Below are 60,948 nucleotides of genomic sequence, written 5' to 3' on the forward strand. Positions count from 1 at the left end.
CTACCTTCTTGTAAGTCGATAGTCCGGCTCGTTTTTTGGCTCGATACACGGTTGTAGACGATACACCCAGCTTATTTGCGGCATCTCGTAGAGAGAGGTTAGGGTTTCGCTTGAAACTACCGGCAACTCTCTTTGTCGTCTCAGCGGCTTCCGGTTTTCGATTTCCCCCGCTCTTTTTTTTGTTCCATTACATATTAGTCACCATGTAGTTGGGTAAATGTATACTACACTCTCACAAAAAATCGCTTCTGTAACATATACTCCCAAACATATTTTGCTTCAAGCATATACATTTTTGGGTATTGCCCAAACATTTATATGTTTGATCTCTACCAATATATAATATGTTTGAAAGCATATTGGTCTAAATAATATATGTTTGGGTAGTCTAAGTTCCAAACATTTTGTATTTTTGCATCCAAGTTCAATAATGTTGTCTTCCAAAAAACAATATGTTATTATGTGACCATATAATATGTTTGGAAGCATTTTGCACCCAAAAATATATATATATATATATATATATATGCTTAAAAAAAATCTCCCAAACAATATTGTGCTCAAAATTTTATTTATTTATTTATATATTTACAATCATAATGAATTATGAAAATAAACAGGTAATATAGGTGCTAACAACATAGGTTTTCGACCTGAATGCTCAAAATTTTGTTTCTGCCCAATTGTATATTCCCCGACATCTTTCTCACTTCCACGAGATTTTTTAGTTCTTAGCACCTTTTTCTGTAATACAAACATTGTAGAAGAAATTATTCAATTTTATGATTTTTTTATTCTAATTTTACCTTTTGCCGGACGGGGATTCGAACAGCGGACCACAAAGTTTGAAAGGATCAAAGAAGTAGCTGATCAATTGCCCAAGGAAAAATAAAATGTTAATTTTGTAATAACAAGCAACAACCACCAACTTAATTCAATATCGCTCCCTGTTAAATAGCGCTCCAAGCTACTAAACACATATATGTTTATAGGCTATTTCTAAATTAATATATGTTTACATCCAAGCATATTATATTTACAAACATTTTATGTCCCAAACATAATATGTTCTAACATATATGTCCCAAACATGTTATGCTAGTTTATGAACATTATATGCTTGCACTCAAAAATATTGTGTTTAAAAATTTGTGTTCCAAACATATAATGTTTATAGCCAAACATATGAAAAACAGTCTTTTTCATCCGTGTAGATACACGCCATTTACAGATTCAACCGTTTGACTATTTCTTTTTTTCAACAATGTATTTATTTACAGAAAAAATAAAAATTTTCTAAAAAACTAGTTTTTTTATAAAAAGCCAATAAAAACCGACAATTTTTAACACAAGAACAACGTTTGGAATACTCAAACAAACAGTTAAATTGGATTCAAAGATTTTGACCTTCCTTTAAGGATCTTTTTATTGATTCCGAGCCAAAGATGCTGTTTTTTAAAAATAAAGTTATTTGCATGGGAAATATCTGATTTTAAGTCTAGGCTCTAAATATTTAAAATTAGGATATGGGTTTTTAGATAATGGACTTCTAATCAAAAATCGATTTTCGACTATTTTTTTTCCTATCAAATTTCGAATATTCATTTTTTTTCATAAGAGAATTTCATAGAATAATGATCATACGCGCAAATAAATAATTCTTTCCTCCTAAACGAAACTCAAAAAATTAATTGTTCTGACTAATGGCATATTCCCTCATATCTGTCACACGAGATTTATTTAGTTCTTAACACCTTTATCTGTAATACAAACAATGTAGAAGGAATTATTCGATTTTATAATTTTTTTTTAATTTATAAAATCGCCTGAACGGGGAATCGAACCGCGCACCATACAGTTTGTAAGCCAACACAATATTCACTTGACTGTTAGCTGTTATTAAAATCAACAGATAATGATCGTTACAGTCATCACCGCAAAAACTTAGCATAGTTTAGGGCGCCCACGGGCCGATGTAAAGAAACTTTATGTTACTTAACAGAAACATACCTTTAGTTGAGTTTCTCATAACATTTTATTTTAGCTGATGATTAGAGAATAACTAATACACACAAGTTTTCCCACAGACATCTTCCAACAATCTTCAAACAAAAAAATACCACATATGGTTATGCCAACTTACACTCGCGTTATCGCAAATTATTTTTGAAATGAATTTTCTTCAACTTCGTGATCGGTAGTTTCTATTTCCCCCAAAAACCCCTTAAGACTTTCCAACTTTTGTTTTTGGAAAATTTTTATCAGACGTTAAGCTTCGTTAAACATTCTGTCGCTAATTCAAATTTGAACGTGGATGGATGTAATGAAGCCATGGCTCTAAACGACATTAAATGCCAGGAATTATCATTTTAGTTGCGCCTTAAGCATGGGAAGATATTCACTGCAGCATGGTGGTATACGCAGAGAAGCTTATCAACGTGGGAAAGCAATGGGAAAACTTCCTACATTTGATATAAGAGCTACCATGTTATTGCTAGCTGTTATATCAAATATGAACTATGAACAAAAATATTGTAAAAGAGCAAAGCGGAATTGCGAAATGATTAAGTGAGCATTAATCAAAATAAAAATTATGGCAAGAGTTAAATCCAATTTGATCGATGCAAGTTGTATGAATATACTATGCGTTTATCCATATTGCCATATTTTTATACCCACCACCATAGAATGGTGAAGGGGGTATAATAAGTTTGTCATTCCATTTGTAACACATCGAAATATCGATTTCCGACTATATAAAGTATATATTATATATTCTTGATCAGGGAGAAATTCTAAGACGATATAACGATGTCCGTCTGTCTGTCTGTCTGTTGTAATCACGCTACAGTCTTCAATAATGTCTTCAATAAAAGCAATCATGCTGAAATTTTGCACAAGCTCGTCTTTTGTCTGCAAGTCAAGTTCGAAGATGGGCTATATCGGTCCAGGTTTTGATATAGTCCCCATACAAACCGACCTCCCGATTTGGGGTCTTGGGCTTATAGAAATCGTACTTTTTATCCAATTTGAAATTTGAAATCTAGAGGTATTCTATGTCCATAAAGAGGTGTGCCAAAAATGGTGAGTATCGGTCCATGTTTTGGTATAGCCCCCATATAGACCGATCTCCCGATTTGGGAATCCGCAGTTTTTATTCAATTTACCAGAAATTGGAAATCTAGTGGTATTTCAGAACCATAAAGAGGTGTGCCAAAAATGGTGAGCATCGGTCAATGTTGTGGTATGGCCCCATATAAACCGACCTCCCGATTTGGAGTCTTGGGCTTATAGAAACCGTAGTTTTTATCCAAGTGTGCCAAAAATGGTCCATGGCCCCATAGAAGTGTGTCGAAAACGGTGAGTATCGGTCCATATTTTAGTATAGCCCCCATAAGAACGATCTCCTGATTTAACTCCTTGGGTTTCTAGAAACCTTAGTTTTTATCCGATTTGCCTGAAATTGTAAATATTCTGGTATTTTAGGCTCACAAAAACGTATATCGGATTAAATTTTTATCGGTCCATTTGGTAATGCCTCTATATAGACCGACTTCCCTTCTTGAGAGTGTAGAAGGCGCACTGATCATGAAAATTGCTTGAAACTCAATGTAAAATTTCCACATGTTACTTCTCGGGTGAAAATCTACAGATTTAAGATTTCAAATCAATATAATATAATTTTCTTGCACACTTACAAGAGATGTTAATGATTCCTCTAAAACTCAAACAAAAATGGTTCTTATAAATCCAGAATCTGATATAGTCCTCATAGGTGAAATCTTTAAATTTATCTTCGGGAAGTGTCCTGAAGTCCTCAAGCCCTCCTGAAATTTCAAGGGAAACCCTAATATTTGGTTCATGGTGGTGGGTATTTAAGATTCGGCCCGGCCGAACTTACTGCTGTATATACTTGGTAGTACTAAGCTATATACCTTTTAAATATGATTTGTATTTTGTTTTGATAAAATAAAACTTTGATTGAATTTGTTTAGTTTAGTTTGTTTAATAAGAACCATTTTGAAGTTTCATATTAAAATGCCGATCATTATTTCTAAATTTTGCGAACATTATTAGAATATATGTCAAATACAAATGTACATTATTACCTCCGTTCTATTTTAAAGAAAGTGACCAACTAAAGGTATGTTTCAGTGAAATATTCTTTACATCGGCACGTGGGCGCCCAAAACTATGCTCTATAAATATAGCTGTTTAACTGCAAGGCCGTAGCCAGGATTTTAATTCGGCGGGGGGGGGGGGGGCGTTCAACTTAAAAAAAATATTCATATAATCTCATGTGTAGAAAATTTTATTTATGCATACAATATTTATGTATACAATATTTTTATAATATTAAATTGAGCCGACGGGCTTTTTGGGCAGCAAATAAATCAATTACTTCTTCAGTCGGCACATTTATTCGGCGATGAACCGACATTAATGCCAATCCATTGAGTCTACTCTCGCTAGTCGAATTTCTAAGATACGTCTTTAATCTCTTCATTGTTGAAAATGAAAGTTCGGATGAGTACGTAGTAACTGCAGGGATGGAAAATGCAGTACTATAGTACTTTTTTCAATACATTTTCATCCCGGTCAGTACCGTAGTACCCCCGCGAATGATTTAGTACCTTTTGTGTAGACATTTTTGAGTCGATATCAGATTAATGGTACAATAGCTTTGACAAAATATTTTAATATTTTGAGAAAGTCTTTATCAACCTTATTTGCTTATAGTCTTTTACAAATATGGCAAAACAGACATGTTCATGTGGGAAGAAAATCTCGATTTTGTAAAAGACATAGTCAAAAACAGGATTTTATTGAACTTCAAGAAAGTTTTAGTCGAAAAAAGAATGCGATTCTATATTATCGATTTTTTATTTCGGTAGAAAATGTTGTCAAAATTTTATTTCTATATAAAATTTTTGCAAAATTTTATTTTTATAGAAAATTTTGTCGAAATTTTATTTCAATTGAAAATTTTGTACAAATTTTATTTCTATAGGAAATTTTTGCAAAATTTTATTTCTATAGAAAAAATTTTGCAACATTTTTTTTTCTACAGATTATTTTTTTTTTTTTTGCAAAATTTTATTTCTATAGAAAATTTATGCAAAATTTTATTTATATAGAAAATTTTGTCAAAATTTTATTTTCTTTAAAATTTAGTCTCTTGACAATAATTTTCCAGTGAAATTTTTGTTGAAATTTAGTAAAAAGTACCTTTCCGCTCAAAAAATACCTTTTTTGTACATTCTTAAAAATTGTATTTTCCATCCCTGAGTAACTGGCAAAGTGACCAAAATTTTTAAAAGAATATGCACGTTTGGAAATTTCTCTTTATTGCACTCTCCAAGTGCTTCCATCGCTGAATTAGGCAGGTTCTTTTCGCAGGTTTTGCGCCATTTCATTTACACATGTGTGTTTGGCTGTTTCGTTGTTGTTGCTATGGCCAAACAAAGCGAGTCATGTTCACAAAAAGAACAACAAACACAAATAAAAAGCAGAAAGACATTTTCCAAAAATGAAATTTGTGGTGCGAGAACAAAAACAATTTGTTCTTTTCGACCTTCGTTTGACGGGCTTTTCAACTACACGCAAAAAAATAATTCTTTCCTCCCAAACGAAATTTTAGACAAACAAAGTTCGTTTCTCATTTGCTTTTCGCTGTAAGGAAGTGTATTTGGAAGAAAAGTATATACTTTTTGTGATAAACGTTTATTCTTTTCCAGGATGTAAAAACAATTTCATAAAGACTAACTCAAAAAAAATTTTTTCTGGCTAATTGCATTTTCCCTCACATCTTTCTCACTTCCACGAAGATTTTTAGTTCTTAGCACCTTTTTCTGTAATACAAACAATGTAGAAGAAATTATACGATTTTATAAATTTTTAAAATTTTTTTACCTTTCGCCTGGGCGGAGAATCGAACCGCGGACCATGCACTTTGTAAGCCAACACACTAACCACTGAGCTATGTACCTGTTATGGTCATCAATAGATAAATATCCATATAAGTTATATTTATATAGCATAGCTTGCGGCGCCCACGAACCGAATAAACAAAGTTTATTTAACAGAAACAAACATTTAGTTTGGCACCGTGGAGCAGTGGTTGCTACGTCTGACTCTCATGCCAAGGGTCGTGGGTTCGATCCCTGCTTCGACCAAAGTTTTTTTTTTTTTTTTTTTTTACATACATTCTACATATGTTCGGAAGAATCCGAAAAAAATGTTCAACATTACATTGTACTATATTAAATTTTGAACTGTAAAATGTGTTTTATTAAAGACCAAAAGTCAGAAAAGAACAGTGTTTGATATAAACGAAATGGACTCTGTTGTTGTTTCAAAAATAACTTTTTTTATTGAACAAATAAAAACTTTGTAACAAACGAATTTTTTGGTGATAAAAGTTTAAAATTTTCGAAGCAATTCAAAAAACTCTAACAAAAGAAACACGTTTTCGGTACACGTTTTCCAAACGTTTTTTTTTTCTTTGCGTGTAGTATTCTATGATTTGTGCAAGTTTTATAGGTAAGCGTTTTTCAAAATAAAACCTCCAGCTTTTCTTCAATATCTTCGATAAGATTTTTCTATGCAGCTAAAAATATATATTTATTTATATAAAAATATTCATTCATTTTGGGGGGGGGGGTTTTGATCCCCTCACCCCCCCCCCCCTCCCCTGAATACGGCCTTGTTTGACTGTATACGTTACCTGTGAATTGATGGCTATAGCGATAATTGTCTGTCACAGCCACATCCTGTAAAGGAATCAACTTTTATCACAAACAGTACAGTGAAACCTCTAAAACTTGGACACTCTGAAAAGCGGACACCTCCCAAATGTGGACAGTTGTCTGCAGACGTTTACTATATTAACACAATTAACCTCTCATAACTGGACATTTCTCAAATGTGCATAAACATTTCATCCAAACAAACTTCCTTACAGCGAAAAACAAATGGGAAACGATTTCGATTTCAAAAAATTTCGTTTGGGAGGAAAAAAATATTTTGTGCGTGTATATAACGATGAGATAAGGAAGAGACTTCTTGACGCCCGTCTCCTCCAAAAAGTTCCGAACCTATTACACACCCATTCGACTATTAAAAATGCCATCAAATTTTGTTTAATACCTGGTTTTTTGTTTTTTTTTCTTTTGTTTTTAATTACATTTCATTTTGGCTAATACATATCAATAAATTAATCACATAATCGTAGAACTTCTCCTGACCTACACTAAACTTAAGCTAAACGACGGAAATGCACACGCTTGCGTCGGCCATAATAGCCCGAGGTGACTGGCGCTGCATGAGCACTACGTCCCAAAATATTCCAGAAGGGACGAGGTGTCGTTGACGTCGTAGTTGTTGTGGTTGTGGTGGTGCTGGTAGTCGTTGTTGGCAAAGGATCTTTGTTGATGTATATGCAGTTGACATCACCTTCCTCGGGTCCAGTGTCGGTCTCAGTTATGGTCTGCGTGAAGGTTTGGGTACCGTGGTTGGAGTGACTTGAAACTTTCCGTTTTTTGGATCCATTCGAATCGAATCCCCTATGGGAATTTCTATTGGCAGTCTTCTTTTTCGTTTTGCTCTTCGTTTTCTTGTCCTTTTTGCTTCCTTTGGTTTTGTTGGTATTTTTATTTGTTTTGTTTTTATTTTTGTCTTTTGGGCTATTCAACTCGTTCAGATCGTAATCGGAATCTGTCGAAGGAGATGTAGATGATGTGGGGGAGTATGCTGAAGTTGTGGGTGAATAGATAATGGGAGTGGGCTTCTTTTTCTTATTCTTCTTCTTGTCCTTCTTGGAGTTCGTCACAGCAGAGTTTGAATTTGAATTCTTCTTCTTTTGGTTGGTCTTCTTCTTGGGGTTTTTAGTTTTGTTGGTCTTCTTTTTCGTAGAAGTACTGGGTTTCTTTGTGGTACTGGATCGCCTCTTGGTACTGGTCTTCTTTTTGGTATTTCTGTTGTTTGAGCTACTCGTCACCTTCTTTTTGGTGCTAGTGGCGGTTGTCTTCTTTTTGGTCGAGACACTGGTGGAGCCAGTCTTCTTCTTTGTGGTGGTCTTCTTCTTTTTGGTGGTCCTCTTTGTCACATCCGAGTTTGTAGTCTTCTTCTTTTTATTTTTATTCTTACGATTGTTCATGGGACGCATTCCATTCCTGAAAGGCCTCCTCCTATTGAATGGGCGCTTTCTTGTTCCTCCAAATTGAGAGGCTTTGTTATTTTGATATTTATTGCGACGCATGGGACGACGTCTATTGCCCATTTGGAATTGGTTCCGATTCTTCTTCCATTTCTTCTTATTCTTGTTTCTATTCCTATTATTTTGTGGTTTTTTGACGGGCAACAGATGTGAGATGTCGTCATCTGCTCCTGTTGACCATATAGCTGTGGTTGTAACTGGACTAAGTTCTTCGTTATAGTGGAGTACACCATCATCATCCTCATCGTAATCGTCATATTCATCATCTTCAAATTCTCCCAAATCTATGATATGAACCGGACTAGCCACCTGGGCAATTTGGGCCACCTCAAAGGCACCATTCTCTTCAGGAGTTTCCTCTGCATCTCCTGCGTCTACGCTAAATGCATTCTCCTGTTGCTGGTGTGATTTTTTCTGATTTGGATCAACTGGGACCAACTCGAAGACAGCATGGGTTTGGGGATTAACTTTTGGCGGTTTATCGGATTCAACTATGACTGCAGCTTCGCTAGCATTAGCAGCGCCCACGGCAGCCACCGATGTTGCAGAGGCAATTGCAGCCAAAGATTGACCTTCGCTATGCAGTTGACCTATAACTGGAACTTGGGGAAGATGGACCAATTCTATGGTCTCCGCTTCTTCATCGTCGTCCTCGTTTTCATCATCATCATCATCTTCTTCAGCATTTTGGGAAATAACTCCAACAATATTTCCATTATGAATTTGATCTCTGGCCACGATGAGAGATTGACCACCATCAGCATTCACAATAACCTGGGCCACTGTTTGATCGCTATCTGACTCGTCTTCATCATCTTCAATTTCTTCCTGTTCATCATCATCTTCGACATTGTCATTGGAATTCCCATTGCTTCCTTCGGCCATCTCATCAGAATCATATTCATCAACAGGAGGAGCATAGAAGAGCATAGCATGGGGTTGCACTACAGTCACTTCACTGTTCCCTTCTTCTTCTTCTTCACCTGTTTCACTTTCGTTTTGATCCTCCTGATCTACGTCGACAGGAGCTACTGGGATAACAGCTACCGTTGCCCTCTTACGTCGAGTTACAACGCATTGATTGCGACCCCCATTTATATCACGTCCCTGAATATAGAATTTCTTCACCTCATATTCATCGCCATTTTCATCAACTTCGATTTTTGTTTCAGCTGAAATGAAAAACACGAAAGATTTAAGTATTGACAATATAAATATGTTTTCCGAAAATATCGTAGCATTAGAAACATGGGCAGGAGAAATACATATTGCCTAAGTTTTTGTCATGAAGACGCAAGGAGTCAGGGATTGAGCTCACGAATCCTAATGGCAAAGAAGTTAAAGTCTTAATAATGTGCAGCCATGTTTTTGGGATATTTAGTTATCATAGACTTTCAATCTTAAAATGCTACCTGAACGGAATCCTAGAAAGCTCACAAGATCAATAATCTTAGTGTATGGTAACACTAGACAAATATTTGTCCAAAATATGAATATACTATTATCGTGATGTAATGTATCCAATATGTGCTAAAATTTTTGTTGCTTTGGCGACTAATTATTTTTTGATTTCTGTAAAATATTTTCCCAGTGTGAAGGATAGACTTATTAATAGCTAGAATTTTTGCATTTCGAAGTGGTAAATGTTATATTGCACCTATTTCGGTGTTAGTGCATATATTAATCAAGTTATGAACATGTCTAAGACAGTGTCATAGAACGGTTATCGTTTGACGGTTATCGAATGATGAATCAGTTTCGGTAAAATACCAAAAAGTTTTTTAGCGTAGAAGTACCTCTTCTCAGAAATGCTGGTGACTTTTCGGAGGGTTCCAAAGCTTCTACATGTGGTTTCACACATTGTGTGACACATCTATCCGTCTCGACTATAAGAGGAGGTCCATAGTCAGTCACTAAGCTAAATATAGAATCGAACAGCACTCAATGATAGGACATGATAGCAGAGTTCACTACCTCTGGCACCACAATGAATACACTATGTGAGCCCAAACTAACTGAACTAAATAAATCTAAAAGTCAGTACGGCGTTGTTTGACCTCTGTAATATTTGCTATGAGCTCTTCCGAGTACCGTTCCTGAAGAATTTCTACAAATTAGCAACAAAACAAGTATATATGGGCGTAAGTTCGGCCGAACATCGCTTGACCTACTCAGAATCTCACCACGACCCAGAATATACATACTTTATGGGGTCTTAGACCAATATTTCGATGTGTTACCAACGGAATGACAAAGTTAATATACCCCTCATCCTATGGTGAAGGGTATAAAAAGTTTCATTAGCAGCAAAAAGTAGCACTAAAGTTGCAAAAAGTTATCATTGCTTCTGAGTGAAGACGATACTGTAACTACTACAAACGATTGCACAATCAGGGCATTTCGAATGTACAATCAATCATCTTGATTGTACAGTCATGTCGTTTGTACAATCATGTACAATCTGAGAGTTAGAGCTGAAAAAAAACTATCGATGGTATTATTTTTAAGATTCTATTGATATTTATTTCCAATAATGATACTATCGAAAAAACCCAGATCACTAAAAAACACCGACGTGCTACGTATTAATGTACACCCAAAAAAATTTGAACCCACCATGAAAGAAAATTTAGGTATATTTTAGAAATCTAAAATAGTTTTGTAATTGCGACATGTTTCAAACAAGACAGGTACAATTTTAGTAAAATTTTCTCATTTGAGAGACTTATGAACTCAATTTAAGAAAACTTCTCCCATTTTAGGAAAATATGAATTTTTAGTAAAATTGTGCATTATATTTGTATACAATTTTTTTCTTATTTTTAGTTCACATCATAAAGCAAAAAATAATTCAAATTAGGAACATTTCCTCACATTCTCCATGAGCTAGAATAAAGTTCAGTTTTTGAGTGTATGGAGACTACATCAAAATGGCGAATGACAGGCGGACACTTTTTATATGCTTTCTACACCCAGAGAAGGAACATTTTTCTCTAGGAGGTGATCATATTCCTTCCCCCATCCTATGGTGGTAGGTGGAAAACCGAACTAAAAGTAAATACATTCAAGTTCCACATAACCTTAAATCAACAAATAATAATTAATCTAAGGGTTCTGAAATTTAGATTATTTCCAAACATTTTTGTCATTTAAATCAATAAAAAAAAAACTCCCACAAAAATACGGCATCGGGTCAGCTACCCTGTATAGAACTGTAATAATAAAGAATTCTATAATCCTCTAGAAATATACAATTGGCTACAATTGTCCAAGCATTCCGGGCTGGGGTCTTCAGGAAATATGCTGTTCTTTGTGGATGGTAATTACAATTCGGCCAATCGGAACATTCTATCGTATTTTCCCATCTTAGAATTATTTAGAATTCTCTAATAAATTGTCTAACTAGGAGGGTATAAAGGAGGGTGATACGGTCAAAATTTGGTCAATGTAAACTTGACGTATTTCTTTCAATTTTGCATTTAAAAAACCTGAACACCCCTCATTTTGAAGGTGTGTGTGTAGAATGTTGCTCCTATTTTGATTTTGGAATTCATTCTTCAGTTGTCAAAATGCCGTCCAAGCAAGAAGAGCAGCGTATCAAAATTTTGCTCGCCCATCGCGAAAATCCGAGCCACTCGCACGCAACGCTGGCAAAATCGCTAAAAGTTGCCAAATCAACCGTTACAAATGTAATTAAAGTGTTTTGGGAACGTTTGTCGACAGCCAGGAAGTCTGGATCGGGGGGAAATCGAAAACCGGAAGCCGCTGAGACGACAAAGAGAGTTGCCGGTAGTTTCAAGCGAAACCCTAACGTCTCTCTCTCCGAGATGCAGCAAATAAGCTGGGTGTATCGTCTACAACCGTGCATCGAGCCAAAAAACGAGCCGGACTATCGCCTTACAAGAAGATAGTGACTCCAAATCGCGATGATAAACAAAATTCGACGGCCAAAGCGCGATCCCGGAGGCTGTACACGACGATGCTGACGAAGTTTGACTGTGTGGTAATGGACGACGAAACCTACGTCAAAGCCGACTACAAGCAGCTTTCGGGACAGGAGCTTTATACGGAAAAAGGAAGGGGAAAGGTAGCAGATATTTTCAAGCACATAAAACTGTCAAAATTCGCAAAGAAATATCTGGTTTGGCAAGCCATCTGTGCCTGTGGCTTGAAAAGCAGCATTTTCATAGCTTCCGGGACTGTCAACCAAGAAATTTACGTGAAAGAGTGTTTGAATAAACGTCTGCTGCCTTTCCTGAAGAAACATGGTTGTTCCGTACCGTTTTGGCCGGAATTGGCATCTTGCCATTACGGTAAAAAGGCCATGGAGTGGTACGCCGCCAACAACGTGCAGGTGGTTCCCAAGGACAAGAACCCTCCCAACACGCCAGAGCTCCGCCCAATTGAGAAATACTGGGCTATTGTCAAGCGGAACCTGAAGAAGACCAAAAAAACTGCTAAGGACGAGCAGCAGTTCAAGGCAATTTGGCTTTCTGCGGCGAAGAAGGTGGACAAGGTGGCTGTACAAAATCTGATGGCAGGTGTCAAGCGTGAGGCCCGGCAATTCGGATTTGGAAAAGCGAAAGCCTAACTGAATATTTTTCCTGAATTTTATACTAATTGAACTTGAAAAAGAAATTTAATTTGATTTAAATAAACGATTTCACCGATTTACACGCGTTTTCCCTTCACCAAATTTTGACCGTATCACCCTTTATTATCCCGTATCGGCCCAATCGATTATAGTACCATTTTTTTAATGTTCACTCAATTTTAGTTCACTATTCCTCATTCAATGGCATGCGCAGTTAAAACCTTTGGTGTTAACACTCATCTTAGCATTTTTATTACACATTTTTCAAATTCAATTATTTCAATTAGTAAAGCAAACGTTCTTTTTTGTAACTTTCATTTTGAATTTCGTTATTTTTTGCAATTGCTTTCGAAATTAAAAAAAAATGTTTTTATTTTAATTTTTTTTATAAAATTTGTTTCTATTCTATTTTTATTACATTTCACAACCGCCGCAGCCAGGCACAGCGCTAAGAACAGCAAAAGGAATTTCCTGTTCATATTTAAAGTGATTTTATTCCACCCTAGAGCGGATATTCCAGAGAAGAGATCTTAACACGTAAACTTAAAATACAAACTAAATGGCATTTCACATTTTGACCTATCTTTTATGGACTCGTATGGTCAGCGTCGTCGAAAGCACCTCACAAAAAAAACCATCAATGGCCCATGCGAAATATTTGAGCTTTCCATGACCTGAAGCTAAAAGCAGCAGAATCTTTCTAAGATCATAATGTTTAAATTTATGAATAATCGCGTATTTAACGGCAATCATAGCAGTTTCAATCTCCAACAACAACAACAACAAACCAACCAACTTCCCTTGTAGCATCTTTTGTCATAATAAACTTTCTTTCGTATGGTCGAAATGAAAATAAAATTGGCAAAAATTCTGCTCATCTTCATTATAGCTAACCGATATCCATAGCCGAATAGACAACAACAACATAGCACCAGAATATTCCAAAAACAAACATTCAAACAAAACTGGTTGAGAAGCCAATTTTCTAATTTTGAATTCATCAGGTTACACTTCACTCCACGATAACGGCAATCATTGACGATGATGGTGCTGGATTTTCGATCCTAATGTTCATTAGGACGGACAGTGTTGATGTTTGCTCTATTGCTCTGCGGTCGACATAGGTCATTGAATTATTGACACCAAATGACACAGTTTCTATTTCATTTAGTGGAATTTGTATGTGAATAGAATCGCTTTCGCATCGATTGAACCGTGAATCAGTTCTTTGAATTTACATCAGAGCTATGTCCCTTATAGTTGAAAACGTTTACTTAGAATCGTATATTCTATTACATTTTTTTAATATTGGACACACTCAAAAAAAAGTGAACCCTATATTTCACTAAATCCGATTTAATTCAATTTTAGTTCATGGTTTTATTAGGTTTTAAGAAAGATTCCATGACTGTAATAATTTTTTGCCTACTTTAGTTAAATTAACTAACACAAAGAAAAAAAATATACACAAATGAAGCATAAAGATTAACTAAATTCGTGTCTGCCAGAAAATAGTTCAGAATCAATTTGTAAGTTTCACCAATAATGCGCTCATCTTGAACTTCGTATGACACTAAAGACATTTTTGCAACTCCAGCTTTTTCCTTAAAACTACGAAATTTTCTTTAGCAAGTGAAAAATTATAATTTTCTTGAATTTGTGGAAAATTTTTTACTTATTTTTGTGAAATCGGCATGACATTTGCGTTTTTAATACAGTTTAGTAAATTTTTTCTAAAATTTTTTTTTTCTAAAATTTACTAAAATTTTCTTTCCTGGTGGATTCACAGTTTTCTCAGTGCAGCTGAAAAATATTGAATAGTCGAGTTTTTGAAATTTTGCAAGAATCGAACGTTTGAAAAGTTGACGATTCTATTTCGATTACGATCCCTATTCATTTCCTGCACTGAAAAATGTGCATCCCGGATCCAAAGATTTTGTCTTCACTCTAATGATTTTGGTATTGATTCCGAGCCAAAGAAGCGGAGAATTGGACTATACAGAAAAAACTAAACTGTTTTATGGGGAATATGAAATACCTCGTGCGTTAATAAAACAAGGAAAAAGTTATGACTTGGTATACTTTTTAAGTACATTTTACGAAATTACATATAAATAAAACTAACTAAATAAAAGCAAACATTGGTCCCAAATCATGTCCATTTGCAATATACAGTAGTTCATTATACCCAGCACCACACTGTGGAACAGGGTATTATAAGTTAGTGCATATGTTTGCAACACCCAGAAGGAGACGAAATAGACACATGGTGTCTTTGGCAATATTGCTCAGGGTGGGTCCCTGAGTCGATCTAGCCATGTCCGCCTTTCCGTCCGTCTGTCCGTGACCACATTTTTGTGATTAAAGTCTAGGTCGCAGTTTTAGTCCAATCGACTTCAAATTTGGCGTAAGTTTCTGTTTTGGGTCAGGATAGAACCCTATTGGCTCAGATTTAGATATAGCTCCCATATATATCTTTCGCCCGATATGGACTTATATGGACCCAGAAGCCAGAGTTTTACCCTGATTTGCTTGAAATTTTGCACAAGGAGAACAATTAGTACTATAGTCGAGTGTGCCAAATTTGATTGAAATCGGTTCAGACATAGATATAGCTCCCATATATATCTTTCGCCCGATATGGAGAGAAGTTCACCACTGTGGTATCACAATGGACTGAATAGTCGAAGTGAGCTTGATGACCAGTTCCGTAATATGATAGTTCAAAGTTGTGGTCCGATTTACGTGAAATTTTGCACAGAGAGTAGAATAAACATACGAGTACTAAGTATGTATGCCAAATTTGGTTCAAATCGGTTAAGATTTCTACATAAAGGGTGATACGGTCAAAATTTGGTCAATATAAACTTGACGTATTTCTTTCATTTTTGCATTTAAAAAACCTGAACACCCCTCATTTTGAAGGTGTGTGTGTAGAATGTTGCTCCTATTTTGATTTTGGAATTCACTTTTCAGTTGTCAAAATGCCGTCCAAGCAAGAAGAGCAGCGTATCAAAATTTTGCTCGCGCATCGCGAAAATCCGAGCTACTCGCACGCAAAGCTGGCAAAATCGCTAAAAGTTGCCAAATCAACCGTTACAAATGTAATTAAAGTGTTTGGGGAACGTTTGTCGATAGCCAGGAAGTCTGGATCGGGGGGAAATCGAAAACCGGAAGCCGCTGAGACGACAAAGAGAGTTGCCGGTAGTTTCAAGCGAAACCCTAACCTCTCTCTCCGCGATGCCGCAAATAAGCTGGGTGTATCGTCTACAACCGTGCATCGAGCCAAAAAACGAGCCGGACTATCGACTTACAAGAAGGTAGTGACTCCAAATCGTGATGATAAACAAAATACGACTGCCAAAGCGCGATCCAGGAGGCTGTACACGACGATGCTGACGAAGTTTGACTGCGTGGTAATGGACGATGAAACCTACGTCAAAGCCGACTACAAGCAGCATCCGTGACAGGAGTTTTATACGGCGAAAGGAAGGGGAAAGGTAGCAGATATTTTCAAGCACATAAAACTGTCAAAGTTCGCAAAGAAATATCTGGTTTGGCAAGCCATCTGTACCTGTGGCTTGAAAAGCAGCATTTTCATAGCTTCCGGGACTGTCAACCAAGAAATTTACGTGAAAGAGTGTTTGAATAAACGTTTGCTGCCTTTCCTGAAGAAGCAAGGTTGTTCCGTACTGTTTTGGCCGGATTTGGCATCTTGCCACTACGGTAAAAAGGCCATGGAGTGGTACGCCGCCAACAACGTGCAGGTGGTTCCCAAGGACAAGAACCCTCCCAACACGCCAGAGCTCCGCCCAAGTGAGAAATACTGGGATATTGTCAAGCGGAACCTAAAGAAGACCAAAAAAACTGCTAAGGACGAGCAGCAGTTCAAGGCAAACTGGCTTTCTGCGGCGAAGAAGGTGGACAAGGTGGCTGTACAAAATCTGATGGCAGGTGTAAAGCGTGAGGCCCGGCAAAAAGCGAAAGCCTAATTGAATATTTTTCCTGAATTTTATAAAGGGTGATTCTTTTGAGGTTAGGATTTTCATGCATTAGTATTTGACAGATCACGTGGGATTTCAGACATGGTGTCAAAGAGAAAGATGCTCAGTATGCTTTGACATTTCATCACGAATAGCCGAACGATCTGCCACAACGTCGAATTTTCAGTGAATGGGCCCTAGAAAAGTTGGCAGAAAATCCGCTTTTTTATCGACAAATTTTGTTCAGCGATGAGGCTCATTTCTGGTTGAATGGCTACGTAAATAAGCAAAATTGCCGCATTTGGAGTGAAGAGCAACCAGAAGCCGTTCAAGATCTGCCCATGCATCCCGAAAAATGCACTGTTTGGTGTGGTTTGTACGCTGGTGGAATCATTGGACCGTATTTTTTCAAAGATGCTGTTGGACGCAACGTTACGGTGAATGGCGATCGCTATCGTTCGATGCTAACAAACTTTTTGTTGCCAAAAATGGAAGAACTGAACTTGGTTGACATGTGGTTTCAACAAGATGGCGCTACATGCCACACAGCTCGCGATTCTATGGCCATTTTGAGGGAAAACTTCGGAGAACAATTCATCTCAAGAAATGGACCGGTAAGTTGGCCACCAAGATCATGCGATTTGACGCCTTTAGACTATTTTTTGTGGGGCTACGTCAAGTCTAAAGTCTACAGAAATAAGCCAGCAACTATTCCAGCTTTGGAAGACAACATTTCCGAAGAAATTCGGGCTATTCCGGCCGAAATGCTCGAAAAAGTTGCCCAAAATTGGACTTTCCGAATGGACCACCTAAGACGCAGCCGCGGTCAACATTTAAATGAAATTATCTTCAAAAAGTAAATGTCATGGACCAATCTAACGTTTCAAATAAAGAACCGATGAGATTTTGCAAATTTTATGCGTTTTTTTAAAAAAAAAAGTTATCAAGCTCTTAACAAATCACCCTTTACTAATTGAACTTGAAAAAGAAATTTAATTTGATTTTTTAAATAAACGATTTCACTGATTTACACGCATTTTCCTTTGACCAAATTTTGACCGTATCACCCTTTATTAACGAATTGCGAGATTAAAATTGGGCCAACGAAATTAATTTGTAAATATAACGAAACTGTTCATCAATATAATAAATTTTCTTTTAAATAACGAACATTTTGTATTATTAAGGAAAAATTGTGCTCAATGAAAATTTTTCTATATTTCAATTAAATAAACGTTGGTTTAATTTCAATGCAATCTTACTTGTTTGTGAGCCACTGTGCGGCGGCTTTCGTAGTAAGCCAGCTGGCTAGAAAAGGTACTTAACACTTTTTCGCCAGCAAAGACATCTCTTTATTAGCTTTCAACAGTCTTCAGTCTCCGTTTGAGTTAATATTTCCGAGATGTTGACCAAATCATTTGGTTGCCTGTGGTAATTTCTGTTTATCTCTTCTTCTCTCTTGGCCATTTCGCCTAGGGCGACTTTGCTTTATCTATTTAATGCTCTACAAGAGTTGTTGCTGACCCTTGTAATATACGCATAATTACCACTTGTTTTGGAGCGTTTGTGGTAGCAGACTTGAGATACTGATCTTATCGAACATATCTGGGTTGGTGAAAACAAATTTCTTCGGCATTTTTTGTATGAAATCGAAATGGAATTCTTTTCCATTTCATTTGCAAATAAAACTATCGCCATATAATTCCAAATACCATGGATGATGATGATCGTTATAATGGATCTTCAGATCAGCACTTCAAATGATTTTATTTACCGTAAACTGATGATTAAAATAATAAATTTTATTTGTATGCTGATTAAGTGGATCATTAGTAGACAAAAGATTTTGATGTCAGACGTAGAACAAAAGTGACGGACAGTGATTTGTGTTTGTTTGTGAATTGAATCAATCACCGGTGATGACTGTTTTAGCGACTTCTTCTTGGTGATTTTTTTAACCAAAATGGGGTCATTCGTGTCAAAAAAGGTATTGTCTGTCAAAGATTCTCTGCTAATCCCCATTTTTACTGCTTTGAAATTGCAAATGAGTTTGAATCGTCGTAGACGGAGGTTCTTTCGTTCGAAGTCATTGTAAAAGCGACGATCACAAAGACATTTAGATATTTAGTATCGTGCAGACCAGCTGCTGTATTTAGATTTTTATGGCCCTTTGATATTTTCATATGGGACATAAGTTTAACAAATATTTTATATTTAGGTCGTTAATATCATTAATTTGTTCATTTATAAATTCTTCTCACTATCCTAATGTTCTGGTTTAGTGTGAATTTTATATAAATAGATAAAAATTGATTTTGTACAACAAATAAAGGAAATTTATATAAGTAAAACAATGTACACAGAAAAAATGTCGATTTAATATTGGGAGCGCATATTTAAAAAGTTGGATTATTTCAAATGTTTGTGAATTTGTTCCGCAAAATGCTGTAACGCACTGATTAATCGATATATTGTCCATCGTTAACCATTACTTTGTCCCATCTATCTGGGAGCAAACGGATACCGATGATCTGCCAGGTCATGGAGCAATGTCTCGGCTATACGGCGGGTGGCCGACTACGACTTACCATCACGCTTGTCACTCGTGCCAAAATAATATGCCACGTTTCTTTTTTATCAAATTTTTTGTGCTTAGTGAAAAAAAATATTCTCTTCGAATGAATGAATGATCCCTCCTACATCGAAAAAAATTTCCCTAGTTAAACAACGCTAAATTTAACTTATTTTTATTGGAAAAAAGTATTTGTTTGAAGTTAAATTTTATTACTTTTTTTTTAGAAATTTTCCATAGCCCCATGAAATTTTCCATTTTTTAGGTATATCTCAAATATTTTATGAACTAAGCGTGTGTATAAAATTCAATGACACTACACACAAGTTCAATATGAACTAATGCAACAGAAAATTTTCGTACGATTCCCACAAATAGTAAGAATGAACTATTGTATAGTTAAAATGACAATGATTTGGCGCCAATGATTTTTAGTTATTTTTTTCTTGTATGAAAGGATGTTATTTCGTGAACTGCAATTACAGTACAACAAGGTATTGCAGTACAACAGGGCATTAAATTTTCCTGGTTTTTAAAACGCCTTTTGAAAATCTCTAAATGTGGAGTATAATTTAGTTCAATTTTCGTACGAGATAGTTCATTCTTGCTATAAAACAGTTTACTTTTTTCTGTGTATTAGCGGAAATTTTTTTGGGTGAATAAATGTATGGAATTTTAAATGTTTTAACGATAATAGCTTGCATCAGCAACGGTACTATATCTACAAAAAATGGGAATTTACTCACAATAGATAGTATGAAATAACGCAAAAATAAAAATTTTTAAAGATATTTCTTTTGTCAAAATATTATTTCTATAGAAAATTTAATTTTTGTGGAATATTTTGTCAAAATTTTATTTCTATAGAAAATTTTGTCAAAATTTTATTTAAATTGTTTAAGACATTGCATTTTGTACATTTTTTTCTATAGAAAATTTTGTCAAAATTTTATTTCTACACTGAAAAAACAGTGAACCCACCAGGAATAAAAATTGTGGTTAACTTCAAAAAAATTTGATTATTTGTAGAAAATTTTAACTAAACAGTATTACAAATATTTTTCAACAAATTCAGGAAAATTTATTACACTGAAAAAAAAACAATGAACCCACCAGGAAGAAAACTTTCGGTTAATTTTAGAAAATTTTGAATATTTGTAGAAAATTTTAACTAAACAGTATTACAAACGTTGGCATCACGCCGATGTCATAAAAATAAGTAAATATTTTTCGACAAATTCAAGAGAATGTATTAAACATAACTAAGTTTTTTCACTTGTTAAAGAAAATTTTGTAGTTTGAAGGAAAAACTTGGAGTTCAAAATTGCAAGAATGTCTTTAGTGACATACGAAGTTCATGATGGTCGCATTTTTGGTAAAATTTACAAATTTAAAAAAATTCTGAACTATATTGGAAGACACGAATTTAGTTAATTTAATTATGCTTCATTTGAGTATATTTTTTCCTCGGTTTTAGTTAATTTAACTAACGTAGACAAAAAATTATTAGAGTACAGGAAACTTTCCCCAAACATAATAATTCCACACTGTTAGAAAAATATGTTTTTCATATGTTCCGATATAAACAAAATGTGTTTCGGGCACAATTTTTAAACACAATATATTTAATTGCAAACATGTAATGTTCCTAAACTAACACAAAATATTTGGGACACATATGTTAATATGTTAGAATATATTATGTTTGGGGCATGAATGTTTCATAAAAATAATATGTGTGAATGTAAACATATATTAATTTACAAATTTCGACGAGTATATATATATATATATATATATATATATATATATATATATATATATATATATTGTGATATATTATTCAGAGAGCGACAGAGAGAGAGAGAGTATAGAGATGGAAACCGGGAGGGTTGACGAAAGATATCAACATAACACAGCGAGAGAATCAAAATAGAGCAATTTCTGTGAAAATGCTTGTATGTTGTTTCGGAAAACTGTTTTATAATGAGGCCAAAAATTTGATATGCTTAAGTCTAAATATTATTTAATTTGAGTACTCATGTAAAGAGAATAGACACGGGCATTAAGTTCGAGTTTTGCTAAAAAAATTGAAAAAGTTTATTTTCTTTAAAATTAATTATTAACGAAAAGTAAAAGGAAAAACAGGGTTATTTTGTATCGATAATGCCAACTTAATACCGGCCTTAAAGGAACTCAAATTTTTAGCACATTATTTTTAAGTGCAATCATATAATGTTCATAAACTAGCATAACATGTTTGCGACTCATATGTTATTATGTTAAAATATATTATGTTTGGGATATAACATTTTTTTAATATAATATGTGTGGATGCAAAGGTATATTAATTTAGAAATTGCTTTGGTGAGTAATCAATGCATTTCAACTGCACTTTTTCTCAATTGAAGAAGAAGTAATTCCGCAAATACTGTTTTGTGGATACTAAACTTGGCAAAAGTATGTTGTTTACATACCGGGCAAATGACACATGCACCCTCAAAAAAATCACATCTGTTACATATACTTCCAAACATATTAAAATATATACATTTTCTGATTTTGTTCAAACAGAAAATTGTTTGTACTGTGCAAACATGTTATGTTTTTAGGCCCCAAATAGAGATTTTACACCAAAACACGTCAAAACAGTATTTTTCATCCAAGCAGTTTTCCGTAACAATATGCAAGCAGTTTCATAGCAACTCCCATTTAATTCTTTCGTTGTATTACATATGTTCAAATCTTTCAACTTTCTCGGTTTTCATCTCTATTTCTTTCTCCATACACTCTCGCTGTCTGAACATAATAATGCAAAATTCGATATCTTATTTAGAGAGCGAGAGAGACAATGAGAGAGTAAATTTAAAGAAATAGAGACGGAAACCGTGGAAGCTTTTTTGAAACATTTCGACTGCTAAAAGCACCATGGCACGACCGCGAGCCATTTGGTACTTTTTCATCACAATGACTCCATATTGAGTTATTCTGCCTCAAATGTGAACGTTTCTCAGATATCAACTCAACTCTAAAAATTATAACCATAGACCAATTAAAATAGAGACATACTTTGATAATTCACCATGGTTTTGTTTATTTGCAGTGCGCAGTCATTCCACTCAATTGCGCAGTCAAGTGACTCAATTACTTTTTGGAATACGAGAATTACCGTAAAAATCAGTCAATTTGCATTACAAAAAGTTTGGATGTATAGAATGTTATATGCTTTTACAATATTTGGTGTTTCATCAAGAAAACAAAGGAAAGAAAATAAATTAAAGCCATATTAAAAAATCACTCAATTGCAGACGAAAGAGAGTTCTCTACGGTGTGCAGACAAACTACAGCGCCATGAATTCACTTGAGATGTCTATACCTTCCTTGGTGTATGTTATAACTTGCGGACATGGAAGAAATAAACATATTCCAAAATGAGGATATTTTAGTTTTTATTCCAGGGTCTCAACTTTTTTTGAGACGAATATTGTCTCTACCACATTCGTCCGCAAATGCGAAACGTGAAATGTGTTTTTTTCCGCCACACTGAGGAACAGAGTATTATAAGATAGTGTACACCCAGAAAAAAGGGGCTCTAATGCCAACTGAACTTTATTTTAGTTCATGAAGATTAGTTGATTTTAGTTAAATTTTGCGCAATATGTGTAAATGTTCTTTATTTGAATAATTTTTTGATAACTTTAATGACGTGAACTAAAAACAAGAAAAAAAAGGTGTATACAAATAACATAGTACACAATTTTACTACAAAATAAAATAGTTCATATTTTCCTAAAATGGCAGAAGTTTGCTTAAATTGAGTTCGTACGTTTCTCAATGAGTAAATTTTACTATAATTGTACCTGTTTTGAACTTCGTACGGCGCTAAAGACATTTTAACAATTTTTAAATCCAATTTTTTTTTCAACATATGAAACTTTCTTAAACAACAGAAAAAAATTAATTATTTTTAAAAAAATTTCTTCAGTTTGACAAAACGTATTAACTTATTTTTAACATGTTGCAATTAGAAAACTATTTTAGTTAAAATTTTCTAAAATAAACCTACATTTTCTTCCACGATGGGTTCACTTTCTTTTGGGTGTACATATTTGAAACGCCCAGAAGGAGACGATATACACACATGGTGTCTTTAACAATAATGCTTAGAGCCGGCCCCTGAGCCGGTTGCCACAGTGAGTAGAATTCTACAAAATTGTAAATTTTTGACAGTTTCGTACACTGAAAAAAAGCATACTCGGTTCCAAAGATTTTGTCTTTACTTTAAAAAATTTGGTATTGATTTCGTGCCAAAGAAGCGGAGAATACAAGTAAGGATACTTTTAAGACACAATTCTCTTTCAAATTTAGGTTTTGTGTACTTGCTTCTAGGAGGCAAATTTTAATTTTTCGCTTTCTCAGCTTTTTTTCTTCATATGCTATCAAAGTCCTATAAAAACGAGTTAACGGCAACTTTATTTTCCAAATTAGGACTCGGCTTCTAGTAGAAATTATGCTATGTTTGAAGTAAAAAACTTCTTTAAAATAAAGTTTTGAAAAACATGTCCTATATTTGAACGATTTTTTTGCTTTGTAGTCAAGATGCAAAAAGACAACAAATTTAAAGACAATTTCATTAAATTTAAACAATTTTGCTGAATTATTAAAGTCAAGTTGACCTTAGCCTATAAATTTTTTCTTTCATGTTAAGATACCCATTTTTAAGTCAAATCACTTAATTATAAGGACAATACGACTTCATTGAAAAGTTTATCGACTTTTGGACAAGGAAAATAACTTTATTTTAAAGAAATGCGTCTTCTATGCTAAGCAAAATGTGTATTCGTATTTTAAAGACATGAAATCTTTGACCTCACGACAATATTTTTTTCAGTGTAGAATTGGTAGAATTCTTGATTCTTCAAAATGTTTCTATTGAAATAAACTTTTGACAAATTTTTCTATAGAAATAAAATTTTGATAAAATCTTCTATGGAAATAAAATTTTGGCAAAATTCCCTATAGAATAAAAATTGGACAAAAATTTCTTTGAAAATAAAATTTCGACAAAATTTCATATAGAAATAAATTGCTGACAAAATTTTCTATAGAAATAAAATTTTCATAAATTTTCTATAGAAGTAAAATTTTCAAAAATTTTCTATAGAAATAAATTGTTGACAGAATTTTCAATAGAAACAAAATTTTGGCAAAATTTTCTATAGAAATAAAATGTTGACAAATTTTTCTATAGAAATAAAGTTTTGACAAAATATTCTATAGAAATAATATGTAGACAAAATTTTCTATGGAAATAAAATTTTGATAAAATTACCTATAGAAATAAAATTTGACAAATTTTCTATAGAAATAAAATGTTAACAAAATTTTCTATAGAAATAAAACTTTTACAAAATTTTCAAAGAAATAAAACTATTACAAAAATTTCTGCAAAATAAAATTTTGAAAAAAATTTGTATAGAAATAAAATTTTGCAAAATAAGATTATTTGCAGAAAATCAAAAAAAAAACAATCCAAATCGGTCTAGATTAAAATATACGTATACTTTAACAATAGTCTGTAAATCAATTGGCACAAAAGTGAACAAGTATATACGGCCGTAAGTTCGGCCAGGCCGAAGCTTATGTACCCTTATTTCAACCGTCGAACGGAACGGACGTGTTTTTTAATAGCGGATAAAATCATCGTAATAAGTACCTACTACGAATTTCAAGTGTGGTGGGATATTAGGCCACCATGCAGAGAAATTCAAAGACATCCACTGGGTTGCTAACTTCAGGGCCCAGTGGACGAGTATCGACTGGAGTTATAGATTTGGGCAATGACCAAGAGTTAGGCCCAATTAGTCGACCTGTAGACGGGTCGACAGGTGGCGACAATTTGACAAGTCGGACCTTTTCCAAGGTAACGGCATCAAAAGGAGGTAATCCCTCACGAAAGAGATTCAAAGAACGCAGAAATGCTTTGTTTATCCTAAAGAAATTAGGATCAGTCGACCCAAGCACGTTGTCGGCTAAACAAAGCGATTCCTTAAAATGGGCTCAAGGAATTCTTGAGGCTGGAAAAAGGGAACGATCACCGGATGAGCTGCCATCCTCCAAAAGGGATCAACGATCGTTTGCCTCAGTTGCTAAAGACAGCCTTGTGATGGCTATCATTAATAAAGGAGCATTGGATGGTATGGTTCCAAAGCAAAAATGGGGGGAAATTGAGAATGCTTTGTCTGCCGTCTACTCACAGGTGCTGGAAAAGTTTCCCGGCCCAGATCCTCGACACCAAGAGGCTGGTTGGTATCAAGCACGATTTAAGCTAGTCGCATTTGAGGACCAGAGGTCTATAGAATGTTTTAAAGCTGCTCTGATACTAATTGGTGAAGTTTGGGAAGGAGCTGCTCTAGAGTTAGTCGAGAAGAAAGACATACCGGCTAGACCAAGAGCACATGCGTGGATACCTGCAAACCCTCCTGACCCTGAATCTATTTTAAATAGACTGAAACAATGCAATCCAGATCTTCCAACAGCTGATTGGAAGATTGGCCGTTTGGATGAAGTGGATGGGCCAAGACGGCATGCAGTGTTTATATTGAACACTCAGTCTTTGCCACATCTAGCAAAGTCCCAGGGCCGTGTATGTTATGGCTTTCATTATATCCAAATGAAGGTGTATAAAAACGATCAGCTAAAGGATTCAGAAATGGACAAGCCTCTGTCTGAATCAGAAGTAAGCGGATCCTCTTGCGAAGTCGAGGGGGATACCAAGACATTTGAAGACATGGATAGATACCGTATGCGTGAGGAGGCTTCTACTGCCTCAGAACTCACCAAAGTTGAACCTATGGTTATTGCGAGAGTCACCGATATCTCTGAAGAGGACATTCTTGATGACTCGATTGAAGCGGCTGATGTGACGGTTGTTGAAAATCTCGATGGTCCTACGGATCCTCCAGATAAATCTTCATCATTGTAAGGCTGCATGTGCTGCCTTAAAAGTTCTCCTGATGAAAGGGGACATAGATATTGTTCTTATTCAAGAACCATATATTTATAAAAATAAAATATGTGAATTAAGTACTCCGGGGTTCAAACTATTGCAGTATAGTGGTAATGATGTAAATCGAGCCTGTATAATTGCTAAAAACGAGTTCAACTTGTTTCTGCTTCCTTCAATGTGCAATACAGACACTGTCGTTGCCAGTTTAGAAATAGCCAAATGCAAATATTGGGTATCTTCGGTCTACATGGGACATGACAGGGAGATGCCTCCATATGCCGTTAAGACCTTAGTGGAGGAGTCACGGAAAACAAAGACGAAACTCATTATGGGATGCGAATGCACATCATAGTATATGGGGAAGTAGTGATACCAATGCAAGGGGAGAGTCGCTAATAGAGTTTATTTTGCGTACTAATCTGGTAGTTTGCAACAAGGGAGATGTCCCAACCTTTGTCACTAAAAACAGGCAAGAGGTTTTGGACATCACCTTGGCCTCGCAAGAACTGAATGAAATGATATCTGAGTGGCAGGTTTTAAGTGAACACAGCTTCTCAGATCATCGCTACATCAGTTTCAAATTTGATGTTCATATCACCAAGATCATATTTCCGCCAAATGTTAGGAAAGCTGACTGGAATAGGTATAGGGAATCGTTCAATATGATGATACCGGAAATAACAGAGACAAATATGAGAAATGTGCAAGATATCGAATACGCAGTGGAGCGGATTACTAAGGCCTTCAACATCTCACTGAAAGCTGCATGCCCTAGAGGAAAGCCAAGGGGGAAACATCGACCACCATGGTGGTCTACGGAATTAAGTAATATGAGGAAATCCTGCAGGAAGCTCTTTAACAAGGCAAAGTCCACCAGAGCTTCTGAGGACTGGGACGCTTACAAGAAGATTCTGAGAGGATACAAGCGAGAACTGAGAAAGGCTCAGCATAACTCTTGGAATGATTACTGCAGCAGTATTGAGAATACGTCCGAGGCTTCCAGACTACGGAAGGTTCTAGCATCCACCAACTCCGCTCCAGGTTTCATTAAAACATCGGAGGGCAATTGGACAACGTCCAGTGAGAAGACGCTGGAGGTACTATTGGACACACATTTTCCTGGAAATCAGACGGTTGAACCATGTACTGGCGGTGCCACAGTTGCTCAGCGGTCGTTTCCTGTCGAGGAAATTGTATCGGAAACTAGAATAAGATGGGCGCTAAATAGCTTTGGACCATTCAAATCCCCTGGACCTGATGGAATTACTCCGGCGGAGTTACAAGCTGTAACTGACAAAATTATCCCCTGGTTGTCGGTGATATATAAAGGATGTATCAACTTATCATATATCCCAGGAAAGTGGAGGGAAACAAAAGTCGTCTTCATACCTAAAGCGGGAAAAGCCTCTCACTCGAGGGCGAAGGATTTCCGACCAATCAGCTTATCCTCATTCCTACTTAAGACTCTGGAGAGGATGATAGATATTTATCTTAGAACTAGCATCGATTCAAGTTTGTTCTCGAAACGACAGCATGCATACTCGAAGGGCAGGTCTACTGAGACCGCACTACATGAACTAGTCAGCTTTATTGAAAGCTCACTATCTGTCAAAGAATACACAATCGTGGCGTTTCTAGACATCGAAGGGGCGTTCAATAATGTCCATCCGAGCTCGATATTAAATGGACTGACAACTCTGAATGTTGATCCATGTATACTCAGGCTGTTAGACGAACTGCTAATGAAGAGACGTATTTCAGCCACACTAGGGCAAGCAAACATACAAAGGTATGTGAACAGAGGCACTCCCCAAGGAGGGGTTCTGTCGCCTCTTCTTTGGAATGTTGCTATAAACAACCTTCTGGTTTCTCTAGAAAAAGAAAGGATAAAAGTGGTGGCATACGCAGATGATGTAGCTCTGGCAGTCAGGGGAAAATTCCCATCCACAATCAGAGATATTATTCAGAGGGCCCTCCGGATGACTGAAAAATGGGCGAAAGACAATGGTCTTGGGGTAAATCCCGCAAAGACAGAATTAGTCATGTACTGCAAAGATCGCAAAACTCCCACGGTTAGGCCTATTTCCTTAGGGGGTATTGAAATTCCCTTTGGTGATTGTGCAAAATACCTTGGCGTTATTTTGGACAGGAAGCTGAACTTTAAGCTTAATATTGAAGAAAGGGCGAGGAAGGCAACTGTAGCTTTGTACTCGTGCAAAAAGGCAATAGGAAAAAAGTGGGGACTAAAACCAAAAATTGTGCATTGGCTATACACGGCAGTGGTTAGACCTATAATGCTATATGGTGTTGTAGTCTGGTGGCCGGCACTTCAGAAACCGACTGGTTTAGATAAAGTTCAGCGTATGGCGTGTTTGTGTATTTCAGGCGCATTCAGCAAGACAGGAACAAATTCCCTTAATGTCATGCTGCATCTATTGCCTTTAGACATTTTGGCCAAACAGTCAGCTGCAACAACGGCTGTGCGGTTGCGCGAACTATCGCTGTGGTCGGAAAAAGGTTACGGTCACAGTTCTGTCCTCAAAACAATGTCAGATGTGCCTAACGTAGTGGATTACACTTTGGCGAGTCCACTTTTTGACAAAAAGTTTGAGACTCTAATCCCCAACAGTGAGGCGTGGTGCACACAGACCCCGGGGAATAAAGAATATATAGATTTCTACACTGATGGCTCCAAATTGGATGGACAAGTGGGTTTCGGAGTATATTCTAATGATTTGGAACTTCAAATAGCGAAAAGATTACCTAATCACTGTAGTGTTTTTCAGGCTGAAATATTAGCAATAAGAGAGGTGGCGAATTGGCTGAGAAGTAATGTTCCAAATAATGTGGGCATTAATATATACTCAGACAGTCAACCTGCAATAAAATCCTTGGACTCTGTGTTCCTCAACTCGAAAACGGCCATCGATTGCCGCAAATCTCTCAATGAGATGGCTGAGCAGTACAATATTCACCTAATATGGGTGCCTGGCCATAGGAACATACCGGGGAACTGCGAAGCCGATGAGTTGGCAAGGCTAGGGACTACCTTACATATTCCAGGGGAACTAGAATTTGTTGGTATGCCCCTAGCTACCTGCAAGCTCATGCTGCGTGAGAAGGCTGTTATGATGGCAAATGTTCGATGGGAGAATTGCAAGGGTTGTAACGACACCAAGCAAATATGGCCCCATTTCAACTTAAACCGCACACTAGATATGCTAATGTTCTCGAGACGTCAGATATCACTCCTGATATCTGCTATAACGGGTCGCTGCCTGATAGGAGATTTTGCAAAAACTATTGGCGCGAAGTATAATGACTATTGTATGAGCTGTCATGATGCGGAGGAAAAAGAATCAATTAAACACCTCTTGTGTGAGTGTCCTGCATTTTGTGTAAAGCGCAAGCAACTTTTAGGAGCATATAGCTTCAGATTACTGGCGGATCTGGAAAACGTTAACTTAAGCAGGCTGCCAATGTTTTTGGAACAATCTGGTTGGTTCAACAAAGAAAAAAAACTAGAAGTGCCCATATGTAATAGGTACTTTTAGTTAATGTGGTATCACAATGGACTGAATAGTCTAAGTGAGCCTGAATCTTAATCGAATCGGATGAAATGTTCTTCTCTTTGAGGCTCCGCAAGCCAAATCTGGGGATCGGTTTATATGGGGGCTATATATAATTATGGACCGATATGAACCAATTTTTGCATGGTTGTTAGAGACCATATACCAACACCATGTACCAAATTTCAGCCGGATCGGATTAAATTTGCTTCTCTTTTAGGCTCCGCAAGCCAAATCTGAAGATCGGTTTATATGGGGGCTATATATAATTATGGACCGATGTGGACCAATTTTTGCTTGGTTGTTAGAGACCATATACCAACACCATATACCAAATTTCAGCCGGATCGGATGAAATATGCTTCTGTTAGAGGCTCCACAAGCCAAATCTGTGGGTCCCTTTATATGGGAGCTATACGTAAAAGTGGACCGATATGGCCCATTTTCAATACCATCCGACCTACATCGATAACAACTACTTGTGCCAAGTTTCAAGTCGATAGCTTGTTTCGTTCGGAAGTTAGCGTGATTTCAACAGACGGACGGACGCTCAGATCGGCTCAGAATTTCACCACGACCCAGAATATATATACTTGATGGGGTCTTAGAGCAATATTTCGATGTGTTACAAACGGAATGACAAAGTTAATATACCCCCATCCTATGATGGAGGGTATAAAAATATAACAATTTGAGAGGAAAATAGTTCACTCCTAAATAATTTTATGAATGGATTGAAAAAAAAAATATTGTTTAGTGTTTAAAAATAACGTTCCTGCTTATATTTAAAGAACAATATGATTCGATTGAAAAATGTTAATGTTTATACGAGTATTCAACTTGCGAATAATATTTTTTATTTTGAGTATAAACACAATCTTTTGGGGGAATATGTCTCCAAACATATTATATTGTATGGGACAAAGTGCTTCCAAACATATTAAATGTTCCTGTAAAACAAACACCATAATATTTCGGTACTATCCAAAAATAGATGTGCTTCCTGCAAACTATATTTGGTGTTTGACCAACGACCAAACATGGTCGTCTAGTTTAATTAAACTTAAGTTAGATTTATCGAATTAAATTAATCTTAATTTAATTTAGTTAATAATTTATTTGATTTTATACTCACATAAAATAGTTAACCCACCCAGAAAGAAAATTTTGTTTAATTTTAAAAAAATACTTAATTATATTGTAAACAATCAGAAAAATTATTAGATATAATTCAATTTTGTCTTATTGAGGAAAATTTTGTACTTTGAAAAAAATGACTTCGAATTTATAAAATTGTCTTAGTTTTGGTAAAATTTACAAAGTTGAAATGGAAAGAGCATGTAAAACAAAAGGCCCTGGAAATGGATATCGTGAGTTGAAATGGCTTATTAGCAAAAATCTTCCGTATCAATCCAATATATAAACAAGTTTTAAAGCCCATGTGGACCTATGGGATACAGCTGTGCTGCTGCAGTATCATTGATATGATCCGACAATTTCAAACCAAAGTTCTGAGGGAATAGTAAACGCTCCGTGGTACATAAGAAATAAAGATCTATTTATATAGGGATTTGAGTGTAATTAATTTATTTGTAATTTTTTTTTTAAGTTTTCTAATTCATATTATCTTAATAAAGATTAGCTCAATTAAATTGACTTTCAATTGAATTTATAATTAATTTAAATTTATGCATATATACCGTAGAAAGTTTTGCAAATTTCCGTTATAATATTCCAAGTTGTTCTACTTGAGTCATTGGCAAAGTTATTCACATGCATCATTCTAAAGTTCGTGACACAAGATTTTCCAAATTCTGACGAGTGAAAGTATTGCAAATTTTGCTAACAAGCAGCCATTTTTAAAAATTGAATTTGCATAAAAATTCAGAACTATCAATTTGTAAACAAAAAGATCTTATGTTTTTGTTTTTAGGAATGTAAAAATTAGATCAATACTATCATTTACTAAGACAAAATGGTAAAAAAAAATTCGCGCTAACTCTATGACCTCTAGAACGATTCGATAGCCACAATGTAAGTTGACAATATCCGCTCCACCACTATAGGTTCCCAATATCAGGTGACTGCATTAATGCTAACAGTCTCATATGGAAATGGAAGCGCCCTAAAAACATAAACCCTACCATGACTGTGGCACTTCAGTAGCATTTTAACACCGAATTTAAAGTAGCAAAACATTCGCTTATTTACAACATTTATGCCATTAACTCAATTTGACATTAATTGCGAATTATGATGACAACAATCACTGAATATCTTTCGAAGAAATCCCATGTAGTGAACCCATCCAGACAACGGGGGGCTAACCATCTCAATGTTGTTGAAGTACAAATCAAGAAAATAGCGAACGACCAAGCATTCGACTGACAGCCAACCGTCAAGGCGGGCTATCAACACAACATTGGTCTTTCAATCATTAACAATTCAGCACACAACAAATTAACGAAAAATATAATGTTACAATAAAAACCAACTTATAGTCGAAAAAGAGTTTCATTAAAGTGAAACAACAACAATATAAACTATTTAAAATAATAATACATTAAAGCGACAAAAAAAATTAAGTACCAAAAGTCAAGACTGGCTGTATGAGCGGACATTTGTCATTATCATAAATATTCGCCCATGCGACAAAAATCACATCAAAGAGACTTTTAATTCGATTTCATAGTTTTTTGAGTGATTTTTAAATTCCCATTCCATGCACAAGTGGATCACATCACGCACTTTTAGTTATTCACAAATACAGTGGATATCGAAAGTTTTCAATTAAACAAGAAAAAGTTTGGCGGCTCGTTAAATCTCCAAGAAAATACAAGCTATAATTGACAGCGGTATTCTAAACACAAAAAAATATGGAAACTATTTCATAGATTAAATAAAAATACTCGTTTTGAGTGTATTTGAATGCAAACATAAAAAAACTGATTTTTGTATTGATTCCATGCCAAAGAAGCGACGGATTGAAGTGAGGAAACTTTTAAGATAGAATTCTCTTTTAAATTTAAGTTTTGCGTACTTGATCCTAGACAGCAAATTTTAATTTATTCGTTTTTCCTGTTTTTTTTTCTTCATGTGCAATTAAAGTCATTTAGAAAAGAGTTAACGGTAATATAAATTTTCAAATTCAGACTCAACTTCAAGTAGAAATTATGCTATGTCTCGTGTAAAAATCGTCATTATTTAAAATAAAGTGTTGAAAAACATCTCCTATTTTTAAACGCTTTTTGCTTTGTTGTCAAGATGCAAAAAGACAACAAATTTAAAGACAATTTCTTTAGTTTTGAATATTTTTTCTGAATTACACTAGCCAACAGTCGTTTTTTAAAAACTCATTTTCGTGTTTCGTAGGTCAAAATCAATAAGAAAAAATATGCAAGAAACAAATCACAGAGAAAATTTTGTTATTTGTTACCTAGTGTTATTAAAGACAAGATGACCTTAGACAAACAAAATTTTCTTTGGTTTTAAGATATCCATTTTTAATTTGAATCACTTAATTATAATGAAAAAACAACTTTATAGAAAAGTTCATCGCCTTTCGGGCAAGAAAAAAATTTCTATCAGAGAAATGCGTCTTCTATGGTAAGCAAAAAACGCATTCGTATTTTAAGGACATGAAATCTTTGGCCTCACGACAATATTTTTTTCAGTGTGGGCTAGACCTACTCAGGAGGTGATTATGAGTCGATCGGTAGATATTTTATGGGGTCTACAATCAAATCATTTCTGGTAGGCACATTTTTGACAGTTCAAATTAATTATACCCTGACCACTATACGTGGTTTAGGGTAATTTCATCTAAACTGTAACTGTTGAATCTAGTTCAACAATTTTACTATTTTTTTATTAAAAAATTATGAATTATTTGAATTTATTATTGAACTGCAGTATCTACTATATAAATGAATTATTGAATTGTAATGAAATAACTTTAAATTCAGCCAAAACGGCAACCCTATTTTTTATCCGTACTACAACAATAGTTTTGCTCAAATGAATTAAAATAGTTGTCCTTTTCATTACTGAATTGTTTAACTAACACTGCTTTATTAGACTATTGTTAAACTTCTCAACTTCACTTGTACATCTTCATCGAAGACGGTAAGAAGCATCATTGAGAGCCCCAACAATAAACCTGTATACTGAATCTTGAAATTTTTTCTGTTTCTTTATTTTTTTGGTCAATGGTCTTGGTTTCTGCATTAACAACTTTGGGAGTTTACCATTAATAAACATACAGTCCATTTTAGAAACTACTCCCACGTTTGTTCAGTAACGGGTACTTCAAAGTAAAAATGTTTTCTTAATTCCAAAACAACTTTAAATTTAATAAAAAAATATTGAAGTAAAAATTAAAAACGTTCTTTTAATTAAAGTTTCATTATTTAAAAATTTAAAAATTGTCCTTAACATTGTGTAAATTGTGTATCCTAAAATTTAGGTGCGTATAACTAATATAAAGTATATGTTCAATAAGAGTCTCATTGTTGTAATATCTGCTGTGATAACATCTCATTAAATGGATTGTAATTATTAACTGAAATAAATAAAGAGGAATATGAAAACTCAAACTGATCTTCACTAAATAGTGCTGCAAAACACAAAGAACAAAAAATTCATCACAATCTAATTCTATATTTTTTATTTTCTTTGTCTCAAAATATTAACTTAAGCTATGGTCACACTGGGCAAATATTTGACACAAATCAAAAAAGAATCCGCCGCCACAGCCAAACCAGAAAACATATTTAGCTCATATTAGATATATAACATCATGATAGGATTATTTTCCAAAAACCGTATCAACATATTTGGAAAATGATTCTGGAAAAATGTTTGACACTCATTTTGGTCAAATATTTGCCTAGTGTGACCATAGCCTTACTCTTACAAAAAATGTTTAAATTTGTCTAGATGGTCGGCAACATTTTCCTTAAAGTAAATAAACAATTTTTATACCCTGCGCCACAGTGTGGAACAGGGTATTATAAGTTAGTGCATATGTTTGTAACACCCAGAAGGAGACGAGATAGACACATGGTGTCTTTGGCAATAATGCTCAGGGTGGGTCCCTGAGTCGATATAACCATGTCCGTCTGTCCGTCTGTGAACACATGTTTGTGATCAAAGTCTAGGTCGCAATTTAAATCCAATCGCCTTCAAATTTGGCTCATGTTCCTAATTTGGATCAGAATAGAACCCTATTGATTTTGGAAGAAATCGGTTCAGATTTAGATATAGCTCCCATATATATCTTTCGCCCGATATGCACTAATATAGACCCAGCAGCCAGAGTTTTATACCGATTTGCTTGAAATTTTGTACAAACATAACACTTAGTCGTATAGTCAAGTGTGCAAAATTTGATTGAAATCGGTTCAGATTTAGATATAGCTCCCATATATATCTTTCGCCCGATATGGACTTATATGGCCCAGAAGCCAGATTTTTGGCCGAATTTGGTTGAAATATTGCACTAGGAGTACAATTAGTAGTATAGTCAAGTGTGCAAAATTTGATTGAAATCGGTTCAGATTTAGATATAACTCCCATATATATCTTTCGCCCGATATGGACTAATATGGTCCTAAAAGCCAGAGTTTTAGCCCAATTTGGTTGAAATTTTGCACAGGGAGTAGATTTACCATTGTAGCTATGCGTGCCAAATTTGGTTGAAATCGATTCAGATTTAGATATAGCTCCCATATATATCTTTCGCCCGATATGCACTTATATGGACCCAGAAGCCAGAGTTTTATACCGATTAGCTTGAAATTTTGCACAAGGAGTACAATTGGTAGTATAGCCATGTGCGCCAAATTTAATTGAAATCGGTTCAGATTTGGATATAGCTTCCATATATATTTTTCGCCCGATATGGACTTATATGGCCCCAGAAGCCAGAGTTTTGGCCCAATTTGGTTGAGATTTTGCACTAGGAGTACAATTAGTAATTTAGACATGTGTGTCAAATTTGATTGAAATCGGTTCAGATTTAGATATAGCTCTGACATATATGTTTTTCTGATTTCGACAAAAATGGTCAAAATACCAACATTTTCCTTGTTAACTGCTTAGTCGAAAAGTTGTAAAAATGACTCTAATTTTTCTAAACTTCTAATACATATATATAGAGCGATAAATCATAAATAAACTTTTGCTAATATTCCTTAAAATGTTTCCCATATTAGTGCATTAGCCAACTTAAATTTTGAGTCTATAGATTTTGTAAAAGTCTATCAAATTCTGTCCAAATCGAGTGATATTTAAATGTATGTATTTGGGACAAACCTTCATATATAGCATCCAACACATTTGACGGATGTGATATGGTATCGAAAATTTAGATCTACAAAGTAGACTTTCCTTACTTGTTGTTTATAAAAATAGTTTTTTGTATCATTATTACATTTGTTGATTAACTATAATAAAACAATATTTCGAAATATAATATGTACTAGAGGTCTGCATCGAATAACTTTTCACTACATGTATGTAATTCGCTGTCGAATATAGTACATACACTGTCTTTCTCTCAGAGCGCAAGTAGTGAAGTGAAGAGAACTCTTGCTTGTCAAATACCACCAAGTACTTATCCGAAACAATATGTGTTCCGAAAAAAAAGAACAATAAAAATGTAAGTACTTGAGAAAAAGTACAACATGGATTCTCTTCACTTCACGTGGTACCACAAGTACTTCTCAGTTATGTGCGAAGCAAAACTTTCCATTATTATTAATCATAGATATGTATGTATGTCACATATTTCATATATTTATGTATGTCAACACTTACCTTAACGTTTGCCGTTCTTTATAACAAACCAAAACATATATTATGGAGAGTAACTGTTTTTTTGTATTTCTGAAACTGCACGTGGTACATGGAGTACTCTATGAAGTTTTGTTCTCGCAACATACTCGACGTGATCACTCTGTGTACACTTCTATAAGAGAGAAAGAGGAATATGTGTTTGTTGGTAGTGAAGACATCAGAGTAGCAACGACATGTGTACCAATTGTTTTGCGAATCTCTCAAATAGATGTACTCATGTAGCAAGTACACGTGTACTCTGCATTTACAAACGGAATTGTGCAGACCTCTAATATGTACTTTCAAAAATAAACATACACATTATTCCACACGTCTTATTTATAATACATGTAAACATTTGTGCGAGGTGGTTAATTTTACCACATAGACGGTTAAAGGTTAGGAAAACATTTTTTACTTTGAAGTATCCGTTATAATTTGGATTTTTTATTGAATTTTATTGATCCTACACGCAGAGAAGAAACATGGTTGTCACAATCATATTCGAAGAGCAAAATAATATGATAGGAGCTATTTTTGCGGTGACCATGTAATATCTTCACCTGCAACCATGTTGGCTCAGTGAACATGGTTCTAAGAAAAATATAATTGTCCCCATCCAAAATATTAATATATTGATAAAAAGATTTTTGTTTGAATTAAAACACAATGGTCACGACTTAAAATGTTTTTCTCCTAGTTCTCCTAGTTTAAAGAACATGGTCACAACTTAAAATTGTGTGATCATTATGAAAAAACTTTTTTCGTCGGCGAAAAAAGGACGCCACTTCTCGAATTAGTAGCATGAACATAGTGAGATTTTGGTGAATAAGATGATAAAGGCCGAGGATGAAGTTTAACAATATTCAGTAAAAAATATTTGGTAATATATAATTTAGAATTATTTTAAAGTTTATAAATCCTGCCAAGCGGAATAAAAATTGGAAAATTCTTATAAGAAGGAAATGTGATCAGAAAATTATAAACATTTTCAAAAATTTTATTTTATTTAAATGTAGGTTTTCTACATTAGGTTTACGACTTTTGAGCCATACGTATTATACCTTCGTAAATGTATGCCGCAAAAGTCACATAGGCCAACCCTGCTAACACCACGTACCCAAATTTCAACCGGATTGGATGAATTAACATATGCACCTCCAAGAATGTCCGAAAATCAAATTTGGGGGTCGGTTTATATGGGGGTGCTATATATACTCAAAAAAAGTGAGCTCTCTATTACACTAAAGACAATTTAACTTTATTTTAGTTCATGGAATTATTATGTTTGGAGAAAGTTTCCTTTACTCGAATAATTTTTTGCGTACGTTAGTTAAATGAACTAAAAAGGGAAAAATTCTACACAAATTAAGCATAAGGATTTACTAAATTTGTATTTCTCACAAAATAGTTCATTATTTCTTTAAATTTGTAAATTTTACTACCAATTCGTCCATCATGAAATTTGGATGTCACTAAAGACATTCTTGCAATTTTGAACTCCAATTTTTTTCCTACAAACTACAAAATTTTCTTTACCAAGTGAAAAAAATTATTAATGTCTAATAAATTTTCTTGAATTTGTCGAAAAATATTTACTTATTTTTGTGATATCGGCGTGATGCCAGCATTTGTAATACTGTTTAGTTAAAATTTTCTAAAAATATTCAAAATTTTCTAAACTTAACCAAAAGTTTTCTCCCTGTTTTTTCAGTGTATGATTATGAGCGGATATGGAACAATTTTTACAGAGTTTTAAGACCGCATATACTGACACCATACACCAAATTTCAACTGAATTGGAAGAAATTTGCTCCTCTTAGAGGCTCCACAGGCCAAATCTGGGGATCACTTTATATGGGGGCTATATATGATTTTGAACCGCTATGGACCAATTTTTCATAGTTGATAGAGGCCCGCCAATGAAAAATTGCTTACAAATTTCACTATGGTGGCAAAAAAATCGTATCATCATTAGGAGTTTCCTTTCCAGCCTATGTATCCTTTGAATGTGTTATGATATATTGCGTTATCGAGCTGCCCAATGCAGTATTATAAAAATGATTCGGTGTATACACACCAAAAAAGCATACTCGATTCCAAAGATTTTGTCTTTACACTAATGGTTTTGGTATTGATGCCGAGTCAAAGAAGAGGAGAACTGAAATAAGGACAAATTTAATACACATTTCTCTTTTAAATTTAAGTTTTACGTACTTGATTCTAGGAAATAAATTTTAATATATTTGATTTTTCATCTTTTTTCTTCATGTGCTATCAAAGTCTATTTTCGCTGGGAAGCTTTTTTCCAAACGGAGTAACTACACCGCAGTGATAAACCAAAAAAATGGAGGAGTTCGCCAAAAAAAATGAACTTCAAACGGTTTGCTTGTCGATGTAACACTAAATTTATTACAATTTTTATTTTTCACGCTTATGTCTATTCCGTTTTAAATCATTTGCTACTGTTCTGTTTGTCTCCTATATATTCAGCCAGATTTATGTACAAAATACAAAAACAACAATGGAATGCAGTAGTTTAAAGAACCAGTGGTATAACAGATTAACATTGAGAGATCAAGTCTCTCTGCTTACAAGAAGTACATCATAGGCAATAAAAATAGCAGAGTTTTATATATTTCAATTCAATTTAAAATTATCGATAATTATTTAATAATGATGAACCTAAACTAAAGGGCCGCAACATAGTCCCCACCTTGGAAGTTTCTTCCAAAACAAACGAATTCATTGCGGCTATTCTAATGGTAAAGGGCAAATGCGATTAATGCCTCTCTTAAGTATTCCTCTTTTGGTTCGCAGTGTCACCACACGTATCAACCCATCAGCACCACTATGAGTTTCAACAACTCGTCCCAACATCCAGTAGGTGGGTGGCAAATTATCTTCGGATATAAGTACAAGTGTTCCCACACTGACGCTCTTCTCCTTCGTATGCCACTTCATTCTGACTTGCATCAAAGTCAAGTATTCTTTTGACCACCTTCTCCAGAAGACAGTATGTACAGCTGAAATTCGTTTCCATCGGTTAAAGTGGGAGATATTTAGATCATTTTCTTCAGAGTGGTCTGGTAAGGAATTGAGTGCTCTCCCAATTAAAAAATGCCCTGGGGTAAGTGCCTCCAAGTCATTGGGATCAGGCGACAGAGGGCAGAGAGGACGTGAATTCATCACAGCTTCAACTTGGGTGACAACAGTATTCAGTTCTTCGTAGGTTAATGAGGCTGCATTGGTGTGTCGCACAATTAGTTGCTTGGCAATTTTTACGGCACTCTCCCACAATCCTCCAAAATGTGGTGTTCGTGGGGGTATGAAATGAAACTGCACGCCTCTCTGTGAGCACTCCTGATCAATATTTCGTTTTCCATCTTCGTCGAATACTGCTCTCATAGTATTGTTCAATCTTCTAGCAGCTCCCACAAAATTAGTTGCGTTGTCGCAATACAAGTGCGAGCATAAACCTCTTCGGGCGAAGAAACGCTTTAATGCTAATATAAAGGAGTCGGTACTCAGATCGGTTACCACTTCTAAGTGGCAGGCTTTCGTTTGAAAGCAAACAAAAATAGCAAGGTATACTTTATACGGACGTTTGCCTCTTATTTTGTAATGGACGGATATGGGTCCAGCAAAGTCCATACCTGAATGAAAAAATGGATTTTCATTTTTATTTACACGGTGTGAAGGCAAATCACCCATAAATTGAACAAGAGGCTTAGGATTATGTCTGAAGCAACGCAAACATTTTCGAACAACCCTTCGCGCTATTTTTCTAATATTTAATATCCAAAAACGCTGGCGAACAAAGGCCATTAAGGCGGTAGCTCCTGGATGTAAATTAAATCTATGAATATAATCGACTAACGAAGTAATGATAACATGATTTCCCGGCAATAGGATAGGATGTTTTACTTCGAAAGGAAGCTCTGCCTTTGTCAAGCGACCGCCAACTCTAAGTAAACGCAATCTCGAGTTGTCCAAAAATGGATTTAGCTTTTGAATAGATACTAAATTTGCACTTCTATTTAATATTAGATTCTGTTTCTCTTCAAAAAAATGAATATTTTGTATATTGAAAATTATGTACTCTAAACCACCGTTCAATTCTGGAATTGTTAAAAAAGATTTGTGGCTAGAGGTGAACTTTGAATTAATGCTCATGCGCCATCGGTATATGTAAGCAAATACTCTCTGTAATTTAGGAAAATTATTACTGAATTTACGGGTGGACACAAAGTCAATATGTTCATCACTAGCAGTAGCTGTTAAAGTAAATTCCGCCCTGCGCTCCTCCATCTCTTCAGAAATTTGCAATGGTTCAGAACCCATTATTGGCCACGACTCCTTCAAATTGTTCAAAAACTTTGGACCCTTGAACCAAAGTTCAGAAGTCTTCAGTTCAGAGGGGTACATACCGCGAGAAACAATGTCTGCTGGATTATCACGACCTTCAATTTTGTACCAATCCTGGACTAATGATGTACTATGAATCTTGCTCACTCTATTAGCTATGAATGTAGACCATCTAGATGGGTGTGACGCTAACCATTGCAAAACGAGTGTCGAGTCAGTCCAATAAAAGGTAGCAGGGTTACCGAAGGCAATGTATTTCTTCACCCTATTCATAAGACCAGCTAATAACACCGCACCTTGAAGCTCTAATCGCGGCAGCGATAGAGACTTCAATGGGGCCACTCGCGATTTAGACGCTACTAAAACCACCGTGATTTTTCCATCTGCGTCGCATGCCCTAGCGTATACAACAGCTCCGTATGCCCTAAGAGAAGCGTCCGAAAATCCATGTAATTCTATCGAGACCATTTCACCCGTACTCCAAAACGATCTAGCAAATTCAATCTCACTCAGAATAGGAATTTCCTTCCTAAAACGTATCCAACGGGTAACTAACTCCTGAGGCAGTGACTCATCCCAATCCAATTTCAAACACCACAAGTGTTGCAGAAAAATCTTTCCTAAAACAACAACAGGATTTATTAGTCCCAATGGGTCATATAGTTTGGCCACCTCGGAAAGTACAATTCGTTTCGAACATTTCGTATTTTGAACATCAACATATGAAAATGAACAAGTATATACAGCAGTAAGTTCGGCCGGGCCGAATCTTAAATACCCACCACCATGAACCAAATATTAGGGTTTCCTTTGAAATTTCAGGAGGGCTTGAGGACTTGAGGACACAACCCGAAGATAAATTTAAAGATTTCACCTATGAGGACTATATCAGATTCTGGATTTATAAGAACCATTTTTGTTTGAGGTTTAGAGGAATCATTAACATCTCTTGTAAGTGTGCAAGAAAATTATAAAATAACGTCTTGATTTGAAATCTTAAATCTGTAGAAGTAAAATCTGGAAATTTTACATTGAGTTTCAAGCAATTTTCATGATCAGTGCGCCTTCTACACCCTCAAGAAGTGAAGTCGGTCTATATGGAGGCATTACCAAATGGACCGATAAAAACTTAATCCGATACACGTTTTTGTGAGCCTAAAATACCAGAATATTTACAATTTCAGGCATATCAGATAAAAACTACGGTTTCTAGAAACCCAAGGAGTTAAATCGGGAGATCGTTCTTATGGGGGCTATACTAAAATATGGACCGATACTCACCATTTTCAGCACACCTCTTTGTGACCCGAAAATACCTCTAGATTTCCAATTTCAGGCAAATAGGATAAAAACTTCGGATTCTAGAAGCCCAAGAAGTAAAATTGGGGAATCGGTCTATATGGGGGCTATACCATAATATGGACCGATACTCACAATTTTTGCCACACGTATTTGTGGTCCTACAATACCTCTAGATTTCCAATTTCAGGTAAATTGAATAAAAACTGCGGTTTCTATAAGCCCAAGAAGTAAAATCGGGAGATCGGTCTATATGGGGGCTATACCAAAATATGGACCGATACTCACAATTTTTGCCACACATATTTGCGGTCCTACAATACCTCTAGATTTCCAATTTCAGATAAATTGAATAAAAACTGCGGTTTCTATAAGCCCAAGAAGTAAAATCGGGAGAACTGTCTATATGGGGGCTATACCAAAATATGGACCGATACTCACAATTTTTGGCACACGTATTTGTGGTCCTACAATACCTCTAGATTTCCAATTTCAGGTAAATTGGATAAAAACTGCGTTTTCTATAAGCCCAAGAAGTAAAATCGGGAGATCGGTCTATATGGGGGCTATACCAACATATGGACCGATACTCACAATTTTTGGCACACGTATTTGTGGTCCTACAATACCTCTAGATTTCAAATTTCAGGTAAATTGAATAAAAACTGCGGTTTCTATAAGCCCAAGAAGTAAAATCGGGAGATCGGTCTATATGGGGGCTATACCAAAACGTGGACCGATACTCACCATTTTTGGCACATCTCTTTATGGTCATAAAATACCTCCAGATTTCAAATTTCAGGCAAATTGGATAAAAACTACGATTTCTATAAGCCCAAGACCCCAAATCGGGAGGTCGGTTTATATGGGGACTATATCAAAACCTGGACCGATATAGCCCATCTTCGAACTTGACCTGCCTGCAGACAAAAGACGAGCTTGTGCAAAATTTCAGCACGATTGCTTCATTATTGAAGTCTGTAGCGTGATTACAACAGACAGACAGACAGACAGACAGACAGACAGACAGACGGACAGACGGACATCGTTATATCGTCTTAGAATTTCTCCCTGATCAAGAATATATATACTTTATATAGTCGGAAATCGATAGTTCGATGCGTTACAAACGGAATGACAAACTTATTATACCCCCGTCACCATTCTATGGTGGTGGGTATAAAAAATATCTTTTCTTGAGTCCCACATTATCCCGAGGGCCTTCGCACAATCCTCGGTTTTTATATTAAGGCATTCAGGTGTGAAATTGAGGTTGATACAATTAGATCTCCACTTGTGTAGATCGAACCCTCCTGAACTAAGAATTTCAATGATTTCATCTTTCAACTTCAATAACCCTTCCATAGAATTAGAACCCGCAAGCATATCGTCCATATAAAAATTCTCCAAAATAGCTTGGCTACCCAATGGACACTTTTCCTTAAAATGATCGGCCAAATAATTCAAACACCTAACCGCTAAAAAAGGGGCGGCACTAGTGCCGTAAGTTACTGTTCTCAATTTCAAAACTTTGATTGCATCCGTTTTTTTTAGGACGCCACAAAATGCATTGATACATGCAATCGTCCTCGTGGACCAAGACCTGCCTAAACATTTTGGCCACATCTGCCGTTATAACGTACCTATATGAGCGAAAACGTATCAAAATATCAAAAATGTCTGGCTGGAGGCGAGCCCCGACCAGTAAATGATCATTTAAGGAGAAACCGTTATCGGTTTTAGACGATGCGTCAAAGACGACACGCAATTTAGTCGTTGAGCTCTGCAACCGAAAAACAGGGTGATGAGGCATAAAGTACCTGACTGAATTTATGTCGACATCATCAGATAGAGTTTCTAAGTGTCCCAAAGACTCATACTCATCGATGAAATTTAAATATTCGTTCCTCAATTCTGAGTCTAGCTCCAGTTTACGCTCTAAATTCAAAAATCGTTTAAGTGCAACATTGTACGACTTTCCAAGTGAACAGTTTAACTCACGGAACGGCAAACGAACAATAAAACGCCCAGACTGAGATCGTTGTACAGTAGAAATAAATATATCTTCACACATTTGGTCGTCTAGAGAAAGAGGGGAAACAAACTCAGGTGAAAGTTCCTCACAATACCAAAAACGCTCCACTAATTCTCGCAACTTACCATCATCGTCACGAATGCCATTGGAGGCTACAAGGGAAGTTACTTCGGAATCAGTATTGCAGTCTCCAACCACAATCCACCCTAATAAAGACTTCTGTAATATCGGGAGATGGTCTGCCAACTTAATCTGTCCAACTGCCAACAACTTGAAAAACACCCCAACACCTAAGAGAACGTCAATTTCACCTCGCTGATGAAAGTAAGGATCAGCTAACTTTATGTTATTTGGCAAATTCCAATTCTCCACATTTACTTCAGGGGTAGGTGAATAATTGGTAATAACCGGTAATATATGCAAATCTAGTTTGCAACAAAAATCCGTTACCCTAGACTTCATTAGCGTATTCACTTTGCCCTCTATATGGGAATTAGAATTCCCTATGCCACTTACTAAAGTAGAAGAGCTTTCACTAGGTAACTTAAGAATACTAACGAGTTTTGAAGTGATGAAGTTCAATTGACTTCCCGAGTCCAAAATGCATCTAATTTCTCGAAACTGTCCTTTATTACCCCTAACTAAAATCCTGGCCGTAGCCAAAAAATTTGACGTAGCCTTAGAAATCATTGGACTGTAAAGAGCTGCATTGAATCCACTGTCCACTAGATCTGTCTCTTCCGAAGACTTAGACATCCTGACATTTTCTCTGTGTAGCAGAACATGGTGAGGTTTCCCACATTTCTCGCACTTCTTACTCTTGCACTCTCTAACGGCATGATCAGCCTCCAAACACAAAATGCAAATCGAAAACTTCTTGGCCTCAAAATATTTTTGTTGAGGGGAAAGAGCTAAAAATTTCGGACATTGGAAAATTTTATGCGAGGCATTGCAAGAAGGACAACATAATTTGCCCCCTCCAACCGATACGGAAAGAGCCTTTGCCTTTGCCTTACGCCCTGAAAATTTACAAGAATTGCGCCTAATGCCACTACTTCCACTATGATCATAATTCGCCTCGCAGCTTTCAAGAGATAAACACCTTTTGACAAGAAATGATTCCAAAATATTCCACGTTGGCAGTTCCTCGACCTTGGAGCACTCATGCCACTTCGCCAAAGTCACATCGTCTAGCTTCAAACGAGCCAAAAAGAAAACCATCATATTCTTCAACTCCTCAGGGGAACCTAAACTTTCCAAAGAATGCAAGTGAGAATTTATTACATCAATCAACCTACGAATTGACTCTGAAGAGGGTACAGATATTCGTTCCAAATCAAATAATTCCTTCACATGGGACTGAAAAATCACAGATCTGTTCTCAAACCGTTTCTTAAGTAATCCCAATGCCTTAACATAGTTAGCTCCTGTGAGCTCCAAAAACTCTATAGTTCCCAAAGGGATCGGACCTAAACAAGATCTAAGATGAATAAATTTCGACAAGTCATCTAAATCATGGTCAGAATCTACAATTGAGGAGAATGTATTAAACCAGTTTGTCCATTCGGTATATTTGCCAGAAAAGTTAGGCAATTTTAACTTTGGCAGATTAGATGATCGACTTGGCACCACATTAGTATTATTTAGAGTTTGATTACATAATACTGACTCATGAGTATTAGATGCACGCCTGTCCTTTTGCTTCATAGCAGTCAAAATTTTTGATTTTACATCACAATATATTTCCTCAAAACGTTGACGCTTGTCTAATTCACTATCCTCTTCCGACTCTTGTTCAATTGATGTTTGAATCGTGCATAATTGAGTAAATACTGATTCGATCAAACTTAAGCGAGTTTCAAGCTCGGACAAATTCATTGAGGCATGATTTTTAAAAATGTACGATTTGCTTCGATTCAAGGAATTAACCAAACAATCCCTTGATTTTGGAAGATCTTGTTCCCTTTTAGCCCCTTTAACCATTATCACGCGTATACCGAAAGTATATATTGCCTTTTCTGTTTACTACAAATTAATACCTTTTAACTGGAACCCTTCTTTATAATAGGTTTAAGCGTTTCCAGAGAAATGGCACAATATACTCACAACTTCTATTTAGAGCAACTTGTAGTCTTGTATAATAATACTCGGGTTACTGGAATAAATGGCCGCTAGTGAGACAATTCAACTTTTACGATGAGATTTACAAAAAGTTCGTATAAATCTTAAAATTTCTTTTTGGACCTTGTTAAGTCCCTGCTCGGGCGCCAATATTTTCGCTGGGAAGCTTTTTTCCAAACGGAGTAACTACACCGCAGTGATAAACCAAAAAAATGGAGGAGTTCGCCAAAAAAAATGAACTTCAAACGGTTTGCTTGTCGATGTAACACTAAATTTATTTCAATTTTTATTTTTCACGCTTATGTCTATTCCGTTTTAAATCATTTGCTACTGTTCTGTTTGTCTCCTATATATTCAGCCAGATTTATGTACAAAATACAAAAACAACAATGGAATGCAGTAGTTTAAAGAACCAGTGGTATAACAGATTAACATTGAGAGATCAAGTCTCTCTGCTTACAAGAAGTACATCATAGGCAATAAAAATAGCAGAGTTTTATATATTTCAATTCAATTTAAAATGATCGATAATTATTTAATAATGATGAACCTAAACTAAAGGGCCGCAACAAGTCCTTTAAATGCGTTTTAATGGTAACTTAAATTTCCAAATTCAAACTCGACTTCAAGTAGAAATTATTGTAGGTTTCATGTAAAACACTTCTTTAAAATAAAGTGATGGAAAACATGTCCTATTTTTGAACACTTTTTTGCTTTGTAGTCCAGATACAAACAGTCGAACAATTTGAAGACAATTTCATTAACTTTAAAGAATTTTTCAAAAATTATTAAATTCAAGTTGACCTTAGTCAAACAAAATTTTCTTTCATATGAGGATAGCCAGTTTTAAGTCGAATCACTTAATTATAAGGACGAAGCGACTTCATTGAAAAGTTTATCGATTTTTGGCCAAGGAAAAAAGTCGTTATATCAGAGAAATGGGTCTTGTATCCTAAGCAAATTTCGCATTTTCAGTGCATGAAAAAAATTCTTTGCTCAATTTTAATAAGATCTTTTGTGTGTAGAAGTTAACAAAAATGATTCGCATGGGCGCATTTAGTAGCCCAAGTTTACATCACTTTTATCCTACAGTGTGAATGGTATTTGCCAAAACGTGATAGACGCATACACTCAGAAAATTGAACGTCGTAACTACAAGTAAATTCCATAATATTGAGTAGTTCAAAATTTTACTCACAGTTAGTTAAATTTAACTATTGATGAACAAAAATAACTCAAAGGAAGTAAATTGAACTTACGGCCATTAACAGCAAAATGGTTAAGAACTCCCAATGAGTTCGTAAATGGACTGAAGCAAATATAATAATAGGGAATACGTATTTTCTCGAACGTACGAAGATGTTTCTCAGCGTTATTGAACTTTTACTGTGCAATATTACGAAGTCTAGTTGGACACGAAATTTCCATTTTTAGTATAAATAAACTAACGACGCATGTCAATACTAACTACCATTAAGTGAATCTATTTCTAGACAATAGTTCGTCTCCGAAACATATGCTCGTGTGGTGTTTCTAAAAATAGACACCCTTGAGTGTATGTGTTAATGAATACATGCAGCAAAGCAAGAAAAGAATAAACAAAGTCACATTTGGTTGTTGATGAGTATAAGAGCTAAGTGGCCCAGTGGATAGTGTGTTTAGTTAGAAAACTGATGGTACGTTGTTCGATCCTCCGTCCGGACAAAAGGTAAAATTTTATAAAATGATAAAAATAAAATCTAATAAATGATTCTAAAGGATTTGTACTACAAAAGAGTAAGTGGTTTGTACTAAATATAATATGACATGTAAAAATGGGGATCCTCCCCCTTGAGGTCTCCTTGCTCCAAGTCACCAAATGGTCTAGGAAATCCAGAACATAAATTTTTTTAGTTTTTAAAAAATGTATTATTTAGTTAATTTTTTACTTCTGAACAGTTAAGTTTGAACTTGACAAAAGTTAAATCAAATTACTAACCTATAGGAAAATGTTGAACTTACTATGGGTACATGCTTCTTTAGCGACATACGAAGTTCAATATTAACACTGGTTAGTTAAAAATAACTCGCTAATGGGTTCACTCTTCTCTGAGTGTAGTTGTCAAACGCAATCATATTTCACAACAAATCTATCATCACAACTGACTTCTGATATTCAAAAATCGCAGAGATGGCACACAGACTGGACACTCAATCAGTTCGATAGACTCTCGAGATGGGTAGACCCATCCTACCTAGCTCATTTGCATTTTTGGAGAAATCAGCAATAGAAGAAAACGACATGCCCCTTTTGTTTGGACATAGATTTATTGAAAACCATCCATAAAATTGGTCATAACAAACGCATAAATGACACACTAAATATATCTGAGTGAGGTATGATCGAAGAGACATTCCAGCATGTCTGTGGACAATGAGTACAATTGTGGGTTATCCATCGTCCATCATAGTTGACCATCGTCATTATGATCACCATCACGGGCGAGGGCTAATTTCAGAAATTTTTAACTGGAAACTTATTAAACATTCATCATGAGAATGCCATGATGATAGCGAGCGTAAGAAGAAATCATTTTGATTAAAGAGCTTTAGTTGACTCCTTAGATTTTGGCTTTTGGTTCTTTAGCCACAAAAATCGAATTAATGACTAACCAATCACTGAAGGAGGGGTGACAAAGTAGACGAACATTTTTCTCTGATCGATGGATTGGTGAAAGCTTTTGCCAATGGATCAAGCAGTGGAAAAACAAATAATGTCGCATGTCGTGATATGATATGTCCATATTATGACGAACGATCATAGGCATTACTGCGGGTTAGTTGGAGTCTTTAAGTACAGCCGCCTACACAATTCTAAATACATGAGTCAACTTTCTTTATGAACCAACATTCAGATGGAAATCGTGATAGTCGGCAAAACTTCAAAACTAACTTTGAATATCTTCCCACCTCGAAACATTGCAATTCAAATTTCCAAAGCATTGGTTAATGAAGGTTTCATCAACGGTGGACAAAGTGCAAAAACCAATAAATATTTCGATGTATTCTAACTGAGAGGGCAAATGGGTTATAAAGATGAAGATCCAAAATTGTGAAAGGACGTTATGAAATGAAACAGAGGTGTTCACGCAAAATCCAGGGAAATTTTCTTCAAAATATTCTCCTCATAACCTCTTTCTTTTGCTTTAATTTTTAGTATATGTGGCAAGCTTGGGAACATCTGCTCCAAAGGCAACAAAGGAATCGTTACTGGTGATGAAATGTGGATTCACTAGGACAGTCCCAAGCGAAAAAAATCATGGCTTAACCAGCCATGGACGTCAAAGCCGAATATCCATGGTAAGAAGCTTGTAATGTGTATTTTGCAGTACGATAATGCTCGGTCCCGTATAAACTTATTTGGAAACACTCAACCCGGAAGTCCTACCCCACTCGCCGTATAGCCCCGACATTGCTCCTTCCGATTACCACTTGTTCCGATCGATCGATTCGCGAAGGTTTTTGGTCGTGGGAGACACCGTGGTGCAATGGTTAGCATGCCCGCCTTGCATACACAAGATCGTGGGTTCGATTCCTGCTACGTCCGAACACCAAAAAGTTTTTCAGCGGTGGATTATCCCACCTCAGTAATGCTGGTGACATTTCTGAAGGTTTCAAAGCTTCTCTAAGTGGATTCACTGGAATGTGGAACGCCGTTCGGACTCGGCTATAAAAAGGAGGTCCCTTGTCATTGAGCTTAACATGGAATCGGGCAGCACTCAGTGATAAATTGAAAAAATTGAGCATTGGCTATACACGGCAGTGGTTAGACCTATAATGCTAACGGTTGGCTGATAAGTCCCCGGTCTGACACATAGATGGCGTCGCTAGTATTAAAGGCATTATTGGTATGCAAAATTTAAGCGTGGTGAAATGAGCACGGAGGACGGTGAACGCAGTGGACACCCGAAAGAGGCGGTTACCGACGAAAACAACAAAAAAATCGAGATAGCAGAGGCCTTAAAGATATCAAAGGAACGTGTTGGTCATATCATTCATCAATATTTGGATATGCGGAAGCTCTGTGCAAAATGGGTGCCGCGCGAGCTCACATTTGACCAAAAACAACAACGTGTTGATGATTCTGAGCGGTGTTTGCAGCTGTTAACTCGTAATACACCCGAGTTTTTCCGTCGATACGTGACAATGGATGAAACATGGCTCCATCACTACACCGTCTCCGAAGCGTGGAAAGACTCAAAAGTCCGCTGGCAAAGTAATCACCTCTGTTTTTTGGGATGCGCATGGAATAATTTTTATCGATTATCTTGAGAAGGGAAAAACCATCAACTGTGAGTATTATTTGGCGTTATTAGAGCGTTCGAAGGTCGAAATCGCGGCAAAACGGCCCCATATGAAGAAGAAAAAAGTGTTGTTCCACCAAGACAACGCACCGTGCCCCAAGTCATTGAGAACGGTGGCAAAAATTCATGAATTGGGCTTCGAATTGCTTCCCCACCCACCATATTCTCCAGATCTGGCCCTCAGCGACTTTTTCTTGTTCTCAGACCTCAAAAGGATGCTCGCAGGGAAAAAATTTGGCTGCAATGAAGAGGTGATCGCCGAAACTGAGGCCTATTTTGAGGCAAAACCGAAGGAGTACTACCAAAATGGTATCAAAAAATTGGAAGGTCGTTATAATCGTTGTATCGCTCTTGAAGGGAACTATGTTGAATAATAAAAACGAATTTTGACAAAAAAATGTGTTTGTCTTTGTAAGACCGGGGACTTATCAGCCAACCTGTTACACATTGGCCCACTGTGCAACACCTGCTCTAAATTTTTAGTACTAAATTAAAGATCTTCGGGAGTATTATAAATGCAAGTGGTTTTGTATTTTCGAAAGCTTCCCAAAAATTTTTACACCTGCGCCCACCGTGCAAAACCTGCTCAACATTTTTTGGTATCAAATGAAAGCTCTTGACGAGTACTATAAATGCAAGTAGTTGTCATGTTTGAAAGTATCCCAGATCTTTCGAAATGTTTTTTATACCCTCCATCATAGGATGGGGGTATATTAACTTTGTCATTCCGTTTGTAACACATCGAAATATTGCTCTAAGACCCCATAAAGTATATATATTCTGGGTCGTGGTGAAATTCTGAGTCGATTTAAGCATGTCCGTCCGTCCGTCTGTTGAAATCACGCTAACTTCCGAACGAAACAAGCTATCGACTTGAAACTTGGCACAAGTAGTTGCTATCGATGTAGGTCGGATGGTATTGAAAATGGGCCATATCGGTCCACTTTTACGTATAGCTCCCATATAAAGGGACCCACAGATTTGGCTTGAGGAGCCTCTAACAGAAGCATATTTCATCCGATCCGGCTGAAATTTGGTATATGGTGTTGGTATATGGTCTCTAACAACCATGCAAAAATTGGTCCACATCGGTCCATAATTATATATAGCCCCCATATAAACCGATCTTCAGATTTGGCTTGTGGAGCCTCTAACAGAAGCATATTTCATCCGATCCGGCTGAAATTTGGTATATGGTGTTGGTATATGGTCTCTAACAACCATGCAAAAATTGGTCCACATCGGTCCATAATTATATATAGCCCCCATATAAACCGATCTTCAGATTTGGCTTGCGGAGCCTAAAAGAGAAGCAAATTTAATCCGATCCGGCTGAAATTTGGTACATGGTGTTGGTATATGGTCTCTAACAACCATGCAAAAATTGATCCCCAGATTTGGCTTGCGGAGCCTCAAAGAGAAGAACATTTCATCCGATCCGGCTGAAATTTGGTACATGGTGTTGGTACATGGTCTCTAACAATCATGCAAAAATTGGTCCACATCGACCCATAACTATATATAGCCCCCATATATCAACATCATGTACCAAGATGTTGATATATGGTCTCTAACAACCATGCAAAAATTGGTCCTTATCGGTCCTTAATTATATATAGCCCCCATATAAACCGATCCCCAGATTTGACTTGTGGAGCCTCTAACAGAAGCATATTTCATCCGATCCGGCTGAAATTTGGTACATGGTGTTGGTATATGGTCTCCAACAATCATGCGAAAATTGGTCCACATCGGTCCATAATTATATATAGCCCCCATATAAACCGATCCCCAGATTTGGCTTGCGGAGCCTCAAAGAGAAGCAAATTTCATCCGATCCGGCTGAAATTTGGTACATGGTGTTGGTACATGGTCTCTAACAATCATGCAAAAATTGGTCCACATCGACCCATAACTATATATAGCCCCCATATAAACCGATCCCCAGATTTGGCTTGCGAAGTCTCCAAGAGAAGCAAATTTCATCCAAGCCGGTTGTAATTTGGAACATGGTGTTAGTATATGATCTTTAACAACCGTGCCAGAATTGGTCCATATCGGTCCATAATTATATATAGCCCTCATATAAAACATTCTCCAGATTTGACGTCCGGAGCCTCTTGGAGGAGCAAAATTCATTCGATCCGGTTCAAATTAGGCATGTGGTCTTAGTATATGGTCGCTAACAACCATACCAAAATTGGTCCAATCACACAAAAATTGGTCCATATCGGTTCATAATCATGGTTGCCACTGGAGCCAAAAATAATCTACCAAAATTTTATTTCTATAGAAAATTTTGTCAAAATTTTATTTCTATAGAAAATTTTGTTCAAATTTTATTCGGTTCATAATCATGGTTGCCACTCGAGCCAAAAATAATCTACCAAGATTTTATTTCTATAGAAAATTTTGTCAAAAGTTTATTTCTATAGAAAATTTGTTTAAAATTTTATTTCTGTAGAAATTTTTGTCAAAATTTACATTCTATAGAAAATTTTGTCAAAGTTTTTATTTCTATAGAAAATTTTGTTAAAATTTTATTTCTGTAGAAAATTTTGTCAAAATTTTATGTCTACTTTGTCAAACTGAATTATACACGCATTGGATCGATCTTTTTTGATTTAATATATACCACGTATGGACTTACATACAATTTAGAAGATGGTGTTAGGAGTTTTTAAGATACCTTGCCATCGGCAAGCGTTACCGCAACTTAAGTAATTCGATTGTGGATGGCAGTGTTTAGATGAAGTTTCTACGCAATCCATGATGGAGGGTACATAAGCTTCGGCCTGGCCGAACTTACGGCCGTATATACTTGTTTAATTTTATTTTAATTACAATCCCAGCTTTAGAGTTAGCACTAGAAAATGAAGCTAAAAGACACCCAATTTCATCGAATAATGTCGACTTGGAAATTATATTTCCAATAACTAGTCGTTTTGTTTTAGCCTCAAGTATGCCACAAGAGATTACAAGTTCAAAACAAATCAACTTACATTTTGGCCGTTACAAATTGCAAGCGTCTATATTAAGCAGCCAACCATAGATACCAATCCAAGTACTACCAATGAAATACAAAACTGCAATCGCTTGTCTGGAGTCCATTGTACTGTTTTACTGGGCATTGAAATTCTTAATCTTTATTCTCTGCAGATGTGTAACCCAGCAAAACAGTACATTAAGGATACATTAGGAAATGTCCTTTATTACTTTCTCCTTTATTCATGTAAATCTTCTAAGTATATTCCTAACATATGATCGTCTTTATACACACAGAGAAGGAATATGATCACCTCAAACATGTTTCAAGAGCAAAATATTATTTTTGGATGGTGACCATGTAACATGTTTATCGCAAAAATGTTATTTTTTCGCCAAACATAACATATTTTCCGAAAACAGATACATAATTTCCGGGAAAATAATATGGTTGCGATAAAAATGTTTGAAACATGTTTAAGGTGATCATATTCCTTCTCTGGGTGTACCATTAACTTTAACAATAACTTTATACACAAATGAGGCATACAAATTTACTAAATTCGTATTTCCCATAAACTAGTTTATACACGCAAAAAAATAATTCTTTCCTCCCAAACGAAATTTTAGACAAACAAAGTTCGTTTCTCATATGCTTTTCGCTGCAAGGAAGTGTATTTGGAAGAAAAGTATATACTTTTTGTGATAAACGTTTATTCTTTTCCAGGATGTAAAAACAATTTCATAAAGACTAACTCAAATAAAATTGTTTTCTTGCTAATTGCATTTTCCCTCACATCTTTCTCACATCCACGAGGTTTTTAGTTCTTAACACCTTTTCCTGTAATACCAACAATGTAGAAGAAATTATACGATTTTATAAATTTTTATACCCTCCACCATAGGATGGGGGTATATTAACTTTGTCATTCCGTTTGTAACACATCCAAATATTGCTCTAAGACCCCATAAAGTATATATATTCTGGGTCGTGGTGAAATTCTGAGTCGATCTAAGCATGTCCGTCCGTCTGTCCGTCTGTCCGGCTGTCCGTCCGTCTGTGGAAATCACGCTAACTTCCGAACGAAACTAGCTATCGACTTGAAACTTGGCACAAGTAGTTGTTATTGATGTAGGTCGGATGGTATTGAAAATGGACCATATCGGCCCACGTTTACGTATAGCCCCCATATAAACCGATCCCCAAATTTGGCTTGCGGAGCCTTCCGGAGCAGCAAAATTCATCCGATCCGGTTGAAATTTGGTACGTGGTCTAAGTATACGGTCTCTAACAACCATGCAAAAATTGGTCCATATCGGTCCATAATTATATATAGCCCCCATATAAACCGATCCCCAGATTTGACCTCCGGAGCCTCTTGGAGGGGCAAAATTCATCCGATCCGGTTGAAATTTGGTACCTGATGTTAGTATACGGTCTCTAACAACCATGCAAAAACTGGTCCATATCGGTCCATAATTATATATAGCTCCCATATAAACCGATCCCCAGATTTGACCTCCGGAGCCTCTTGGAGGGGCAAAATTCATCCGATCCGTTTGAAATTGGGTACCTGATGTTAGTATACGGTCTCTAACAAGCATGCAAAAATTGGTCCATATCGGTCCATAATTATATATAGCTCCCATATAAACCGATCCCCAGATTTGAACTCTGGAGCCTCTTGGATGAGCAAAATTCATCCGATCCAATTGAAATTTAGTACGTGGTGTTAGTATATGGTCTCTAACAACCATGCAAAAATTGGTCCATATCGGTCCATAATTATATATAGCTTCCATATAAACCGATCCCCAGATTTGACCTCCGGAGCCACTTGGAGGAGCAAAAGTCATCCGATGCGGTTGAAATTTGGTACATTTCGTTAGTATATGGCCTCTAACAGCCATGTAAAAATTGTAAAATTTTATTACTATAGAAAGTTTTGTCAAAATGTCATTTCTATAGAAAGTTTTGTAAAAAGTTTATTTCTATAGCAATGTTTGTCAACATTTTATTTCCATAGAAAATTTTGTCAAAATTTTATTTCTATAGAAAATTTTGTAAAAAATTTATTTCTGTAGAAAATTTTGTCAACATTTTATTTCTATAGACAATTTTGTCAACATTTTATTTCTATAGAAACTTTTGTCAAAATTTTATTGCTATAGAAAATTTTGTCAACATTTTATTTCTATAGAAACTTTTGTCAAAATTTTATTGCTATAGAAAATTTTGTCAACATTTTATTTCTATAGAAAATTTTGTCAAGTTTTTATTTCTATAGAAAATTTTGTCAAAATTTTATTTCTATAGAAAATTTTGTCAAACTGAATTATATAAGTATTTAATCGGCCTTTTTTTGTTTAATATATACCCCTTATGGACTAACTTACAATTTAGAAGACAGTGTTAAAAAGTTTTACGATACCTTGCCATCGGCAAGTGTTATCGCAACCCAAGTAATTCGATTGTGGATGACAGCCTTTAGTAGAAGTTCCTACGCAATCCATGGTGGAGGGTACATAAGATTCGGCCTGGCCGAACTTACGGCCGTATATACTTGTTAAAATTGTTTTACCTTTCGCCTGGACGGAGAATCGAACCGCGGACCATGCACTTTGTAAGCCAACGCACTAACCACTGAGCTATGTACCTGTTATGATCATCAATAGATAAATATGCATATAAGTTATATTTATATAGCATAGCTTGCGGCGCCCTCGAACCGAATAAACAAAGTTTATTTAACAGAAACAAACAATTAGTTTGGCACCGTGGTGCAGTGGTTGTTACGTCCGTCTTGCATGCCAAGGGTTCGATCCCTGCTTAGACCAAATTTTTTTTTTTTTTACATATAATCCAGATATATTCGGAAGATTCCGAAAAAATGTTCAACATTACATTGTACTATATTAAATTTTGAACTGTAAAATGTGTCTTATTAAAGACCTAAAGCCAGAAAAGAACAGTGTTTGATATAAACGAAATGGACTGCGTTGTTGTTTCAAAAATAACTTTTTTTATTGAAAAAATAAAAATTTTGTAACAAACGATTTTTTTTTGGTGATAAAAGTTTAAAATTTTCGAAGCAATTCCAAAAACTCTAACAAAAGAAACACGTTTTCGGTACACGTTTTCCAAACGTTTTTTTCTTTGCGTGTAGTTTCTTAAAATTTGTAAATTTTACCAATAATGAGCTCCTCAAAAACTTCATATACAAGCAGAAAAAAGTGATCTAGAAAATGAAATGAACCAAATTTGAAGAAAGTTGAGCTTCGTATAGCGCCAAAGACATTTTTTTTCGTAGAAATTAGGAAGAATTCATTGTATATAATAGTTAGGGGGCCACCGTTGTGCAATGGTTAGCATGCCCGCCTTGCATACATAAGGTCGTGGGTTTGATTCCTGCCGCGATCGAACACCAAAAAGTTTTTCAGCGGTGGATTATCCCACCTCAGTAATGCTGGTGACATTTCTGAGTCTTTCAAAGCTTCTCTAAGTGGTTTATTAATATATATTTTTAAATATATTTATTAAGAATCAACATTATCGGCTGGCCTTGAAATATTACTTTATTGCTCCTCTATTTCCAATTTCCATGTAATGTTACCTTTTCTCAACTGTAAAAGGTAATTTTTGCAACTTCTACCTTCCAGTTTCTATAAGTTTCTGCCTATATTATAACAAGTGTGTTTCCTTAAGTTTTGAAAGGATTGAATATTTCTTAGTACGAGTGAACTAAAATATTTTTCTATGCTAAGATTTATTCATGTAAATGATAAGATTTCTATAATAAAGGATGACAGGCTTATCACTTTATAAATTCTTATACTCTGAGAAGAAATCAGTATTAGTAAAATTCCATACCTTATTCTAGTTAACAGGTTGGCTGATAAGTCCCCGGTCTGACACATAGATGGCGTCGCTAGTATTAAATGCATATTATTTTTATATAGTACCAACCTTCAAATGATTCGTGTCAAAATTTGACGTCTTTAAGTCAATTAGTTTGTGAGATAGAGCGTCTTTTGTGAAGCAACTTTTGTTATTGTGAAAAAAATGGAAAAACAAGTATATACAGCAGTAAGTTCGGCCGGGCCGAATCTTAAATACCCACCACCATGAACCAAATATTAGGGTTTCCTTTGAAATTTCAGGAGGGCTTGAGGACTTGAGGACACAACCCGAAGATAAATTTAAAGATTTCACCTATGAGGACTATATCAGATTCTGGATTTATAAGAACCATTTTTGTTTGAGGTTTAGAGGAATCATTAACATCTCTTGTAAGTGTGCAAGAAAATTATAAAATAACGTCTTGATTTGAAATCTTAAATCTGTAGAAGTAAAATCTGGAAATTTTACATTGAGTTTCAAGCAATTTTCATGATCAGTGCGCCTTCTACACCCTCAAGAAGTGAAGTCGGTCTATATGGAGGCATTACCAAATGGACCGATAAAAACTTAATCCGATACACGTTTTTGTGAGCCTAAAATACCAGAATATTTACAATTTCAGGCATATCAGATAAAAACTACGGTTTCTAGAAACCCAAGGAGTTAAATCGGGAGATCGTTCTTATGGGGGCTATACTAAAATATGGACCGATACTCACCATTTTCGGCACACCTCTTTGTGACCCGAAAATACCTCTAGATTTCCAATTTCAGGCAAATAGGATAAAAACTTCGGATTCTAGAAGCCCAAGAAGTAAAATTGGGGAATCGGTCTATATGGGGGCTATACCATAATATGGACCGATACTCACAATTTTTGCCACACGTATTTGTGGTCCTACAATACCTCTAGATTTCCAATTTCAGGTAAATTGAATAAAAACTGCGGTTTCTATAAGCCCAAGAAGTAAAATCGGGAGATCGGTCTATATGGGGGCTATACCAAAATATGGACCGATACTCACAATTTTTGCCACACATATTTGCGGTCCTACAATACCTCTAGATTTCCAATTTCAGATAAATTGAATAAAAACTGCGGTTTCTATAAGCCCAAGAAGTAAAATCGGGAGAACTGTCTATATGGGGGCTATACCAAAATATGGACCGATACTCACAATTTTTGGCACACGTATTTGTGGTCCTACAATACCTCTAGATTTCCAATTTCAGGTAAATTGGATAAAAACTGCGTTTTCTATAAGCCCAAGAAGTAAAATCGGGAGATCGGTCTATATGGGGGCTATACCAACATATGGACCGATACTCACAATTTTTGGCACACGTATTTGTGGTCCTACAATACCTCTAGATTTCAAATTTCAGGTAAATTGAATAAAAACTGCGGTTTCTATAAGCCCAAGAAGTAAAATCGGGAGATCGGTCTATATGGGGGCTATACCAAAACGTGGACCGATACTCACCATTTTTGGCACATCTCTTTATGGTCATAAAATACCTCCAGATTTCAAATTTCAGGCAAATTGGATAAAAACTACGATTTCTATAAGCCCAAGACCCCAAATCGGGAGGTCGGTTTATATGGGGACTATATCAAAACCTGGACCGATATAGCCCATCTTCGAACTTGACCTGCCTGCAGACAAAAGACGAGCTTGTGCAAAATTTCAGCACGATTGCTTCATTATTGAAGTCTGTAGCGTGATTACAACAGACAGACAGACAGACAGACAGACAGACAGACAGACAGACGGACAGACGGACATCGTTATATCGTCTTAGAATTTCTCCCTGATCAAGAATATATATACTTTATATAGTCGGAAATCGATAGTTCGATGCGTTACAAACGGAATGACAAACTTATTATACCCCCGTCACCATTCTATGGTGGTGGGTATAAAAAGGAATTTCGTGTTTTGATAAAATACTGTTTTCTGAAGGGAAAAAATACGGTAGAAGCAAAAACTTGGCTTGATAATGAGTTTCCGGACTCTGCCCCAGGGAAATCAACAATAATTGATTGGTATGCAAAATTCAAGCGTGGGGAAATGACCACGGAGGACGGTGAACGCAGTGGACGCCCGAAAGAGGTGGTTACCGACGAAAACATCAAAAAAATCCACAAAATGATTTTGAATGACCGTAAAATGAAGTTGATCGAGATAGCAGAGGCCTTAAAGATATCAAAGGAACGTGTTGGTTATATCATTCATTAATATTTGGATATGCGGAAGCTCTGTGCAAAATGGGTGCCGCGTGAGCTCACATTTGACCAAAAACAACAACGTGTTGATGATTTTGAGCGGTGTTTGCAGCTGTTAACTCGTAATACACCTGAGTTTTTCCGTCGATATGTGACAATAGATGAAACATGTCTCCATCACTATACTCCTGAGTCCAATCGACAGTCGGCTGAGTGGACAGCGATCGGTGAACCATCTCCGAAGCGTGGAAAGACTCAAAAGTTCGCTGGCAAAGTAATCGCCTCTGTTTTTTGGGATGCGCATGGAATAATTTTTATCGATTATCTTGAGAAGGGAAAAACCATCAACAGTGACTATTATATGGCGTTACTGGAGCGTTTGGCGCTATTGGAGCGTCGAAATCGCGGCAAAACGGCCCCATACGAAGAAGAAAAAAGTGTTGTTCCACCAAGACAACGCACCGCGCCACAAGTCATTGAGAACGATGGCAGAAATTCATGAATTGGGCTTCGAATTGCTTTCCCACCCACCGTATTCTCCAGATCTGGCCCTCAGCGACTTTTTCTTGTTCTCAGACCTCAAAAGGATGCTCGCAGGGAAAAAATTTGGCTGCAATGAAGAGGTGATCGCCGAAACTGAGGCCTATTTTGAGGCAAAACCGAAGGAGTACTACCAAAATGGTATCAAAAAATTGGAAGGTCGTTATAATCGTTGTATCGCTCTTGAAGGGAACTATGTTGAATAATAAAAACGAATTTTGACAAAAAATGTGTTTTTCTTTGTTAGGCCGGGGACTTATCAGCCAACCTGTTATGTCTAACTGCTTTCTGTTTAGGATTTTTTATACCCTTCACCACTACTGTGGTACAGGGTATAATAAGTTTGT

The 60,948-nt window shown here is 35.9% G+C and overlaps 1 protein-coding gene across 1 annotated transcript; it reads right to left on the reverse strand.

The window, feature by feature from the left end:
- Positions 1–39,536: 39,536 nt before the first annotated feature.
- On the reverse strand, positions 39,537–46,467 carry LOC142230945 (uncharacterized). The gene is made up of 2 exons (XM_075301562.1): positions 43,962–46,467; positions 39,537–41,770 (listed from the first exon to the last, which is right to left on the reverse strand). Exons 1-2 carry the CDS (start codon positions 46,465–46,467, stop codon positions 39,537–39,539), a joined length of 4,740 nt encoding a protein of 1,579 aa, XP_075157677.1.
- Between the last annotated feature and the right edge of the window lie 14,481 nt (positions 46,468–60,948).

This window comes from Haematobia irritans, chromosome 3 (assembly GCF_050003625.1).
Source record: "Haematobia irritans isolate KBUSLIRL chromosome 3, ASM5000362v1, whole genome shotgun sequence".
Classification (NCBI taxonomy): domain Eukaryota; kingdom Metazoa; phylum Arthropoda; class Insecta; order Diptera; family Muscidae; genus Haematobia; species Haematobia irritans.

Bases quoted from the DNA above. Each gene is read 5' to 3' on its own strand.
- LOC142230945 (XM_075301562.1), bottom strand. From the start codon at position 46,467: ATGGTTAAAGGGGCTAAAAGGGAACAAGATCTTCCAAAATCAAGGGAT. The intron at 41,771-43,961 runs GTAACTTACGGC...TTGTTGTTTTAG, and splicing joins AAGTTTTGAAATTGAGAACA to GAAAGATTTTTCTGCAACAC.